General features: G+C 41.2%; 1 protein-coding gene across 1 annotated transcript; it reads right to left on the reverse strand.

The window, feature by feature from the left end:
• Positions 1–1,288: 1,288 nt before the first annotated feature.
• HSD17B3 (hydroxysteroid 17-beta dehydrogenase 3) lies at positions 1,289–41,351 on the reverse strand. The gene is made up of 11 exons (XM_082696609.1): positions 41,157–41,351; positions 37,995–38,041; positions 16,676–16,751; positions 14,876–14,983; positions 13,580–13,647; positions 12,251–12,286; positions 9,091–9,125; positions 7,919–8,000; positions 7,218–7,283; positions 5,709–5,858; positions 1,289–1,514 (listed from the first exon to the last, which is right to left on the reverse strand). The coding sequence occupies exons 1-11, from the start codon at positions 41,308–41,310 to the stop codon at positions 1,416–1,418; spliced, it is 921 nt and encodes a 306-aa protein (XP_082552735.1). The 5' UTR covers positions 41,311–41,351; the 3' UTR covers positions 1,289–1,415.
• Between the last annotated feature and the right edge of the window lie 19,351 nt (positions 41,352–60,702).

Below are 60,702 nucleotides of genomic sequence, written 5' to 3' on the forward strand. Positions count from 1 at the left end.
TCAGTCTGGCTAATGCCATCCCCTCCGCAGAGGCATGGTAACAAGAATCCAAACAAGAAGGAGTTTCCCTCAGCCCTCGCCTTCTTTTACGCTCCCAGATTTGACCCCCATGGGTAGAATCGAACACAAAGCCATCTGGCATAAGCTTTGGAAATTTCCCAGCCCAACATCAACAATCAGAGTATGAAATGGGGGGCTTAGGACAGAGGACAACGGGTAAATAACCAATACCAATGGGTACCATAAAAACATTCTGTACTGTAGTTATTATTGTTACTCATAACTGAGATAATTTAAATAGATACCCATATGTTAGAATGAATTTTTCCCAGTCTTTTCCCCAGAGCAGGTTTCATTTCAGCCCATGATTTTCCAAGGTTTTAAATGTTCTATCTACCCCGTGCTTCCCTCCAAACATCAAAATGTTCCATAAATTCCAGCCAAATCTCCTGACTCCTTTTATAACTAGGACAGCAGTACATAAATTCTTCTCCCTTCTCTCACACCATAAATGCCAATGATCTCAGAAAAGATGAGTGCCACCAAATACCTGCCGTGCCTAGAGCATGGTGATATCTTGGGGGAAGCCCATGGTAGACTGACCAAGGCCAGCCAAAACACATGCTTCTTCTCTGACTCCCTGCAGAGTTGAAGGCTAGTAGTTCCCCCAACACACCACCCTCTCTGTGTTGACAAGGTAAGCCATCCACCCAGTACCCCAAAACATAGAGACCTAAAAAAAAATCTTATTTTTGCAGATATCAACTCCTGCCCGGGAGCAATGGCTTTTCAGCCATTGTTATCAATGTACAGTTTTCTGTTTTATTTCCACAAACACATTCTGACATAGAACCCTGAATAGAAATAAACTAGAGAAAGCTGGTTCTGCATTCGTTGAAATGGGAGGCCTTAGAAACTGGCCTGATGTAGCTGTAGCCCCTTCCCCTAGAGCTTCCTGGGTCTCCGAGGAGGCCCGTCTTAGTGCTCCAAACTATAGCAGTCTTGGTAAAGTTAGTAACTTTTAACATTCTTTAACATAGCTATAAAAGGAGCCTCATGTATAATTGTTCTCAATATTCACGGTATCGAAGGCTTTCTTCTCACCACATTTGTGTTATAATCCCACATAGAAATTCTTCCAGTTTCCCCTATAAACACCTTCATCTTGTCACACACAAAGCCTGAAAACTCTATTGCACAAAACACGTGTTTACATCACCACTTTCCAAAGATCTCCAGACCCAAGTAAAATGGCAAAACAACAACAACAAAGAAAAACACAAAACAGTTGTATTTAGGGACTGTATTTGTGACAGCCTCTCCAGCTTCAGGGCTGTGGCCGGGGCTCCTTAGTTTCCTGCAACCAACAGGGAACGTGGCAAAGAGAATGATGCTGGCACATCAGCTCATTTGAACTATTTGATGTTGGAATTGTGCTTGAGGTACTCCATGTATTTCTTCTGGAATGCGCTGCTGTACAAAACCCATGATGGGACAAGGCTCAGGAAGCTCCGCTTCAATAGACAAAAACATGGGTATTGGGGGTGAAAGACGAGCAAGCACGTTAGAAGGAAACATCTCAGTGTATATTCATCATCTTTAAAAATATTTTTCTGACTCCTGAACTTAAATCACAAAATCTTTTAGGCCTGTGCTAAAATTTCAAGGTCTTATGACCCTTTCTCAGCAAACAAGTTTTCTCAGAAACCAAAACAGTCACTTGTAGAACCAGCCCTGAGGAAATCTAAATTAAGAGAACTCTGTCCCGCATTAACACCCTACCCACCTTTCTCCTTCTTTTCAAACGCACTTCCTCATCCTAGTGCTCAATCTCCCGGTGTCTTTGTGTTCTTTCTACCAAGCTTTTATTAAAATGAGATTCCAGAAAACAATCAGAAATGCTTTTACCACCTGGCACCATGCCTGAGTCATAGTAGGCACTAAGTAGATACATGAATGCATCGATGAGTCCATGAACAAAAGTCAGACACAGCAAAGTATAAATCACCAACATTGAGCATTTGCGTAGAAAAGCAGAACTGGGGGGAGTCATAGAGGGGAGCTTCAAGTCAAGGCAGGAAGGCTTAGTTGGATGCACACATCAGGCAGTAGGCACAGGCATTAGAAGACCTCTTGCCCTCAAACTATATCCATGTCCTGCAAGACGTCCCTCTGGGCCCCAGAAATAATGTTTGTTCACGGTGTAATCCTGTGCCTCCATCATTCCTCAGCCTACCCATTCCCCACCGAACAACAGGATTTCAACCAGAGGGAAATGTGATCTTTCCGGGGAGTGTTCCCATTCTTCAGGCAGCTCAGATTCTCAGACTATTGTGCTCATTGAGATATTTCAAAGCAAGGGACAAAAGATGGCTTCTGGGGGAACAAATAGAACCCTTCATCCACTAGCCAAGTCAATGAGTGAATACAACTTTTTCCTTAGGAACCTTATTTTTCTCCCCTTTAGAGCTTTTTAATATCACAGCAAAATCAAGCCCTTTCATTAGCCTTAAGCTAAATGTTTTGACGTAGTGAAGTCAGCCATAAAGGAAATAAATTAAAATTCCAGGGCCCTAGAAAATGTTGTAGAAGTTCCCTTCTTCCGTCTCCACTGTTATCTACCTCCTCCCAACCTAGAGGGATGGTGTGGAAGAAACCAGGAAAAGCATGGCATTGGACAAAGGGGGACTTAAACCCTAGCTTCACCATTACCAGGCAAGTGGCCTTGGGCATCTGATCTAGCTCTGATTTTCAGTTTCCTCAACTGTAAAACAGGAGCCAAATGACCTGTCTTAGAAGATGATTAGGAGAATGCAAGTTGGTGCAGCCACTTTGGAGAACAGTGTGGAGATTCCTCAAGAAATTAAAAATAGAGCTTCCCTATGCAATTGCACTACTGGGTATTTACCCCAAAGATACAGATGTGAAAAGAAGGGCCATCTGTACCCCAATATTTATAGCAGCAATGGCCACGGTCACCAAACTGTGGAAAGAACCAAGATGCTCTTCAACGGACGAATGGATAAGGAAAATGCGGTCCATATACACTATGGAGTATGATGCCTCCATCAGAAAGGATGAATACCCAACTTTTGTAGCAACATGGATGGGACTGGAAGAGATTATGCTGAGTGAAATAAGTCAAGCAGAGAGAGTCAATTATCATACGGTTTCACTTATTTGTGGAGCATAACAAATAGCATGGAGGACGTGGGGAGATAGAGAGGAGAAGGGAGTTGGGGGAAATTGGAAGAGGAGGTGAACTATGAGAGACTATGGACTCTGAAAAACAATCTGAGGGGTTTAAGGGGCGGGGGGTGGGAGGTTGGGGGAACCAGGTGGTGGGTATTAGAGAGGGCACGAATTGCATGGAGCATTGGGTGTGGTGCAAAAACAATGAATACTGTTTTACTGAAAATAAATATAAATAAATAAAGAAAAGAAAAGAAAAAGAAGAAGATGATTAGGAGGATTAAGAGCAGTAACCCTGAGAACCACAAGGACTCTACATCAGAGGCTCCGTTCCAGGCCCAGTTGCTGTTCTAAAACTCCCCGGGAGTGAAGAGCATGCTCTCTTTGTTTTGCCTTTTTTGTAACAGAAGTTTTGCTTGTTTACCAGTCAATTCTATCTGATTGCTCAAACTTCAGACTCAATGATTTTTCTAAATTCCAGCAAACTTCAAATTGGCCTTAATGGCTTTAATGATTTGCGTGTTCTCTTTTGCTTTCTCTTTTGCTTCAGTAGGCACAAAGACTCTTTTGCCTAGTCTGTTCTGGGCATCTATTTGCCACAGGAGAGTTAATTTGACACATAAGAAATCAAAAGAGAAAAGGCAAATATTTTTCCAACTTTCGACATCCAGAATTGCTTTGTGTAGCAAGACGATAACCTTGCAAGATGGGCTATGGTCTCAAGAAAACATTTTCTAAATGCTGATGGGTTCCATTTAAGACATCAATATCCTAGAGGATGTGTGTCCTTCTATATGTGGGCCTAGGCCGGGTGGAGGGTGGGGGGCCCAGGGAATTCAGGTGAAGAATATGAACATGTGACAAATAAGTTAGGGGAGCACTGAGGGCAAAGGAGAATATTGCCCCCATTCTTTGGGAGTGCAACCCCAGAACATTATCTCAGTGTGGCAAGAGAGGAGCTGACATTTCCCTTTCCAGCATCAGCCAAGTCCATGTTGATGCTGATACAGCAGAGAGAGCAAAAGGGCCTTTATGAACCAAAGATCCAGATGGCCCATGGGCCTGTGGCTACATGGGGGAAGTAGCAGAGATTCAGGGCTCTGAAGTCCTCAGTACCTGGGAGTTCACTGGCCAAGCCAAATGGATAGAAAGGGTCATTGGTCCCCACAGCACAGGGGCACAAGCACCAGGTAGATGTGGAGCAACAACCACACTTAAGGACCAGCAGGAGATCGTGAGCAGTCTTCCCCACCGATATCATCTTAATGAGAGAGGCAAGAGAAAGGCATGCTCCCAGAAAGGCTCAATGCTTTAACTAATGGACAAAAAGCACGTTTGCTTAATATCCAATTTAGATTCCTAGATCAAACTCAATTAAAACTCAATGGACTTCCCATTAATTTGTTTTCCTGCCATGCGGCAAGTAGTAACCTGGAGAAAGACCAGATCAGCAACAGGCAAAATCAAGATCTTAACGTTCTTTCTGCATGTCCCCTTTGTAGTGTGTGTTAAATTGGTGATTCTGCACATTGTTGAGGTTCTACAGTAAAAATAGCAAGTGATCCTCCAAGACAACTCTGTGACTCTTGTAGAGTCACCAGAAGTCTCAGGGGATAACTGAATGCTTGGGAAGATTTCATGTATTCCTTCTAGCACCCGAGAGAGAAAGAGAGAGGGGAGAAACCTAATTCCCATGAGGAAGGCCCATGAGGCCGAGGAGAAAGTTGACATATGAAGGGAAAGTAAAGATGTCTAGAAATTTTTGGTGACACTGGAAACAGAACCACCCTGACTGTGTTTGTGTATCAGCGTGCAAAAGTCAAGACTACCTTTGTTTCATGCCTGTGGCTGCTTCTAAAAGCAGCCCAGGGATGCCAAGAACTCCTCGAGCCATATGCCACCGAATCTTACTTCCAGCTTCAACAGAGTCCATGTTGTGCTAGAACCAGCTTGTACTTGCTCTCAGGAACCAACTATGCACATGCCTAAATTCAGGGGCAGTGACAACACAATGGGAGCTTCTAATCAGGCATGAGGGGAGTATTTAAACCATGGAAATCAGCAAACCCTACAAATCAAAGTGTTTGGGGTTTTTTCCTGGAGAGCCAGGTATTAAAACATTTCTCAACACCGGGAACCAGAGAAGACCTGCAGCACCCAGCCCCACCCAGGGAAGTTCCCTGGTTCTTTGGTCTGCCCTTCCTGAGAGTTCAGGAAGCCACCTTCCTTTCTGAGGAAAGAGGTGAGGGTGAGCCAAGGGTGATATCTGTCCATCTGGGGATCATCTCTGGGCTGAGCCCTCAGGCCTACAGCTTTCCCCCATTGCCACATATTTCTAGCTAACTATGTGACTGCTTAGCTGAACAGCCTCTGACAGTGCAATCCTTCTCATGATTCACAATCATGACATAATTTATGAGAGGACAGGGCTGGCCGCTCCAGTAGCAAAGAAGAGCTCTGCCGGGGACCACCGGCACACCTGCCTCCTATGCTTTGAGAAAGAAGCCCTCAGTTACCAAGAGTTCGTGGGTGAGGCAGCCACAGGTTTCATCTCCAATAGTGACATAATTCAGTGACTCTTGAACAAACTCATCAGCAGTCTTGGTTACCATGTTGGTGTGTAGATGCTTCGTCATTGGGGTTGAAACAGCGTATGGGGTCAGCACCTACAATGGGGAATAAAGGCCATAACACAGGAGCCATCCGTCTACCGACGAGAAGTAAACCTCCAGTCTAACTCTTCCTTTGTTTTCCCGCTCTGCTGTATTACAAGGAGTCACAGGATCTCCGCTGACAACAGAGCACTGGAAAGGCAGAGAACTGGCACAGAGCTGTAAATCAGAAAAACTGGTTTCTGGTTTATCACTAATGCAGAAGTCTGCTGGTTCAAATGTACACAGGATGACTGAGAACATGAATTCTCTCTTAGAACACTGTGGCCAGACTAACAATAAAAATGCAGGACAGTTAAAAGAGAAATCCAGATAATCAAGGGAAAAAAACTTCAGTGTAATTGCATGGGATATACTGATACTAAAAAAAAAAATGTTATTGTCTGAAATTCAAATGGAACTGGACGTCCTATACTTTATCTGGCAACTTTAAGCAAGAAGCTTCTTTCTAATACATACAGCCAAAGCTGGAGCCATTTAAAGCACTTTGGATTCCCACTTTCACACTTCAGTGAGGAGCCAGGAGTGACACATTCCTGATCATCTTTCCTGTTGTGCTAAGAAAAATAAGCAGTTACACACTGCAGCCTGCAGAGCCGACACCATCAGTATGTACAGTCATCATTTTAAAGATTTAGCTGTGAGTGTGCCTTTTTCATTCCTAATAGTCGATCATAAAACTTCTTCCCAAACAGGAACAAAAAATGTCTGCAAATTGTTTACTCCAGGTTCCAGAAAGCACTTCGCTCTAACGATGCTGCCGAACCAAGCCCATGCATGTCACTGACACCGTGAGACTACCAATGGCTGTGACAACCCAGCCTGGCTGACAGTTGGGACAAGGTCATCTCCACGATGACCATGGGCCTTGCCAGGTGAAAGAGGAAGCCAAGTGCCTCTTCCCCAGCTGCTCAAGAACCACTGCGTGGGGTCTTCGTGGCCCATCACAGATGACCAGCTCCCAAAGTACCCCAACCTCTACCCACTGCCTCGTTCCCACTCAGATCGATTGTTCAGTTTTCTTTTGTTTCCTCTCACAATTCCTCCCACCTAAGCCCTTCTCCTGTACCTGGGTCAGCGAGTAAAGGGTGGTTAGACAAGACCCCAATTTCTGTCCTGGGGCAGGGCCCACTCACTCTGCCCCAGTTCCTTCTCCAGGGCAGGGGTGAGGACAGCAGCAGGCAGCACAAGGGTGGCTCAGTTGCCTCGGTGATGGTCCCAGGAGCTTCCGGGGTGTCCTCCAGACACTCCCTCCTAACCATGTCTGCCCAGCCAGACCTGCAGGAGGCGGAGACCCCAGCTCCCTGGAGCACCACAGTTCCTGTGCCAAGGACCCAGAGCAGATGACCTCACCTGGATGATGACTCCTTTCCTTTTATATTCTGCTTGCAGTGCCTTGGAAAACGTGCACACAAAAGCCTGGAGCAAGAAGGAAAACACACCTAAGGGGAGAGCCTCCTTTGTCATGGAGGCAACTTACTCAGCTTTCAAAGGGCACTGCAGGGAGCCTACTTGCTTGACCTTGACCTTGACTCCCTCAGCATTTTGTCTGATGGGAGTTAGGACTTTGTTTCTTGGCCTGGGCAAAACTCCCTTGATGAAGAGGAACATACATTTTAGGATCAATACATGCCGAGGGCCACGGCAAACAGGTGATCCTACCCAGGGAGAGCTCCCCCTTGTCTCCTGGCCTGGGAACATCCCCTCCTCTGAGGGTTTGTTTTTAGGACTAGGGCATGGAGACATCTGGCCAGGCTCCTAGGACAGAAGAAATCTCTAGTGTTATTTGCCAGCAGCGAGAGAGCAGGGCTCCGGGCAAGGAGATGAGTGGGGCTGGAGTCCCACGGGGCCTGCCCCTCTCCCACTGTATTGCTGCAGGGTTCCATCAGCCCAGGGGCTGTGCCTTTTTCTAATCTGCACCCAAACATCTGGTGACGGGCCCTGGACAATCTGTCCATCAGCTTGCCAGATGATCCAACATCAGAGGAAAATGCCAAGTGGGAAAAACAAGAGAAAGAAGGAGAAGGAAGCTTGGGCCATGTGTTGTCACTCACCTTGGAAGCCGAATACATGGAGTAGAGAGGCCAGGGAAAGAGGGCCACCCCGGAAGAAATGTTCAAGATAAGACCTTTCTGCCTAAAACACAAAGAAGTAAAGTTCTGAATGGTCTGTTGCCTGATGGCACATAGCACAAGAGAAAGAGAAAGCAAAGGGGCTCCTGTGATTTCACTGGAGAAGTCCATCCTCTCTAGGATTCCACGTGCAAGATGAGTTCTGCTCCCCAGAACTGTGAGTGGCGCTTCCCCATGGCCTGGATAACGACACCAAGCAATGACTCAGCAGTCAGTTGACATCAAGGGCTGGTGACTGGAAACAGGGGTTCTGCTTCAACAGAGGTCCCCTCCAAAATGCCGAGGGCCAATTCAGATCAGACGTGACTCAAGGAGCAAGGGACCCTTCTTTATCAAATGTGACTACATGAGCTCAAGGTCCCTTTTAACTTCTAAAGATGACCCACACCGGGACAGACATCAAATGCAGAATCCTGTCTGGGGCAGAATTTGACAGTCCATCCTCTGCTCACACAGGAACCCTCATACGAGTCTCCAGGGTCCTTACTTAATCCTTTTGAAATTTGGTAACTTTAATCCTTCCCAAATAGAAAAGTTCAATCTGGAAAAACCAAGCAACTGCAAATTAGACCATAAGGCCAAGCCCCTTCTTCCTCTAGGGAAGATAAAACTATCAACCATTCGCGTTTAATGAATACCACGTGAGAAAATTCAGTTCCCTAAAGGGTATTGTAATAGGATAATAAAACCATGGACTAAATAGAGACACTGATAGGTGGTGATTTTTACTACTAAATTTGAGTAATAACAAGAGATGGCCTTGATCTCAGGCCAACCTCTGAAGTTTCTTTTATGTTCAAGATGAGTTAATGTTTTTAATAAAATGTGTGCTGAAATGGCTCTTCTCTTCCTCCAGTAGATGCTACACATGACCTTCAAATACACTTATCTGTTTGCAAAGCTGGCCTGGTCTAGAAAGTTACAATTTCTCCTGCAATCTCCATGTCCTTCATGGAGTTTTACCATTGGTTAAAGCTGCAGACAGATGAAGCCTATCCATCCACCCCCTTTACCCCATCCCAAGTCCCCAGGTCAGCTAACCGCCAGGCCAGGGAGGCTGTGCTGTTCTGTGCTTTTTCAAAAGAAGACCTTACCTTGCTTCCATGTGTTTCAGAATTAGCTGTGTCATCTATAAGAGAAGGGGTAGAGTTAAGCCCTCTGACAAAGGAGCTCAGTATCCAGTGGGTGGGGCTTAGGGAAGCAGGTCCTGGAGGAAGCCAGAAAATGAGCTTAATCTCTCAGGTGGCCTTGAAATTCTGCTGACACTTGTTGGAGGTAATTCTGACAACACTAGAGTCTGACAAAAACTAAAGGTGATCTAGACAAACAGCAAACCATTAGAGGTCTCTGGTTTCTTCCCCCCATAAAGTGAACATCTTCCTGGAAAATGTGGGCAGTGTAAAATTATGGAAATTGGCTTCTGGCCATGAGATCACCGCTGAGGTTCCCCAGATACTCTTCATTCTGGGAGACAGGCATAAGCAGGTTGGCCATCATAAACCTCACCCATGAGTTTGAAATAGGAGGACATCAGGAAGTCTACCCAGTGTCCACGAACAATACACATACAAGGCACGGGCTAGACATCTCAATCCAACCGGAGCTTGCAGGTGGTCTGTGAAATAGCTCCATACACAGACCATGTCTGTCTATCTGTTGGAATGACAGCATTGTGGAGAAGTGCTTTCCCTATCCCAACTTGCTGGCCCCAGAAGACATCTTCCCGACCAGTTCTGGAAATTAAATAGCCCATTAAAAGAGCATTTCCTTCATAATTACAAAGTACCCCTTTGAAGAATTAAGGAAGAGGCAAACCCACACAGCGAAATGTTCTCAAAAGGACAAGTGAGCAGCATCAGGCCTTGTCTCAGGAGCAGGTTTGAGGAGAAAGGATCCAAACACATGGGGAGGGCAGAAAAATAAAGGAGGCTAAAGACCAGAAGACAAATTTTACCTATTTTTCTGTGTTGTCTGGGGGTCCTGCAGGAGTGCCCTAAAGTGGGCTCTGTCCCTGCCATTGCCCCTATATCATGGGCCAGGCCTTAAGCCCAAACCTGGGGACCTCCAGATAATGTTTCCACGGCCTTGGAGCAGCAGTGGGGAATGGACTGGCAAGAGTCTACCTCCTGAAATACTGGGTTTGGAGGGAGGGGGAGAAGCATGAGAAGTAGATCCTGCCGTTACCTTACCCTTGGTTCTGCCCACCTCATGAAGGGCACTAAGGGAGCGTGGTTGGACAGCACCAGCATTTCCTCAAAACCTCCCAACTGAATTCCCTAGTCTTACCTAACAAATGATCCCAGCAGAGAGAAAACATTGGACTTTGTGTGTCTCTCTCTGTCTCAAATCTCCCAAAATTTATTCTCTTACCCAAACTTCCCTTTGCCCACAAACTCATTCCTGCATCTCGGCCCTTGACAGAGAACTCTACTATTTCCAGATGGCTCCTTTGGGGTAACTAAGAGATACTAGTCATGGTTCCAACCATCATGGCCAGCTGAGGCATGATGTACTTAGAAAGCTAATCTTCAATTAGTTTTCTTCCCTATTTAAGGAAATTTGTGCCTACCTACATATATATATATATATTGCTTTGACGTGTTAAAAAAATTTATATATATATATATGTATATATACATATATATATACATATATATATATATAAATTTTTTTAACACGTCAAAGCAATTCTCTTCCAAGGGGTCAGAGGGTTGTCAAATACATTTGGGAAACCCTGTGACCAAATGGATCAAGCCTGAAAGATCGATGTGTAAAATAACAGGAAAGTTTTCAGTGGTAAGGCAGCAGACAACAGTTGGACGTATAAAACTTATAATTACATCAGCTCGGGTTTTAAAAAACTATCGATTGCTCAGCATAAAAAGAATGTATGTACCAATAAAAGCTGAGCAGGAAACTATACAATATCAATATCCTTACAGAAGAATGACCAACCATCAACTCAACTTACCCACCTAAAAATAATTCTACGTGGTTGGTTCAGCACCCATCCTCGTTTCGATCGCATTCTGTTTTCCTTTGGGAAACCAGTCCTCTTCTGCCAGGCCAAGCTATAAAAATGAGACCTACTGCTCCCTAACTGGGGTCCCAGCACCACCAAACCAGGGATCATACCTGATTGGCTATTGTGAATCAGAGTGGTCACAAGGACAGCCATGCACAGTTGTGAATTTTGTATACTGAACAAGGTGTCCAGCTGTGGGAGTCACTGTAAGCTGAAAGCACAGGGTTCACTCACAGGCAGTTAGAATGTCTCTCCCCACTCAAAGGAAAGGAAAACATTGTGTTCACCCAAAAGCCTCATTTATCCTAAGCAGCACCTTTTTCCAAATTGTCTGCCCAGAGGGGGTGCCTTTGTCTATTCATTCAAAGGCACAATATAGAACCCTTTTGTAACAACCATGCCTATAAATGTTGATACACTTGACTCAAATCAAAGAACCTGAGTTCTGAATGGCACCTGACACATCCCTTAATCCAACACTCTTTCGGGATGCCTGGGTAGCTCAGTCGTTAAACATCAGGTCCTGATCCCAGGGTCCTAGGGATGGAGCCCTGCATTGGGCTCCATCCTCAGCAAGAAGCCTGTTTCTCCCTCTCCCTCTCCCCCTGCTTATGTTCCCTTTCTCACTGTCTCTCTGTAAAATAAATAAATAAAATCTTTTTTTTTTTTTAATCCAACACTCTTCAATAGCAGATGAAGAACCTGAAGCTCAAGGGAGTTACGCAGCAATACTGTCCAACTAACTAGTGGTTGAGATGAGATCAGAATACACACAAACTTGAGTTTCCCTTCAACAAATATTTATTGAACATCAAAGGTCCAGAAAATCCAAACCAGGCCTTCTGTCATTTTTCCAAACCAAGTGAGCTTTTCACTATTAACAAAGACTGAAACCAGAGGAATGTATTTGTTTTGTTTTGTTTTGTTTTGTTTTTTTCAAGTTGCCTTGTTATCCTGAATAAGTTTCAGTGTCATCAGGCCTGGTATGTTCCGACATGTGACAAAACTGGAAGCAAAAATAAGATCCAGATACTCTGGAGAATAAATTTATCACTGTATTTTCTTGATGAAAACAGAGTAAGGTAATTAAAAGACCACTACTGGCTTCTCAATCAAGTGCAGTTCAATGTCAAAGTCATCTGCAGGGAAGAAAAAAATTCTACCAAGTTGCTGGATTTCAACAGCTACTACAATCTTAAGGCATTTAGCATAGTATATTGGCTACTTACCTTCACTACTGAGGTTATGTTACAGTGGATGACATTCTGTAATAAATAATCACAAACACGAATTAGCCGGAGGATTGGAGAAATTCTCTTGAGAAGCAGTCAGTGTTTAAGAAGTGGAGGAAGTGGTCTATAGCCATACCATCCTGAATGCACCCGATCTCGTCTGATCTCAGAAGAAGGGGACAAAGCGGGCCCAAGTGTGTGTCTGCGCAGTGCCCCCAGCAACAGGTAAACATCTGATAGCTCGTGGGATTCTAGAAGAATGTGATCTTGAATAGAAGCAAATTAATTCCTTCAAAATTGGGGGATTTTTCCTTCAAAACATGGTATTTCAAAGGAAAACATGGAGGAAGCAAGGTTAGTCTATGTGGGCCCAAAAGACAATAACACAGAGAATAGAAAGGTGAAAGGTCATATAAAGTAGAGGTTCTGGGCTACAAGATGCCAGAGAGAGAAACTACTGGAATCACCCAGGACAGACAGAAAGGAAAGGAGAGACAGATAGAAGCCAGCACTAATGTAGTCATAAAAAGGGAAAGAAAAGCAAGCATAGAGGCTGCTTAATGGAGATACACAGACTTGTGCCAGGAACGGGGAGTTATAAGGGGTTAGACATGAGGCAAGGAGGGGAATTTTGCAAGGACATGCCAAGCAGGGTGGCATTATTGGTCCACGCAGGAGACTTGGGGTTTAAGTAGGACCAGGGGAACAGCATGGCAGCCTATTTAGAATGGGTATAATAACTCCATGATTTCAAAAGTCAGGGCCTGGAGAAGAGTCTACCAATAGTGCTTTCAAGGACTGTTAAAAGCACACTCAGTGCACTCACACCCCACAGTGGCAGCCATGGGTCCATCAGGTTCGCCCACTTGCAACATCCCCACACGCAGTTTGTATCACAGACCTTCCCCACGCTGGGAGCCAAAAGAAATCTTATGACCTGGGAAGACAAGAAAGCCAAAGAACTGGCCTTCTCCCACTTACAACCACAGGTGTAAATTTGTGAGCTGACACCAAGCCCCAAAAGATTAAAACAGAACACAGAACCCCAAAAGAATGGGACAGTGGGCAGGTAACTTCTGATATGCAGAGAAGAAGGAAGATGTCTACATTCCAGAAATGGTCATGAAAGATGGTGCCTTCACCTGCGTATCAAACACTAAGGCAAACAGAGAAGCCACAGACATCCATGTGGAATATAGAATTTCAGCCTGACTGTCTTCCAGGGACACTTTCCCAGGCCCTCCTTCATAGGCCCTAGCAATGATGCAGCCCGGGGGACCAGTCCACACTGAGAGGAAATCGTCCACAGGAAGAGCCCAGGCCTACCTGGATCTCATCTGGTGTATCAAGGAAGTGGCTCGGGAGAAGGTTTGGAAGCATTCCAACATTGTTGACTGATAGAACAAAATAAAAAGATGTCAGAAAAGCCGGTAGCAAAAGTTTCTTAAAAGTGTTAAACATGTTCATATTTAACCCCAGAAGTTCCTTTTCTTGGGAAGTTTTCCTAAGAAAATGCATACAGAAAAAAATGTATAGACAAGGCCCTTTTTTGCAACATGATTTCCTAACAGTGAGGAAATTGGAGGGGAAAACAATTGTCCTATAATAGGGAGCATATCAGGAGGGTTGCCAGGCAGCCATCTGGTGGAATGCCACACGCTTACTCAACCCTGCGACTGCCTAGTAGTTTAAAGACATCAGGGAAACCTTTGTGGTGTATGGTTTTTTTAAAAAGGTTACAAAACAGTATGTAAATTTCATTTGTGTATGTGTCTGGAAGGATATATACCAAAACGTTATCTCAGGCTATTGGGAATTTAAGAGATTTATAAATCTTGGGGCGCCTGGGTGACTCAGTCGGTTAAGTGACTGCCTTCAGCTCAGGCCACAATCCCAGAGTCCTGGGATCCAGTCCCGTATCAGACTCCTTGCTCAACACGGAGCCTGCTTTTTCCTCTGCCTGCCGTTCCCCATGCTTGTGTTCTCTCTCTCTCTCTCTCTGACAAATAAAAAATAAAAGAAATTTATAACTCCTTTATGTGCTCATGTGTTCTTTTTGGTTTTTCTGCAATAATGTGGTTTACACTTTTATTGGTAAAAAATATAATTGTTTTTAAAATTCAACAGGAAATTTAGAAATCACACCTTCCTTCCAAGTACAAGACTTACACTGTGCTCTGTATGTTATAAAATATCTTATCACAGAAAAAATGTTAAATATTATCATTATTATTATCTTGTTTCCAGAATACCAGAGTCAATTCTCAAAGAACCATGCTGACTCAGTATTTCATGAATCAATCACAGCAATGCTAAGCTAATTCTTTAGGAAGGTGTTTCTGAGATTCCTCCTATCTAATGTTCATTTCAGTGGGGGGAAAGAAATCCATTTTCACATTATAAATATGGTTGGGAAGGTTGAAATATCTTCATTTCATCCATTCTAGAGCCATAAATAAATTTTGGCTCTGGAAGAATTGAGCTGTAATAGTCTGTTGAATGCTACAGCTTAAACGACAGTCCTGGGTTAAGTTCAAGTTTACCACAGAAAAACCAAGTATCTCTGAGATCATCACTTCACTGATATCTTACAATCAGCTTTGCATTTTGCAATTTACTTACCTAAAATTCCAATTTCCAAGCCTTTAAGTTTTTCTCTAATATACTCGTAGATGTTGTCTTTGGTAAAGTCTGCTTGTATTATCTTCACACTGCTCCCTGTAGTGCACTCTGCATTGGAGACAACAGTTACTCTTGAATGGAATCCAAATCCGCCCGTTGCTCAAGGACTTCTCCAATGCTTCCTTAATGGGCTAAAAGATTTGTGAGTGGTGGTGTCTGGTGTTTCTAAGAGTTAATACGGTGACAAGTGCATGCACCAAAATAAATGTAATTCAGTGATTCTCAAAGTGGGGTCCATAGGCCCCAGCAACAGCATCATTGGAAACTTGAACTTGAACTAGAAACATGAATCCTCAGGCTCCACCCCAGACCTACTGAACCAGAAACCCTGAGACTAAGGGCCCAGGGCTCTGTTGTTACATGCCCTCCCAGTGACCCTGCTCCGTGCTCAGGCATGAGACCCCCAGTCTAGCGGCTGTAAGGCTATAGTGTGATGTTTTCTCTGTTCAGTGTCGGGTCCCCTCGGCTTAGACAGAGCAATCCTTTGTGTTTGTCTAACACTTTAGCATTTACAAAGCATTTACATACACAGTACCTTTCTTAGTCTTCTCTACAACCTTCTCTACTCTAGTACAGTAGATATTATGCCCATTTTCAAGAGGAAGAAACTAAGACTCAGAGAGGCTAGCTTGCCCAAAGACACCCACACCCTGTTCCCTCCATGTCCATGCCGTCTGTTCCATGTAGACTTGGCCTTGTGCAGAAGCTTGCCATGGATATAAAAGCAACAGGTATTCACCAACTTCTGCCTGCTCAGCTTTGGGGTTAAACTGAGTATTTCTGGGAGAAGCGATCTTCTCCCAGAGGCTTAGTTTGGGAAGTGGAAGGTACTTTCAGTCCAAAGACACTTCTTGGTTTTCAAAAGGACAAAAAAGCCCAACTTAGCATCATTATGAGGGAAACACTGAAGAATGTCTTAGTCCCTGTCATCGTACTTTTGATATTCGGACATGGAACAAAAGCAGGATTCACTACTTGAAGGACACTGGGCCTCCAGCCCCACACCTCCCACATCCATCTCCTGTCCCAAAACTCCTCCAAGGACACAATGCCATTCACTGACAGTCTGTCTCAGTCCTTACAAGTCTTCATAACTGAAGACTCCTTCCTTTGCATTAAGGAGATTCCAAATTACTAAATTAATAATTAATTATTAAGATAAATTATCCAAAGAGGGATATGCTAATTATTAACTAAGAACACTTCACAGTGAGTCATAATAACAAAACATTGCAATAAAAATGCTGCCTCATGGAGTTGTACCATGTATAACCTGAACAGCCACACGTGGCTCAAATCTGTTTTAAAAACTCTGACAACCACTTACCACCAGTCAGCCTCATCCCTCACTTTCCTGCAAGAAACAGGGCACAGGCATAGGGAAATGAAGTCCCAACCAGATCCTGCTTTTGAAGGGAAGAGCAGAAGCAACAAAGCAGCTGGGACCTCTGGGTCAGCAAACTAACTCTGGAGACGAAGGCAACAGGCCAAAGGAGGTAGTGGACCTATGTGTTCATGAGTCTGTTCCTCCTTCTCCTAGCCCAAGGAATCCCTGCTGCACTATAGTGTGTTATGTCCTGCACTTAACTTTGTCTAATGAGCTCCCCACAGAGGGGTCAATGCCCCAGGCCCCCGGAACAGCCAACCTTAGGAATGCTGATGGAGCCCCTCCAGGCAGGACAAAGCAGACTTGCTTGGTGGGCTCCACAAACGTCTCCCTGATTCCTGGGGGTCACTCACCAATCTCTGTGGCAGCGGCCTGTAGTTTCTTAAGTGTCCGGCTGATGAGCACAACGTTGAGTCCTCGTCTTGCTAGCTGGGAGCGAGGGTGAGAAAACCAGAAAGGAGAAAGATGATAAGCAGATCGGGAAGACTTGTTTGAAAGGTGAGTTGGAGCATCGCTCTCCCACGGTCACAGCATGGTGTGCTTGCTTCTCCTGGGTCTAAATGTGACAAAGGTTTTCTGGTTTATGAGCGAAACCACCACACTGGGCCAACCTATAGGTGACATGACAATAATAATTTAATTTTTGTGTTCAATAGGTGCCAAGAACTAGTCTAACTGGCTGTTGTCTACAGACTCACAATCTGAAAGCCCTCTCGTCAGAGACGTCTGGGGTCAGATGTGTGCTGGAAGTCAACATGTGGAAGATGTTATACCACAGTTTAGATAAACAACTCTAGGGCAGCTCCCCCTGTTGCAAAGCAGTATTTCTGCAGGAAGTTTTGAGCTCCTTCCTCCGCACAAAGACCTTCTTCTCATAGTTCACTTCCCTCGGCCATGGTCATGGGCTTGAGCCCTCTCTGTTGTCTGGCGCCCAGCAGGACAAAAAAATAGAATAAGGAACCAAAGGGTAAATCAAGGCTTCCTGAGATCAGGAAAGAGCTCTCATTCAGAGTGGGTAGTGCCTCAATGCGGGGGCTGAGTGGCAACGTGCCGAGAGCTGCGTGTCAACATGACACAGGCGACAGGCAATCTCGCTGTGCCCGTCACAGCCAGGCCAAGACTCCTCACACCCGAAACTGCCACGGTGAGAAAAGCTAAGTTTTCCCTGAAGACAAAAGGAAAAACCAGCCCTTGTTTCACCAGAGACTGATGACGTTCGAGTGAGTGACCAAGGGACCCGTCAAGCAAAATCTTTCTCTGTGGTTTTAATTAAGTGATTTATACTTCCATTTTTAAAAAATTGTTATAAAATGCTAATAACACAAAATCTGCCATCTTAACAAATATATGGAATGTTTCATGAATCTGCATGTCATCCTTGTGCAGAGCCCTGCTAATCTCTGTGTCGTCCCAGACGTATGTGCTGCAGAAGTGTGCACCATGTTCTTATTTCAATTCATAATTATATATGACAGAAAACACATAAAAAGCTGAATTAAAGACCATATGAAATCTCCAATAGCCAGTAGGTCAATCTTCAAGCCAAGGGTTTCCAAATCACCCAGGGAGATGTCAGAGAAAACACCAATTCCCACCCAAACCAACTAAATAAAAACGTTCAGGGTTGAAGAAACAGCATTTACATCTTTTTCTATTTTAACTTAGTAAATGATACTGTGACATACTCAAGTAGAACCCCCTTGTAAAATGTGACCCTACAGCCCCAGGCTCCTGCCATGTTCAGTTTGGTGGTGTTGACCCTCTTGCCTTTTCCCCTGCATCTACGGGCATACAGTAGATACAGAAAGACACCTTCGTTTTGTCGGGGACTTTTTCCTTTCACCCTTCCTAAATGGCATCATAAATACTGTATTTTGCCTTAATGGTGTGTCTTATTTCTAAATACCACATCTATCTCTGTATCAGTCCAATTTGAGCCACTTGATCCTTTTTTTATTGCTTCCTAGTGTCCCATAGTTCACTTTTGGGTGAGCACTTGAGTTAATTTCAAGTTTTCCTTTTACCAATATTGCTACTATAAACTTCCTTCTATAGAGCTCTTTATGTATACAAGTGAATTAATTCCTAGAGTAGATAGGGAAGAAGAAGTGGAATTATTGTATCAAAGAGTGTCTGCTTTTTAAATTTCACAGTATTGCCAAAATAACATCCCTTTAAATAAAGTGTACCACCAAAAATACCACCATAGCAATTTCTTCACACTCTGGCCAGTATTTTTTATTAGCAACCTTTTCAACTTTTCCAAACCTAGTGGTCAAGGAATTATATCCCTATATTGTTTTAATTTGTATTTTTCCAGTTATCAATGGGACTGGGCACTTTTTTGTAGGTTTCTGTGAATTACATGTATACACTTTGCCCCTTCTTCTACTGGGTTGTCGTTTCCTTATAAATTTGTAGGGGTCTTGTGGTTTTTTAATATATTCTGGGTATTCATTATTTGCCTACTATATATTTAGCAAGTATATTCTCCTTACTTTATGGCACCTTGGTCATATATTATATATTAATTTTCATGTTATTGAGTTTGTGGATATTTGCAAAGGCTTCTGAAAAATTTCCTTTCTGAACGTCCCGAACTCCAAAGATATAAGTATATTTTCCTACAACCCTTTACGGTGTTTTTATCTTTCTTGTTTGTTTGTTTTTAAGACTAACGTGAGTGAAATCGCCCAGCATTATTTTTTTCAAGATGGGTGGCAATTTTTTACACAACATTTTTCTATTTTTCCATCCTTTCTTGATTTTAAATGTTAACTTGGTCATATGCCAAGTTCTTACATGTACATGGATCTGTTTATGATCTACCTGGTCTGTTTCACTGACTTACTGGCCAATTTCTGTTCCAGGGCCACTTGTGATTTAATCACAGTCTTATAATAGGCTTTGATATTTGATATGTGGAACAGGACATTCCTCTCAGTTATTATTATTCTCTTTAAAATGTGTTTGTTTTATTTTCTTATTTTAATTTTCCAAAAAAATGATAAAATTGTCTAGTCAAGTAGTATATAGAAATTAGGGATAGGTGGGGAAAATAATATTTTATGATCTTACGATCTTTACAGTAATCAGTTGTCTCATCCATAAATTTGGGATCCATGTCTCCCAAACTTATGTGTGCTTCTAAGAACTTTCAGAAGTTTCTTCATATGCATCTTAGACATTTCTTGTTATTTTGAATTAGTTAGCATAACAATAGATCACATCACAAAGAAATCCAAAATTTCAGTGGTTTCACAGAATTAATTTGTTGGTTGTCTTATGTAGTAAACTCTATTTCACATAGTTGTTCAGATCCCATGGCTGAGAAAGTCTTTGCCATCTTCAACACTAGGTTTCTAAGACTGTTTCAGGTGTTCAGTTCCAGTCAGTGCAAAGATTAAGAGAGGATAGAGAAGATATATCCCCTCCTTTAACCACCTTGACCAAGAAGTGACACACATCATTCCTGCTTGATACCATTGGCCAGTTTGGTCACATGGCCCCACGTAGGTGGAAGGGAGTCTGGGAAATGCCCCGGCTGCCCAGCCTCCTCCAGCTATGATGCTCCACTGTGGAAAAAAGAGTAGGGATCTGGGAGGACATTTAGGTGTTCCTGTGGATACTTTACATTTATTTGTTGTTTCCATGGATTAAGTTATTATGGAAAGCAGAAGAAACTCTAGAATGAAATACCTAGGTTCAATTCCTGTTTCTACCACTTAAACCTGTGAGTACAAGTTACCCAAACCAGACTTTCCTCATTAGCAAAAAGAGGGCACCAATAGACATACTTCATTAAATTGTTCTGAGAATCAAATGAAAAAACTCACTAGAAGTGCCTCTCCGACTGGTGTCAAAACTGTGGTTTTGATTTGTAGTTTCCTGATGCCAAGTGTTGTGGAGCACATTTTCATGGCCATCTGGATGTAAAAGACATGAATTTGTCTTTGCTATAGTATAATGAAGTTCAGTTCTCAGTTGCCCAGTACTTGGCAAAGCCGTGGAGACCTTGTGTTGAGCCAGTGGAGCCAGTGGATAGAAAAGGTAGGGCTGGAAATGAGGTTTCTCTTTGTGATTAGGAACTCTGCCCAGTCACCAAGCCAAGTGAATTATTTTATTCATTGTAATAGTTTCTTCATCAATGCTTGGCCTTTCACCAAAGAATATGATATTCTCTACAAGGCACAGTTTTGTCCCTTCCTCTCTAATATTTGCATATTTTTGGTCTCATTATCTTGGCTAATATCTCCTTAAGCAAATATATGGTCTGTTCTCTACCATCCTGAGAACACTTAAAATGTTTCTCAGCACAAAGTATGAGGTTTCCCATTATTTCTGAAAGTTATTTTTAATCAATTTGAGAACATTTTCATCTATTCCTTTTTGCCAAATCCCTTCTTTTTTAAATGGCTGGGTTCTAATACTTAATACTTAATTTGGATCCCAATTCTCTTACACTACTTTTGTCCCATTTTGATATCAAAGTCATGTTAATCTGTCTAAACAATTCCTGAAAACATGTTCGCATCTGGAAATGACCAAAGACTTTGTTTTACCTAAGACGGATCAGCCAAGTAACGGGACCAGAGGCAGAGAAAGAACAAGAGCTATGGGACAGGTTCAAAGAGACAAAAGGAAACTGTGATCATGAGTGTGTCCCATGAGTCCTGCCAAGAACACCTATCTCAAAAACTGGTCACACTGGATACTGCTGTTTCTGAAAGAGTCATGGAAATCTCCCACAGTGGTTGCAAATTCATCAAATATTTCTCTTTCAATCAGTTTCTACTTTCAGTATTTGAAGTTATATTGTCAGAAATAGAATAGGCTCAATATGAATAATATGTAGCTTATTAATATGACCATTTCTCTTTTATTACCTTGAATTTTATTTTGTCTAATACTGATATTACTCCAACTCCTTTCCTTTCTTTTTGCATTTTCCTAAGATATGTTTTTCCATCCCTTTACCTTCAACCTTACTGTACCTAACATTGGATTTTATTTTTTTAGCTCTTTCTGAGTGTCTGTCATTTATCGGGAAATATAACCAAGTCATATTTATTGAGACTGCAAATTTACTACACTGGCTCTGGCTATCTTGTTTTAGTTTTTCTATTCACAGTGTTTCCCTTGTTTTTGTTCTTGCTTTGCAGTAAGTAAGACAGGATAGGCAAAGCTGGAGAGACAAAATACCCCCGAATCTCAGTGGCACAATACAAAAGAGGTTTGTTTTTCCTAACTCCATGTCTTCTTACAGAGAACCAGACAGTCCAGACCAGCTCCCTCCATGCAACGACTCAGGGATCTAGGTGTTTTCCCAGGGCTCAAACTGAGATGAGGCAAGCAAAGGACCTAGGTGCAAAATTTAAGGAGGTCCTCTCTCTCTGGTTCATGGTCACCACACATGCCTCACCTCAGTCCCAGCCCTCCCTTTCCTATCCACTGGCTCCACTGGCTCAATACAAGGCCTCCACAGCTTTGCCTAATATTGGGCAACTGAGAACTGAACTTAATTATACTATAGCAAAGACAAATTCATATCTTTTACATCCAGATGGCCAACAGACACATGAAAAAGTGCTCCGCAACACTTGGCATCAGAAAACTACAAATCAAAACCACAGTGAGATACCACATCACACCAGTCAGAATGGCTAAAATTAACAAGTCAGGAAATGACAGATGTTGGCAAGGATGCAGAAAAAGGGGAACCCTCTTACACTGTTGGTGGGAATTCAAGCTGGTGCAGCTACTCCGGAAAACAGTATAGAGTTTCCTCAAAAAGTTGAAAACATTCTGGGTATTTACACTAAAGATACAAATGTAGGGATCCAAAGGTGCATGTGCACCCCAATGTTTATAGCAACAATGTCCACAATAGCCAAACAATGGAAAGAACCTAGATGCCCATCCACAGATGAATGGATAAAGAATATGTGAGATAGATAGATAGATAGATAGATATAATGGAATACTAGGCAGGCATCAAAAAAACCTCCAAAATCTTGCCATTTTCAACAACATGGATGGAACTAGAGGGCATTATGCTCTGCAAAATAAGTCATTCAAAGAAAGACAATCATCATATGATCTCTCTGATGTGAGGAATTTGAGAAGCAGGGTGGTGGGTCCATGGGGAATAGGGAGGGAAAAAAATGAAACAAGATGGGATTGGGAGGGTGTCAGACCATAAGAGACTCTTAATCTCATGAGACAAACTGAAGGTTGCTGGGAGGTTGGGGGTGTAGGGATAGGATGGTTGGGTTATGGACATTGGGGAGGGTATGTGCTATGGTGAGTGCTGTGAAATGTGCAAGCCTGATGATTCACAAACCTGTACCCCTGGGGCAAATAATACATTATATGTTAATAAAAAAAATCATATCTTTTTGAAAAGTAAATTACAAAAACAAGAACAGCTTTTTTTTTTCCCAAACTAAATACAGAACAACCAGTTCTGTATGTGGATTAGTGAAGCATTTCCATAAATGAAAAAGTATTCACAAAACAGTAAACATTTCATAAAAATACTTATAAGGAAAAGAATATACATCAAACCACAAGTTTGTATGTAGGAGGAAGAGAAATGGCATGTGGGAATGAAAGAAAAGAAATCGAGGGACCACATACAGATTGATGACAGCAATTCAGTCTTCTGTGTCCCTGATTAACAAATACAAAAGAGTCTATTTCTGGTTTTTGTTTTGTTTGTTTTGTTATTTAGATTCCACATATAAATAAAATCATATGGCATCTGTTTTTGCTTTTGTTTTTTCCTGTCTGGCTTATTTCACTTAACATAGAAGCCTCTAGGTCCACCCATATTGTTGAGAATTGCAGGATTTCATTCCATTGTGTATACATACCATATCTTCTTTATCCAATCATCCCTTAGCGGACACTTACATTGTTTCCACATTTTGGCTACTGTAAATAATGCTGCAGTAAACATAGGAGATGGGTGAAACAAGTGAAGATTAAGAAGTATACAAACTTCCAGTTATAAAATAATTAAGTATGTGCTCGCTTCGGCAGCACATATACTATAAAATAATTAAGTCACAGGGATGGAAAGTATGGCATAGGGAATATAGGGAATAATAGGGAATAGGGACTAATATTGGGAATAGAGAATAATATTGTAATAACTTCTTATGGTGACAGAGGGCAACTACACTTATTGTGGTGAGCACTGAATAATGGATAAAATTGTCTAATCATTGTGTCATACACCTGAAACTAACAAAATGTGACATACATGTCAACTACACATCGATTATATATATATGTGTGTGTGAATATATATATATATATATATATATATATATATATATAATCCTACTGTAAAAAGAATAAGAAGAGAAGGAAGAAGAATAAAAAGAGAGTGGAGGAAGGAACAGGGAAGGAAGGAAAATAAAAAACATTAGAGCACACCTGCCTGGGTAGACCTATATTTTCATGGAAATAAGTGTAGTTGGTGTGCCATCTCCCAACCATCTGTTACTTATTAATTATACCAGTTCTGAGTTTTACAATACCCATGCTACCAAAGTTAATTTTTTGTTTATAAAAGTTTATTTTACAGCTACCTTTAGCCATTCTAGTTTATTTTTTAGCTAAGGTTACACCTGACCTTATCAATGAATAAACCTATTTGCACACTTTCTGACAAAGAATTTTGTATTTCCATGTTAAACTGTGAAAGAAAACTTCATCTCAAACTTAAATACAAGCAAAATGATGATGGCTTGATTTTTATTTTTTTTAAAGATTTTACTTATTTATTTGACAGAGAGACAGCGAGAGAGGGAACACGAGCAGGGGGAGAAGCAGGCAGAGGGAGAAGCAGGCTCCCTGCTGAGCATGGAGCCTGATGTGGGGCTTGTTCCCAAGACCCTGGGATCATGACCTGAGCAGAAAGCAGTCAATGAACACTGAGCCACCCAGGTACCCCAAATTTTCTTTTTTTTTTTTAAGATCACCCTAGAATGTTTTCTAAGAAGCCTTGACCTCATCTGATGCTTTGGGGCTTTGCTGTTACAGAATTTTAACCGTTCCTAGCCAAAGAAAGTACAGACAGCACACAGACAGTAAAGTTAGGGACAGAGGACTTGTCAGGACTTCATAGTCTGACAGGGAAACTAAGCCAGAGGTGACAGACCACAACTGTCATACATTTCAACCCTGTAGAAAGTTAGACCATCTGATACCTAACTTGGCAATATTGTCATGCATTCCTTTCTAACTGACTATTTAAATCCTTATTTTTCAAACACTCTGCAATCAGCAATTTGGGTTCCTACTGGATCCTTCCTTACTAAGTCGAATAAAACTTTAACAAGTGCTACCATGCACTTTGTTTGAGAATTGTGTTTTTACAGCACTGAAGATAAAATACTGGTTGATCCTTTGAGTTACTTGGCTAAAGGGCTATAACCCTCAATCTCCAAGATTTCAGAAATGACTAGACTACTGTGTTCTCATAAAGACCAAGAATATCAGAGCAAAGTTTTTAAATCTCATTTTATGAAATCTTCAAGAAATACACCTAAAACATAAGGTCGCAGAAAAGTTGAAACTAAAAGGAGAAACATAAGGTGAATACCAACCAAAAAGAAAAAAGTCATGGCTTTATTAATGTCAATCAAAATAGGCACTGAAGCATGTCACTGTTACTCAAAATAAAGACTAGTAAATAAAGTTCAGGTCATCAAGAAGATGTAGCAATTCTAATCCTGGATTACCTAACAAAATAGCCTTAGGAAAGGTGCAAGGAGAGTTGAAAAATACACTATCAGAATAGGATATTTTTAATTTCCCATTTTGGTAATTGCTGGATAATATACCCACACATTTGGTAAGGATACGGACTATTGAATCTACACAAATAATACACTTGATGTAATAGGCATGTTTGTTTTTTTTTAAAGATTATTTATTTATTTATTTGACAGAGAGAGAGATCACAAAGTAGGCAGAGAGGCAGGCAGAGAGAGAGAGAGAGGAGGAAGCAGGCTCCCTGCTGAGCAGAGAGCCCGATGCGGGACTCGATCCCAGGACCCCGAGATCATGACCTGAGCCGAAGGCAGCGGCTTAACCCACTGAGCCACCCAGGCGCCCCTAGGCATGTTTATATGCTAAATAATTGCAGGTCACATTCTTTCTAAAGTTGAGTCTTAAAAAAAAAAAAAAAAAACTGATGAAACTGGCAAATCTCCAGCAAAATTAATCAAGAAAAAAGAGAGAAGTCATAAGTAAACCATAAACAATATTAGGAATGAAAATGTGGGCATAATTAGAGATCCAGCTGAGATTTAAAATACAGAAAAGGGGTTAAGAGAGGAAATACAACACAATAGTTAATTTTGCTACCTCCTGAAATCCCATTAAATGGGAAACAACTTTTTTCAAGAAAAACGTAAATGCACAGGGAGTAATAAGAGACAAGAGCACTCCCAAATTTTTGGTTGCTAGAGAGTATGGGCAGGATCCCAAGTCTTATACCAGCAAAGGGGTAAGCTGAGAACTGGGAAAATGTATACTATTAAAATCCTCCAAAATCTCAGGCACTGCCAGCACCAAACCTGGGGTAAAGGGGGAGCTATATGGGGGAGTTGGGTAAGAGCTGTTGGGGAAGCCGTTAGAGCCCCAGGTGTCCATTTCCATTCCACAGGTTAAAGACGGGGATTCCTCTCTGAGAGCAAGGGGACACACAAATTATGCCCCTGCCAGTTCTGAATCCAGAAAGATGAGAGCCAGGCTTTTTCAGGCAGGAGGTTAGCTCTTCTCTGGGGAATCTCAGCCACATCAAGACACTGGCTTGGGGCTCCCCAGAACACAGCACGAGCCCCACACACTCAGCACCCAGATGCACCCCATGCTCAGAGAGTCCAGGTGGAGTTCTCACCCCCTTGAGCCAGCTCTCCAACCCAGACAGACCAAGGAGTATCTGTGGAAAGCTGCTAACATAAAAGATAGAGAGCCAAACAGGAAAAAAAAAAAAAAAAAAAAGCAACTTGGAAGGAGAAAACAGTTTTTTGAAAGCAGAAAAAAAAAAACATATATATATATATATATATATACATACATACATATGTATATATTTATATATCCCAGACGGGTAAGAAAAGCTGTTACTCTATACAAAGGACAGGTAGCTCTACAAAGGTGCAAACAAGCGCTCAGAAATGGAAACAATTTTTAATCTCTTAAAAACAATTTTCATTCTTAATTTCTTAGAAATTTGAAATTTCAAAAGCAAATAGCAAAAAGTGAAAAGTTCCATAAAACAGAGGATAAAGTTAATGAAATTCTTTTGCAGAAAGGAAAGCAGAGACAAAATGGAAATTGTGAGAAATAAAAGGACAAGTAGAGGATGATTTCAGGATCTGAATAATAGGAGTTCCAGAAAAAAAATATAAATGACAGCTGAGTAATTGGAATTCCAGAAAGTGAAGAGAAAGTGGGGAGAAAGCAAATGCCCTGGTGTAACTTGCTTTATGGGGTGACCTGGTTGTGTACCTCACCACCTAACCTCTCGATATTTCTGCTCACTTTCTAAACATCCTGTTATTTTGTGAACCAGATGACAACCTTGGACTCAATTCCTTTGCTGCTTTCATTTTTTCAAACATAGGAAGAGAAGGCTACAAAAAAATTATGCCAATACATTTTAAAACTTAGGTGAAATGAATATATTTCAAGGAAAATATAAATTTCCAAAACTAATTCAAGAAAAAAATTAAAAATTCAAATAGTTCTACAACCACTAAAAATAATAACAATAATAATAGTCAGGTGATACTGATAATGGTATAAATGAGTACTTTAAATTGTACCACAAAGAAAACTCTAGTGACAGATGGTTTTACAGAAAAGTTCTATCAAATAGCCCCCCAAAAAAGGATAATGCCTAAATTGCACAATCTTTTTCAAATATTTAAAAAAAGGTAAAATTCCCCCATTCGGTTTATGAGGTCAATAAAACTTTGACACCAAAACTTTGGAAGCTAGTTGGCATTATCTAGTAATGTTGACGATGTATAACCTATGCACCAGCAATTCTGCCCCAGGGCATGTTCTCAACTCTTGCACAAGACCTTCAGGAGGCATGGACAAAATGTTCATACCAGCAAAAACAGAAACTACCAAAATGTCCGTCCAAAAAACGAAGTATGACTAAACCGGGATATATGTATGTCACAGAATATTACGCAATACTGAAAATGAATGAACTGTGCTCTGCACACATCAGCATGGATGAGTTTCAAAAGCATAAGATTGACCAATAAGAAACAGATTCCAGAAGACAAATGAATCTATTGACATTAGGTTCAAAACAAGCACTGCAACCAATATGTTGTTTAGGGATATGTACATGTGTAATACGACGTGTTTTTTTTTTTTTAAGTCAGAAAATTGTTAACACGATGTTCATGATCATGTGTCTGTCTTGGGGATAACAGAGGGGGAACACATAACAAGACATGTGTGACCAGATAGCGGGCTTCAAGGACACTGGGGATGTTCTCATTCTTAATGTGAGTGATAAGGGACACATTACTCATTTTATGACTTTTTGTAATCACGTCTGTAGATTACGTACACCTCTGTCTCTCTCTCTGTCTTGTGCACACACACACTACAGTAACGTGGCATAGTCAAAGCTGGATCAGAAATTATAGGGCTGAGGTCAAGCCGCAGGGTAGCAAGGACCAGGGGAACATAAAACTAATTCAAAGTTGCTATTTTCACTGAAGACAATGTCAAGGAGAATAAGGTGAGAGTGCAACAGGAGTACTTCAGAGGAGAGGAATTGAGACATTAGGAATTTCCTGGGGCGGTTCGTTGGTCTACTGGGATGATTCTCGCTTAGGGCGCTAAAGGAAGAATTTCCTCACTGAAAAGATGAAGCACCCCATAAGTTGCCAGGTAAACATGCAATGATACTCAAAAATAGGACAAAGCGGTTATTTTATTTTGGTTGGTCTGAGTCAGAACTGGCAAAGTGATTTTAATCCAAGGGTCAACTCCATGCCATTACCTGTCGCTGCCAAGAACACTGATGGGAGAAGCACGGTGCCCTGGTCACACCAAAGCTCAGAGCTGGGAGCTGAGCAGCACGCGCAGCTGCGCAATCCCAGACGTTGGGGAGACCACTGGAACCGCCCAGAGGTGGAGGAATGAAACCACACAATCTTTAGTCATGCATTTTGTTTCAAGTATTCTCTGGGCATTAACAGTAAAGAATACATACATCAGAGAAACAGAAAGTAGATGATGCAAATTTTGCTGTTTTCTTCTCTACATCTCTTTAAATTTAAAAAAAAAAAAAGTACATAAACATCATTAGCCATCAGAGAAAGGCAAATTAAAACCACAATGAGACCTCAATACCCACCTATCAGAACAGCTACAATAAAAAAGAGTGACAACACCAAATACCAGAGACCATGTGAAGAAAATGAATGACTTATCTACTGCTGGTAGGAAGGGCAAAGTCACTCTGGGAGATAGTTAGGATAGTTTTCTTAAAAAAACAAACCAACCAACTAATTATGCAAATATCACACCCCCAGAAATTGCTCTCTGGAACATTTATCCCAGAAAAATAGAAACTTCTCTTCACACACAAACTTATATACAAATGTTTATAACAGTTTTACTTGTATTGCCCCAAACTGGAAACTACCTAACCTAGATACCTTTTAGTGGATGACTGGCTAGACATCCACTAACCAGTGGTCATTCATGCCATGGAATACTACTCAGCCATAAAATTGAACAGACTATCAATACGAGAACCCACCCAGACAGATCTCTAGAGAACTGGGCTGAGTGGAGGAAAAAAAAAAAAAAAAAGGAAAATCAATCCAAAAGGCTCCAACGTGTATGATTCCATTTATAGAACTTTCTTGAAATAACAAAATTATAGAAATGGGGACCAAATTAGTGGTTGCTCGGGGTTAAGGAGGGAGATGTGTGTGGAGTGGGTGGGTGCTGTGTGGTGCTCATCTGGGCCTGAAGCCAATTGGGAAGCCAGAGAGGCTGGCCCAGCTTGAGGTTAGTTTGGCTGCTTTTTGTACCAGCCACAGCAGCTGCACCTGTTCCCTTAGGGAACCCTGCTTGTGACCAGGAAGAACCCACTGGGAACCCTGAATGCCTAGAACCCCAAAAGGCAGTAAATTTTGATGTCTTTGACCTAAGCCAACTTGGGTGTTTGTAATTATGGGGATTTTCTTGTAGCCTACAATAATTAGAGGTCTAATTAATGCTATAGCTCTCATCCTCCACAATCCCATCAGCAGATGGTGTGTTTCAAAATGCAAGCAAGTCTGCCACATAGAAAGATTTATTAGTAAGCTGGCACCAAAATAGTCATGAACCTGTTCTTACAGGTTTGTGGAGTCCCAGCTCTCTGTCCCTTAGGCCCTCTGTGAGGACGTCCTCCCAGGAAGATATGATAAAGGCAAGACATGGTCAGCCCTCTGGTGGGGTCAGGAATCCTCCACGAAGCAGTGGGACAGGAGACTAAATCAGCTCAAGGCCAAGGGCTACTCTGAGGCACTCACAAATCTGACAGTTTTGTTCCTACAAGGGTAGAAGCCACTGTACAAGATTTCAAGCCAATCCACATATCTTGAACTGCATTTCTTCGGAAATTATTTATAACATCTGTTAGACTAAGGGAAGACCATCTAACGAAAGTCCAGTTAACTGAGGCATAGATGTTGATGAACTCTGATTTAGCATCTTTAAAAATTAACTGAACATTGGATTTGGCTAGAATCTAGAATTTCTGGCTAGAAACAGCACAGCCAAATTGTGTAACTTAGGGAGAGTTGAATAAAAGGATGTTTTGCAATGTATGGGTAAGGTATAAGGAAAGGACAGGACTCTGGGGCTAAAAATAGCAGAGCCTCTGTCACCTGCGTGCCCCAAAGGGCTGGGGAATGAACAGTGGCCAGAGCTGGAAAAGGCAGCTGTGTGGAAAGGGCCACCTAACAGAGTTATTTATACCTGCAACAGAGGGACACAGCCAATCCCTTAGACCCACAGGGAGACAGCCAGAAAAGAACCCCACTCTCCTACGCGCCTCTTATCTGTTGCCAGTGGCGCCCAGTGGTCCAACCCACCAAAGACTAGAGTTGAGCTGAGCCTGTCCAGGCAGCTCAGCCTCCTGGGCACAGAGCAGGATAATGAAGGGCAGATAGTGGGTCTGGAGTGGCAAGAAGAAACCCAACACACACCACCTCTGGGTGTTAGCTTTCACGGACAACCAACCACTGCAGAAATGTGGACTAGGACTCACCTAACTTAAAGTTGCCATACAACCCAGCAATTCCACTCCTGGGTAATCTGTCCAAGAGAAAGGGAAATGTATATTCACACTGAAACTGACATATGATGCTCACAGTGGCGTTATTAGACAGATGGTCCCTGACTTACAATGGTTTGATTTAGGATTTATCGACTTCACAATGGTGCAAAAGTGATACACATTCGGGAGAAACCATACTCTGAACTTTGGGTTTTTTGTGTTTTATTTTGTTTTGTTTTGTTTTGTTTTGTTTTGTTTTGTTTTGTTTTTGCATACTCTGAACTTTGAATTTTGATCTTTTCCAGAGCTAGTGAAAGGTGGCAGGATCCTCTCTCATTTACTAGGCAGTAGCCACAACTCCCATCAGCCAGCGATCAGGAGCAGGTGAAGGACCCGTACCACTGACAACCATTCTGTACCCACACAGCCATTCTGCGTTTCACTTTCAGTACAGCATTCCATAAATTACGTGATGTAGTCAATTTTTATTATAAAATACACTTTGCGTCAGGTGATTTTGCTCAACTGCGGGCTAATGTAAGTGTTCTGAACACATTTAAAATAGGCTAGGCTAAGCTGTGATGTTCGGTAGGTTGGGGATATTAAATGCATTTACTTCTTATGATATTTTCAACTTACAATGGGGTTATAGGGATATAATGGGGTTATAGGGATATAACCCATTGTAAGTTGAGAAAGATCAATATAGCCAAAAATGGGAACACCTATGTTTTTATCCAACTGGCAAGTGAATAAATTGGGTATATCCATACAATGGAATATTGTTCTGCAATAAAAAGGGAAACACTGCCGACACTACAACATTACAACACTGGTGGAACTCCAAAACGTTATGCTAAGTGAAAGAAGTCAGTCAAAAAGGACTTCATATTGTGGGGTAGCATTTGGACAAAATGTTCAGAAAGATCAATAGCAGTCCAGAACTGAAATAGGAATAGGGAATTAAGTGTAACCAGGGAAGAGCAATCTTATTAGAATCTTACTAGGGGGTTGGAAATGCTCTACAGCTGGATGGTGATGAGGATGAACACTTGGTGGATTTACTAAAAATCCTTGAATTGTACACTTAAAACAGGTGGATTTTATGGTATGTGAGTTAAATCTCAAGAAGCTGTATAATATAGAACAACTGACCTACATGCTAGTATATCATCTCTGCTAAAGTATTTTAAAAATAAATCTACATTCATTTTAATTGATGACCTTCACCCATAAAGGATTCTCACAAGCCCAACCCCTGGCCTAGAATCTCTACAGTGAGGTTTTACTTTATTAAAAAATAGTCGACCAATATCCAGACATACAAGTAATTAAGGGTGATCCTCTGCATCTGTTGTTCCCTTTCAATAGTCAACAACCTAGGACATTTAAACATGACACACAAAAAAGTGTGTTCACTGATGGTCTGACTGGAACACAACTATTATTTAACAGGTCCTAAAAACCGCAGAAAATCTCTCAAGGACTATGATGTCGATTTTGAGTGACTCTAGATAAAGCTCCATTCAGGCCAGACCGAGAAAAGGAGGGGAAGTGGAGGACAGTTCTCTAAAACAAAAACATCTTCAACTGGTGCATGTCTCATGCCTTCCTCTAAAAAAAAACAAAAAAACAAAAAAACAAAAAAAAAAACACTGCAAAAAATCAAGCAAATAGGAGTGAACCGTGAAGTAAATTATGAAATTATGGGCTGTGGGTGGTGATGAAGTGTTAGTGTAGGTTCATCAATTGTAACAAATATTACTTGAGAGGCGTATGTCAATAGTGTGGGGCTACACATGTTTGGGGATAGAAGGGATATGGGAACTCTCTGTGCCCTCCACTTCAATTTTGTGGTCAACCTCAAACTGTTCTAAAAAAAATTAAGTCTATTTAATTTTTTTAAAATAAATGGAAGATTAAAAGATTAAAAAATAAAAAATCAGGACTGTCCCATTTCAAGACTGACCCTGCCTGTGATATACCAGAGTTTTCCCCTCTCTCTCTCTATGAAAAACACTCCCCACAGGAACCTCCAAACACTCATTTTGAGCCTTGGAATCCATCAAAATGGTGGTCAAAGAATGAAGCACCTTTGTCTCACAATTCACTTCATCAGCCTCCTGAAGAGAAGATTGTCCATTAAATGGAAAGCAATTTACATTTTCAGCACAAAGGATGCTTGCTTCCTGGTGGGCTTCCAGCCTCTCCTGAGTTTTGCCATTCCTCTCAAGAGCCACAGACATTTTAAAGGTTCTATGTGAAGTGGTCTGGGCCAGGAGGGGGTGGTGCAGAAAACACTTGTCTGGGCTAGCATTGTTCCCTTTGTCCGCTTGAGCAGGACTCAATTTTATTTCTAGAATGTCCTGGCTGACAGGCTCCATACACAGGTTTTGCCTCTTTTCCTTTAGGGAGTTAAGCTACAGAAGCACTCCCTTTCCCAGAATGCACTGTGGCACCATCCTACAGAAGGGCTGCTTTAGAGATGAATGTGCCGTTTCCTTCTTTATGTTATTGCCTGCCTCAGGGAAGGGGCTTGTGACTGCTAATCTGTAACAGGTGGTGGGAACACAAGGGAAAACAAGGCCTCCTCTGTATGGCAGTGAATAAAAGAAATTCAGGTGCTGAAGGAACAAAACTGGTGTGAAGACGGGGTGAAGCAGTGGCCTCACAGCGAGGGAATAGTGGACCCCTCTCATGCTTCCTCCCCTAGCCCACCCTTCACCATAATTGTTTTCCACCTTCTTCCAGTACTACTTGAAATTCCCTTAGCAGGAGGCAAAGCCACTCTTGCCACACCAAATATGAATACAGATTAAGCTAAAATGAAATATAGAATAGGCTCCCAGAAAGACGAAGAAGTACTTTTCCCCATTCCTACCATGATATGCAACTAAATGACTCTAAAAGATAGGGAGCGGGCGCCTGGGTGGCTCAGTGGGTTAAGCCGCTGCATTTGGCTCAGGTCATGATCTCAGGGTCCTGGGATCGAGTCCCGCATCGGGCTCTCTGCTCAGCAAAGAGCCTGCTTCCTCCTCTCTCTCTGCCTGCCTCTCTGCCTACTTGTGTTCTCTCTCTGTCAAATAAATAAATAAAATCTTTAAAAAAAAAAAAAAGATAGGGAGAAGATGAGGTAGGGGCCAAGACCCAAGAAACAGCACAGTGGTGAGTTCCTGGGTTTTCCTTTTCCCTCATATACCCCAGACTTATTGGTGGAAAAGCTGGCAATTCAGAAACACAGAAACACCACAGGTATAGACATACAAAACCCCAACAAAAGTCTGCTCTCTCTAACCAAAGAACCAGAAAAGAGACAGCCTAGCAAGGCAGAAAAGTATAGAAAAGAAGTGCTTTACTGCAGGTAAACAGCTAAAAAAACAAAAACAAAAACAAAACCTATGGTCCCAACCCACCCTCATCCATAAAGGCTGAGTCAGGAGCTGAGACTTCCATCCTGTGAGACCCTAGCCAGGCTGGCATCAGGGAAGTCTGAACGTGGAGGTAGAACAATCATCCCAGGCTCCTCCTCCCATCTCAGCAGACCTGAACTTCTGCTTTCACCTAGCAGTACCAAGGTGACCTTTCCCTTCCCTCCCCTCCCCCTTCCCCTGGGATGGAAAAAGAGGAAGCCTCGAGGAGGGTCAGGACTTTCACTACCATGCTCGTGGTGGTGAAGCCACCTCCTCCAAGTACCACGGGCAGCCTCCTAGGGAGCAGTAAGGAAGCACTCTTGCCTCTCCACCCTGAGGGGCCCAGTAGGGAGCTGACACTCCCAGCCCCACGCAGCAGTACCAAGGAGGCAATACCCACCAGTGGAGGCCAAATAGAAAGCCTGGGCTTCTACCTTAGCTGGTAGGAACCAGCTGGCACCGTCCTCCTTCTGCTGAAGCAGGGTACAGACTCAAAACAGATTTAAATAAGATCCAGACTCTCATAAGAGAAAACAAAAAATGACCACAATTCAAAAGTTCCTCATCATACCAAGAACCAGGAAGATCTGAATTTGAGTGAGTTAAAAACAATCAATAGGTGCCCACCAATGTTAGGGTTCTTGGATGAAGAAAGATGACACCAATGTTAGGGCTCTTGGATGAAGATTTTTTTTTTTTTTAAGATTTTGTTTTTCAGAGAGAGAGTTAGCAAAGGAAGGGGCAGGCAGAGGGACAAGCAGACTCCTCGCAGAGCAGGGAGCCTGATGCAGGACTCAATCCCAGGATCCGAGCCAAAGGCAGATGCTTAACTGACTGAGCCACCCAGGCATTCCTTGGACTAGGATTTTACAGCAGCCATCCTAAGAATGATTTGACAAGCAATTACAAACATTTTTAAAACAAATGCAATAAGAAAATTTCAATAAATAAATAGAAGTTATAAAGGAGAACCAAATGGAAACTTTAGGACTGAAAAAGAAAAAATTAAAAACTCAATGGATGGGCTCAGTAGCAGAAGGGAGGGCATCAATGAAAGAATCAGTGAATTTAAAGATAAAACAATAGAAATTGCCCACTCTAGATAATAGAAAAAAATACAATGAAGAAAATGAAACCTCAGAAACCCATGAGACTATAAGAAAGAGCTAACATCCATGTGACTGGAGTCCCAGAAAAAGAGAAGCAGCCTGGGAAGATAAAGTATTCAAAGAATAGTAAATTAATTCAAGAGGCTGAGCAAAACTCAAATTAGATAAACCTAAAGAAATCCACTCCAAGAAACATCATAACTAAACTTCTGAAAACTAAAAAGTGGAAAAGTCCTGAAAGCAGTGAGAGAGAGAAATACCTTATCAGGGAAAAAGCAATTCAAATTACACCAGACTGATCAGAAACCAGAGAGGCAAGAAGAAAACCATACATTCCTCAAGTGCAAAAAGCAAAGGACTACCAGCGCTAAATCCTATACCCAGCAAAATTATCCTTCAGGAACGAAAGGGAAATCAAGACATTCTCTGATGAAGAAAATCAAAGAGACCTAAAAGAATAGCTAAATGTAGTTCTCTAAACAGAAAGGATATGACAAAAGAAATGATCTTGGAGCATCAGGGGGAAAGAAAGAATAAAGGACAGAGTACAAATATGGGTAAGTACAACACAGCGTCCCTCTCAGAAAAAGAACAGTTTAAACATCCAGTAATAATAGTGGCTAACCCTGGAGAGCTTACTCCAGGCAAAGCATTTTGCCTGCCTCAACCCATTAAAGCCTTACAAAAGCCCCAGGGGGGTTACCAGGTTTATCAATGTGAGAACTCTGCGGTAGGGTTTGAATACACAGATGCCTGATTGATTCCCAACCTTGGGCTCTTAACCTCTAGGTCAGTTGGTCTGCAGCATCTCACTCTGAACTGTTTTCCTTGGAGAAGCAGTTAGCAAGCAGACCAGAACAGGCTCTCTAGAAGGTGAAGAGCCTGAATGAAGGGGAAGTAAGGGACCCAGAAACCTGTTTAACACAGACCTAGAAAAGAACAAGAGAAAATGAAGAAAAAGATTCTATGAGAAAGAGCAAAGCAAGAATTAGAACAGAAACAATTTAGAAGTTGGGAGGTATCTTTTGCACTGGTAAAGACACAAAAGCCCAGAGAGGATGGGCAACTTGTCCAAAATCTCCAGACAGTGGGTACCAGAGCAAGGGAAGGAACCCAGAGTTCCTGACCTACAGGCCATCGTTTTTGGAGGCAGTAAAGAAACGAATAGCTAAGTTTTCACAATGTCTCCTCTAAGTAGAAAGAAAAGTGTCTGAGTCTTAAGTCATCAGGGGACCCTTAGTAGGTCAGGTCAGCATGAATTTGAAGAAAGAATCTGGAAAATCATGAAGAAAGAATCTGGATTTCAAGGCAATCCAGAGAACCTTAGTACCGTGGTAAGCTTAAGGCCATGGATCTTTTGAATGAGGGATTAGGCCTTCTCCAGAAACCCGTCTAAGGTGGAAAATAGTTATGTAAAAGGTGATATAGTTCTAATGCAAATACCCAGAAAAGCTTTCCTTTTGATTTTTGGATAAGGAAGACACAAGGCTGTGGAAAGTGGTTGCTGAGAGTTCTCCCCAACCTCCACAAATACGACCACCTATCTCCTGAATGTTGGGCACTACCAGTTGTGAGAAAGTTGCTATATACAAATTAGGATAAGAGCAAAGAATTCTTGGGGCGCTTGGGTGGCTCAGATCGTTGAATGTCTGCCTTTGGCTCAGGTCAATGATCCGAGGGTCTTGGGATCGAGCCCCGAGTCAGGTTCCCTGTTCAGTGGAGAGCCTGCTTCTCCCTCTCCCTCCCATTCTGCCTGCTTGTGCTTTCTCACTCTATCTCTCTGTCAAATAAATAAATAAAATCTTTAAAAAAAAAAAAAAGAGCAAAGGACCCTTCAACTCAAAAAAAGAGTTGAAGCACAATGTCCGCACCAAAGAAATTATATCGGAAGTTTGGGGACAGACCTGAACGAGTGCCTCTGATGTACCTTGCACTGTCCATTGCACACAAGATGGTTTGGCGCTATCATGACTCAGGTCTTTGGGGACAGGAGGATGCAGTCTTTGAATGTAGCTTCTGTAATTGAAGTGCTTGTCATTATAGATTTAAGCGTTATTGATTTTTTTTCATCCTTTCATAATTTTGATGATTCTCTTTCTTCTGTTGTATGATTCTAGAGGTCAGTATAATCAGCATAATGAAATAAAATAATAGGAATTCCAGGACATAATATTTCATGAATGAAAATGTGGACTTTGTAAGAATAATAATCATAACAATGGCAACATACAAAACTACACATGCCATAAGTGCATTTTTAAAAACTCTAACTACCCATACATCTATCTATCTGCAGATAAACACAAAGCCTGGAAGGAAATACTCAGAGACACTAACTGAATTGCAGTGACTCTCAGCCCTATCATATCCTCTCTTTATGTAATATTTTAGAATGTCTATTAATCTTCTTGATTATTAATCTTCTTGAGATGCCAGTTGTAGGTAATATGTCCTGCCTACACAAATAGTCTTTTAAAAATCAGTGTATACCCTACGTATGAGGTAAGGAGTTTGTAGTTTTAATTGTACTTAAACATATAAACTTTTATGTTACAATTACACTAGAAAATAACAGTGTCTCCAGAAATTCCTAAAACAGCTCCTATAGGATGATTGGCACCTCAAATTTTATTGTGTTTTTTTGAAAGATATCCGTAGAGTGAGATTATGATTTTTAAATTTCCTTTTTTGTAGAAAAATAGTTGCCTTCATAAATTCATGCCTATGGATTTTATACCCAGAAACCTAGCATTGGGGGTGCCTGTTGTGTGATCATGGTTGTTCAGTACAAGGGGAAGGGAAATTCTCCAAGAACATAACTTACCTCAAATGAATAAGCTTTCCCAATCCCATCTCCTGCTCCAGTGATCACTGCAAAAAGCAGAAATGCTTTTAAAGGACACAATTAATCTTTAAAGTGCTCTTTGTCCCACCAGCTATGTGTTTTTGCAGGCTTCCTGCCTGGGACCTGCTATACAGCCCCCTACTCCACTCAACCCTGGAGCTTCCCAGCCCTGACGCCCCTCATTCAGTGTTCCAAAAGAAACACTTTTTTTGGAGGGATTGGTAAGGCTGGAGAGTATAGCCTCCAAAACAAAACAAAGAACCTCAGCCAGGGACATTTCATTCAGACCCCAAACAGTGTACCCTATTATCTCCCAACCCACACTCCCAACTATCACAGTAAGGACATTTCAAGATGCTTTCTAAAAGTCGAGTGTTTTGCTCTTTCCATCCCACCCCCACAGGACAGCAGCACTCAAAGTCTACGGAAGATAAGGAACTGAACAAGAGGAAAACACAGAAATGCAAAAAAGAGATACAATGAAATAAAGGGACCTGAAGAATCTGCAGTCAGGGTCTCTATTGATTAACATGTAAAAATCAGATTGACTTAGTTCTTTTATAGCCAACGTTAACGCACATAATTTATGACTGAGCTCCAAGGTAAACCACATTCGAGCAAATGTCACAATTTGAAATTATGCTACAGTTCAGCATTTACACATCTGCAATTTACCTTTGCATAACAATCAGAGCGCACGCTTTCCAATTGTGAATAGAACATACATTTAGCTTATTGGAGAAAAAGAGCCAAGCTGTGCAAGCTTCCAGAAACACATTAGGAGAACGTTCTCATTATCTCTTTTTTTAAGATTTTATTTATTTATTTACTTATTTACTTATTTGAGAGAGAAAAAGAGTGTGAGCACGGGGTGGGGGGCAGAGGGAGAGGGACAAGCAGCCTCCACACTGAGCATGGAGCCCGACTTGCTCCTTGATCTCATGACCCCAGTATCATGACCTGAGCTGAAATCAAGTCAGATGCTTAACCAACTGAGCCACTTAACTGCCCCAAGACACTCTCATTTTCATAACTGCTGATAGTTTTATTTGCTCACTTGCTTATTTGTTTTTCCTCCTAGGTGAATCCATGCATATTACCTTGTTCCTCCCAGTGCTGTGCTCAGGGTCATCTGCCTCACCTTCCCCTCCCTTATGGGAATCTTCAAACTCACCCAGTATAGGGTCTGTACTATAGACAAGGTAATAACATCAGTAAATGGATGGCTTTTATTGAGTGCTTACTCTTGGCCATGTACTGTTTCAAGTGTTTTAGATGCATTATCTCATTTAATACTCAAAACAAGTTCCTAAAGCAGGGACCATTGTTTTCCCCAGTTTATAGAGGAAGAAGCAGAGGGAGAGACAGTTAGTAACTCAGTCAAGGTCACATTGCTAAAAATGATGACAACAGGGTTTGAAACCTGGCTATCTGATTTTGGGAGCCGCAATTCTAGGAAGATACACCAATGACATAATTTCTTAATCAACTACAGAGTTCCGAGAAGTTAAACACTTTTGTCTTTAGTAACTGGATTTTCTTCTGGCTTTCCACCAGAAATATATCCTCTCTCAGAGATCTACCTAGGCTCAAAGACATCTTAATCTTGCTGGTGATAATTCTATTCAATATTGACTCAAAGAATAGGTTAAGATTACATTTGGGGAGGTCTTTTTTTTTTATAAGATTTTTGTTTATTTGACAGGTTTATTTGACACAGTGAGAGAAACACAAGCAAGGGGAGTGGGAGAGGGAGAAGCAGGCTTCCCGCTGAGCAGGGATCCTGATGAGGGTCTCAATCCCAGAACCCTGGGATCATGACCTGAGCTGAAGGCAGCCGCCTAACGACTGAGCCACTCAGGCGCCCCAAGATTACATTTTTTTTAATGTGAGCCAAGGAGATTTAAGAACAAACCCACCCTCAGCCAAGTGTGTGAGCATTTGGATCTGTGTGGAGCAGGATATTTGGATCCAGAATGCTGAAGTTCAAGCTATTTAGCAAGTTTTCTGGAGATACAGACCCAAGAGTGAAGGCGGGTTTGCAGACACACACACACACTCTTCAAATATAACATACGACAGTTAAAAACCCATTTTTCATTCCAAACAACTTTCATATGGCAATTTTTTCTTTTATATCTGCCACTAAGGTTATACAGTTGCCGGCTTTAGCAACTAAAGATACAGCATGCCCAGCTAAATTTAAATTTCAAGAAAACAACAAATACTTTTTTAGTATAAGTATGTCCTGTATAATATTTGGGAAGTCATATACTAAAAAAATCATTCCTTCTTTATCCAAAATTCAAATTTAACTCTGTAACCTATACTTTATCTGGAAGCCCTATAAGGTTGTTTATAATCTCTCCTATTTAGCCTGGCATGGTATTTTTAAAGCTGTTTAAATTCTTGGTTTTTTTTTGTGGGGTTCTTTTTTAAGTCACTGTATTTCTTGGATTTCTTCATGTAACCTTTGCACGTCATTCAAAGAGATGCTAAAACCATAGCCTCATATTTTTCACCTTAAACCCAGTCATCAGGCTGACATTCTGTGTGGTAGTTCCAGAAGATAAATCCCGTTGGTAAGCAGTGATTAATCTACCTGGGACACAAGCCAGACCCAGATTCCATATCTAATAACCATCTCGAACATTTCTTCCTATAGGGACATTTGTTACCTTGATTTTGTAATACCCTCACTTCATGAAAGGGCTTGAAGAATTTTTTTTTTAATAAAGTGAAGTAAAATTCTTTGTATTTCTGAATTTTGATACATCCTTCCACAAAATGGCAGTACTCTGAGCCTTCAAAAATCTGGAGAAAAGAATGCAGAAATTTCTGCAGTACATATTGTTTGTGTCACCAGAAATTCCAAAAAGGAGTGAACCCAACTAATAAGGACAAGAGGACAAACACAGAGGCAAGAATTGGGTGGCATTCTTCCAGTTAATTCTTCTCATGCCCCACAGCTGGTCTTTTAGACAATTTCAGTTTCACTCATACTTGCCAGGCACCTAAATAAAAGTCACTAAAAGGAATTACATCTTTGCTCTCAAAAGGGGAAAAAAATGCAGTTTATCTTTTGAGATATGTATCATAATGAGACATACCAAGAAACAAGAGATGGAAAGCTGTCTTTACCTGCCCATTGTCCCATTGACTTCAAGAAGGACTTCGGCAAAACTTTCCAGAAGTGCCGGAAAATATATCTGGAGAATCTCACCCACTTCACCAGGTACACCAGGCACACCAGCAGCCCTACGAAAATGAAGAACTGTTCCAGAGCCACCCCCATGACTGCACTAGACCTGTTTCAGACCTGGTCTGGCCCGTCCGCAGACCTCCGAGGGCGTGGCTATTCCAGAGGCACGTCAGTCACCCTTTGGAGTCACCTGCTGCATTCCACTGTGTAGAGACATTTAGATTAGAGTAACTTCTTTACACAATACTCCAATTCACAGGCTTTGGAAGAAAGTATTCTTCCTAATATTTTTATAGCACCATTAGCCTTTTGTGACCCTGGGGGAGCTGGTGAAGAAATAAAAGGAGGACATGAAGAAAGATAAAGCCTGGACAAAGAAAAATTGTCTATGCTGGGTTCTTTCCCTAAATTTGGAAGCTAAAAAGGATGCAGAGAAGGATGCAAAATCCTGTAAGTCCTGCATTTATTTATTGAACAAATATTTGTTGACTCTCTACCAGGTAGCAGTGTTGCTCAAGGCTTTGGGAACACATAATATTAAACAAGACCGTATCATTGCCATGGGGGAGCTGAGATCTTAGTAGGGGAGACAGACAATAGGCTGCTAAATAAGATAATGTCAGATATCGGTGCCATGAAAAAGTGCTGTTCAAGGGGCTAGTGAACAATTACTTTAAAGAGTGTGTTCAGGAAGGGATTCTACGAAGAAGAGACATTTTGAGCTGAAATTTGAATTAGGAGAAGGAGCTGGCCTTGCAAAGATGAGCTTCCCCATTCAGGCAGAAGGGACAGCTAGCTCAAATGCCCTGAGAGAGACCCATGTATTTGAGGAATAAATAGCACTACATAGCGGAAGGGACCGTCTGTAGAGAACGGCGAAAGAAAGTCAAGTAAGGCAGAGGCATGGGAGGAGCCAGAGCTTCATGGTGAAGAGTTTGGACTTTAGTCTACAAGCAACAGGAAGCCACTGCAGAGGCTCGGACCATAGAGTCATATAAGCTGAATTCTGCTTTTAGAAGATCACTGTGGATGGTAAGAAAAGATGACCTTTTTGCGGTGGGAATGAAGGGTGGGCATGACCACCAAAGCAGGTGGAGTGAGGAGATAGTGGCAGTCATCTAAGAAGACTATCCCAAAGCTCAGTCCTTTGCCCTCTTCTTTTTCCTATCCACGCTCACTCATTTGGTGGCATTATCCAATTGCTTGACTTCAAGGACTCTCTGTATGCTGAAGACCTACAAACATATAATTTCAACCGTCACCCAGACAGGGTCATCCAGACTTGCATATCCAACTGCCCACTTGACTATGCCTAATACGCACTTCAAACTTAGTATGTATGAGACTGACTTCTGATATTATCTCTAATTGTCAAAACCTGCTTTTCTTTCAGAATTTCCTATCTCAGGGAATAGCAGCTCTAATCTCCCAGTTGTTCAGGTTAGAAATCTTGAACATATCCGTGGCTCCTCTCTCTTTTTCACATACTGCAACCAGTCTGTCTCCTATTGACAGATGACTGGATTTATTTTCAGTTTTAGATTATGCTGACCAACCTGCTATGGATATTTTTGTATTTCTACTTTGTCATACATATACAAGTTCCTCTCTTTCTCTCTCTCTCTCTCTCTCTTTCTGCCTCTGTCTGTCTCTCTCTCTCTCTCACACACACACACTTCTGGGGGGTTATAAATATATATATTTACCCTCCCCAATGTAAATGTATATATTTATAACCCCCCAGAAGTGGGGGTTGAGGGATAGAAGAAAGGGGTAAAAGGTTTTTGGTTTTGTTTAGTTTAAATAAATTAAATCTTTTTTAAAAAGAAAGTAAAAGGGGGGTGAGGAGAGAGATATGCATAATTAATCAGGAATTATGTGTGATTAAAATGTTCCCATCTTCTACAAACATAGTGATCTGAAGAGGCACCTGCACTCCAATATTCATAGCAGCTATGTCCATAATAGCCAAACTGTAGAAAGAGCCAAGATGTTTGACAGATGAATAGATAAAAACGATGTGGTGTATATATACAATGGAATACTACTAGCCATCAGAAACATGAATACCTACCATTTACATTGACATGGGTGGAACTGGAGGGTATCATCCTGTGTGAAATACATTGGCTAATTGAATTTAAATTTTAAAGAAATGTTCCCATCTTCTCCAGCCTTCAGAAGTTAATAATGCCCAAATAACAATAATCTAAGTCTCTCATTTACTGCCCTCAAGGAGTTCAGTATTTCATTAGGTTTCCCCCCTCAAGTAATTCTTGGGAACTCCTAAAAAAACCATCCCCCAAATTCTCCCCATCTATCCAGGCAATTTTATATTCCCTGGCTCTGGAACAATACTCCTCTTCTGCTGGTCACTCTGCCATCTTGCTGCTTCTCTAAGCTGTTGTATTTCTGCTCCTTCACAAAGGCAAATAAAAATATATAGTTATGAAACAACTTAAATCTACATTTAGGGGGAAAAATTAATGTTGCAGGTCAATAATTTTTATCCCAAAACAGACCATATAACATCTCAGTCTGAAAAAACAAACAAATCTCAGTCTGAAGCATTTGCATAGATACATGTATATATATACACATATATACGAATAAAATGGGAACCAGAGAGTGATAAATGCATTAGCATTACCAAAATGTTCATCAAAATGTTACTTACAGAATTAAAATACAGTCTGCACTCTAAAAATATTTCAAAATGACAGTTCGTTGTATCCCTCCAAAGGACAGTTTTCCAGCTCAAAAAAATTTAAGATTTTGTGTCCACCAGCTATAGAGGAGTCAATGTAAACTTTGTGAATCAAAGAGAAATTCTGTAACAAGTGATGTGATTTCTGGATTTTGTTTACATATACAGAAACAGTTATAATCAGCATGGCCAAGCTAGAGCAATGTATACACTGAAAGAGCAATCTAAGAGGTCCTGGGTAGAGAAACTGTGGGATAATCTGATGATTGAAACTTCCTATCTTGGGTTCAAATGACCATATTACCCAAAGCAAATTATATATTCAATGCAATCCCTATCAAAATACCAATAGCAGTTTTCATAGAACTAGAACAAATAAAACTAAAATTTGTACAGAATCATAAAAGACCCTGAATAGCCAAAGCAATCCTGAGAGAGAAAAACACAGCCGAACATGTCACAATTCCAGATTTCAAACTATACTACAAAGCTATAGTAATCAAAACAATATGGTACTGGCACAAAATAGACACAGGATCGATGGAAGAGAATAGAGAACCCAGAACTAGTGTTCTGGGTCAATTCGTCTTATGGTCATCAGTCTTGACAATTAGTGGTCAAGAAAGGAGTTATACAGTCAATTAGTCTATGACAAAGGAGGCAATAATATGCAATGGGGAAAAGGCAGTCTCTTCAACAAATGGTGTCAGTAAAACTGAACAACTACATGCGAAAGAATAACACTGGACCACTTTCCTACACCACATACAAAAATGCACTCCAAATGAATTAGAGACCTAAATGTGAAACCTGAAACCACAAAACTCCTAGAAGAAAACATAGGTAGTATCCTCTTGGATGGTGGCTTTAGCAACATTTTTCTAGCTATGTCTCCTCCCACAGGGAAACAAAAGCAAAAATAAACTATTTGGATTACACCAAATAAAACGGTTTTGCACAGTAAAAGAAACCATCAAAAAAAAAAAAACAAAAAGGCAGCCTACTGAATGAGAGAAGGTATTTGCAAATAATACATCCAAAAGAGGCTAATATATATATAAAAAGAATATATATAAAACATATATAAAGATATATATATATAAATATAACTTACCCAAACCAAAATGAAAAAACTCCAAACAATCCAATTTAAAAATGGGCAGAGGATCTGAACAAACATTTTTTCAAGGAAGACATACAGATGGCTAACAGACAATGAAAAGATGCTCAACATCGTTAATATCAGGGACATGCAAATCAAAGCACGATGAGATATGAGCTCACAAATGTCAGAATGTCTAAAATCAAAAAGACAAGAACTAACAAACGTTGATGAGGACATGGAGAAAAAGGAACCCTCTTGCTCTGTTGGTGGGAATTTATATTGGTCCAGCTGCTATGGAGGACAGTATGGAAGAGCCTCAAAAAATTAAATATTGAATCACCATATGATCCAATAATTTCACTACTGGATATTCACCCAAAAAACCCCGCCACAAAAGCACTAATTCAAAAAGATGCATGTATCCCAATATTTACTGCAGCATTATTTACAATAGCAAAATATGGAAGCAACCTGTATCCATCAATAGATGAATGGATAAGGAAGATGTGAGACAAGGAAGATGTGGGATACACACACATGCACACGCACACACAATAGAATAATACACAGTCATAAAATTGCCATTTGGAACAATATGGATGGACCTAGAGGTTATTATGTTAAGTGAAATGAATCAGACAAAGAAAGACAAATACTGTATTATTTCACTTATACATGGAATCTAAAAAAACAAAATGAATAAACAAACAAAAAGCAGAAACAAACCCATAAATACAGACCACAAACTGATGATTGCCAGGGGGAGAGGATTGGGGGGATGGCCAAAATGGGTGAAGGAGAGTGGGAGATACAGGCTTCCAGTTATGGAATGAATAAGTCACAAAGATAAAAGGCACCACATGGGGAATATATTCAATGGTACTGTAATAGTGTTGTAGGGTGATAGATGGTAGCTACACTCGTGAGCATAGCATACAGTATAGAGTTGTTGAATTACTGTGTTGTACACTTGAAACTCGTGTAACGCTGTATATCAACTGTACTCGAGATAGGAAGGAAGGAAGGAAGAAAGAAGGAAGGAGAAAGGGAAAGAAATAGAGAAAGAAAGAAAGAAAGAAAGAAAGAAAGAGAAAGAGAAATTTTATAATTTGAAGGAGCTATGAAGAAGAGAAGAGACTGTGGATAATTTCAAATATATATGAATATGAATATGTATATATAACATACATATAAATACTGAAAGAATCTGAAAGGAAAGACAAACACATAAATAGCAAGATTGTCTTAGCCTGCATTTTTCTTGATATGAAGGCCTTGTGCAGACACTTATACTGGAAAGTGATTCCAGTGAGTACTTAGGTTGGGAACAGGAGATTGAACAGGGAAAGAGGGAGACACAGACGTGTCTTTGGGCTGGTCACTGCTGAGACTCCGTCCTGGGGAAGGCTCTCAGAAACCGTAGCATGCACAGCAACCTCTTCTGCCTTAAGTACAGAAGGAAAGTGTGTTTGTGCATTTGCCCTCATGCCTATTGATCAAGGTTGTCCCATGGACTATTCCTTCCCTCAATTCCAGGTTTGCCTATATGTCAGATGACTAGTGAGTTTCTGTAGGTGAAGAGGAGCCCCAGGGAGGAAAGTAAGACATGCCAGCTACTGTCAAGTTCAGCCTACATTCCTCCCTAAACTGTGCCATTTGTTGATCATATCACTACCAGCTAAGATCTTTATTAGGAGCAGCTTCTCAGTTCAAGGATCAATTGTTCATAAAGCTATGAGCTGCCCCAAGAAAGCACAAATAGCATGGAGAGTAAACCAAAGTTAGAGCAAATAAGATGGCCTTTGCTGATAGCAGCTCCCTGTTCCTTACCTTTTTTTCAGGCCACCCTATATTTAGTGAGCTTTGTATATCAGATGCTGCATTATGTACTTTACAAGGATTACATATCTTGTTTAATCCTCATGAGGTGAGCATTAGGGAGAAATCGAGAACAAGCTCTCCTACAGAGAAAACACAACAAACGAACAATTATGTAAAACTTAGCTCCCTGAGGGTGAATTTCCTGAAAGTGGTAAGATCTAGAAAATCTGAGAGAAAAAAGGAACAAAACAAATTCTCTTGGGCTTGGGGGGTATGGAGGATGGAGTTGGATGTTAGGTATCCAGCCAGTAGTTGAAGTGGAGCTGTTTGACCAGGAAATCATTTGTTTTCTTGGTCAAAGAGGAATTTGTCAGACCTCCAAAGTGTTTGAGGATGGTAAGTGTCCCAGGAAACGTGTCCCGCTCCTCCTTCTTTGTCTTGTAGAGAAAAAACCGAGGACAGCTGCTCCAGGATGGTTCCCGGAGTACAGAATAGCCATGATGGAAAAGCACAGTGTGGGTAACTCTTGGCTTGCACAAATGAGGTGTTCCAGCCTCTATGCTGACTCTCCCAAAATTTTCAGACAGGGCCAGGTCTCCTGAGAGCAGAATGACTGGTGATTACAAATTTTATAAAGCTTCACTGGATCACATGGTTACTAGAACCCTGAGTTAGAAATGAATTTGGGTTGAGGAAATACTTTTTTTTTTAATATTTTATTGATTTATTTGGCAGAGAGGTAGAAAGAGAGCACAAGCAAGCAGAGCAGCAGGGACAGGGGGAGAGAGAGAAGCAGGCTCTCCGCTGAGCAGGGAGCCAGATGCAGGGCTCGATCCCAGGATCCTGGAATCATGACCCGAGCCGAAGGCAGAGACTTCAACCCACTGAGCCACCTGGGCGCCCCCAAGGAAATACTTTTTACCTAGTAGAGATTGCATGTATCATTAAACAGATTATGAAATCAGTATCATTTATGAGATCAACTTTCTCCCAGCTATCCAGGCTGAAAGTGTTAGAGTCCTCTGAAAATTTCTCTCTCTCCTTTATAGATAGAAGAGGTCACCAAATCCAACATTAGAACCAATCCCACCCAGTGATTCCTTTCCTTTGCATGCCCTGACATCTCCATGGCATAGCTCATGGTCTGGGAAGCAGGTAGGAGGAAAGCATGGACTCTGAGAAAGGCATTCCAGATGTGCATTTTGGTTTGATGTGCATTTTGGTTTTGCCATGTGACTTGGACTGACTAAACTTTCTGCCCCTCAAGTTATTCTTATAAAATGGGATTAATACTTCTTACTTTGTAGAGCTACTGTGAAGTTTAAATGAAATAACATCTATAGAAGTGCAGGTAACTAAAGAGTGTAGTCCCAATTGTACATTTAGATGTGACAATTAGCAAAAAAGAGATATAGGGATAGTCTCCAAAACGTTAATGATGTTTTTGTATTGAGATGGTGGATTTAAGGGTTTGTTTTTTTCATTGCATCTTTGTGCTTTTTTATACCTTTTAAATTTCCACAATGAACATGTATTACTTTTGTAACTAAAAATCATAAATTTGAATTAATATTCCATCAAACCTTTAAGAATCAGCTGAGTTGATACTCCTTTTATTAAAACTTTCCAGATCTTCCCATTGGCAGAGATCCTTCTCTCAGCAAGTTACAGAATCACTCTGAGACCTAGCTTGCTCCCCTGTAAAATGAGGACTGGATGCCTGGGTGACTCAGTCATTTCAAGACCTTGGGGTCATGAGATCAAACCTCACCTCAGGCTCCACACTTGGAGTGCAGTCTGCTTGAGATTCTTCCTCTCCTTCTGGCCCTTCCTCCACTCAAGCTCTCCCTCTCAATAAATAAGTAAATAAAATCTTAAAAAAAAATAAAATGGGGGTGCCTGGGTGGCTCAGTGGGTTGAAGCCTCTCTCTTCAGCTTGGGTCATGATCCTGGGGTCCTGGGATCAAGCCCCGCATCAGGCTCTCTGCTCAGCGGGGAGCCTTCTTCCTCCACCTCTCTCTCTCTCTCTCTTTATCTGCCTGCCTCTCTGCCTACTTGTGATCTCTCTCTGTCAAATTAATTAATTAATTTTAAAAATAAATAAATAAAGATTTTTAAAAATTAAAAAAAATAAAATGAAGACTAAAAAATTTAAATTTAAAATATATATACAGTATTATGTATATATAATATATAATACATAAATATATTTTATATATTATATATTGATGTTATATTATATATATCCTCTCTATATAGTATTCTCTCTCTATGTATATGTATATATGTATACATACACACACACACACACACACACACACATATATATATATATATCAATATCTGGGCTATAAGAAGTACTTGACAAATGCACTTTTCTTTTTTCTGACTATCAGAAACAAAAAAGCAAAAAGAACTCCTTGGGTTTTTTGGACAAAATTGACAAGAGCCTAGCAGTGTTTGCTAGTGTCTATGTTTTTCCAGAATAAAAAACTGCTTCAGACACAGAATGTGCCTTTTCTCAGAGGAGCTTGATTCCTATTAGTGGAAAACCACATATAAAGACTATAGACTGGACACCAAGATTACTCTTTGTTACTAAATTTGTCATTATTTCTACCCATTTCTGGGGTAAAACTGGGAAACTCTTTTATGTGAATATACTTCATGAGCCAAAGTTAGGAGTGTATGAGTTTTACTTACTATCTGTTACTTTATATTTGAGTTACTTTTCTCTGATACTGAATATCTTGATTCTGAATACATTGGCTTTGTCCTCTGAAGTGTAAATATATTGGCTTCTTTTACTTTCATTTTTTTCAGAGATTGCATCTTTTTTAATTCTTTGTGGTTTAACTTTGTTCTATAAATGTATAAAACATTTACATGGCTTCAGTCAAATTAGCAATAAAAGTTCATTCAGGAAAGTCTTGAATCTATCTATCTATTTATTTGTTTGAGAGAGAGAGAGAGAGAATCTCAAACAGACTCCATGCTGAGCCCAGCAGGGGGTTGATCTCAAGACCCTGAGATTATTATTTTTTTAAAAGACTTTATTTATTTATTTATTTGACAGAGAGAGAGCACAAGCAAGCAGAGCAGCAGGCAGAGGGAGAGGGAGAAGCAGGCTCCGTGCTAAGCAGAGAGCCCAGTGTGGGGCTCAATCCCAGGACCCTGGGATCATGACCCACGCCAGAAGCAGATGCTTAACCGACTGAGACACCCAGGTACCTCAAGACCCTGAGATTATGATTTGAGCCAAAATCAAGAGTTGGACACTTAAACAACTGAGCCACCCAGGTACCCCTATCTTTCTTTTTTAATTGAAGTATGGTTTACCCACAATGTCATATTAGTTTTGGGCATACGATATAGTGATTCAACAACTTACACATTACTCAGTGCTTGGTAAGTGTAGTTACCATGTTGCCATACAAAGTTATTACACTGTTATTGATTATTTTCCCTATTCTTCCAGATCACTTATATCCTGAGTATATAAAAGTCTTTTGGGAGCTCATCTTTATGGAGGCTGGAAGTCAGCCCATTTAGCAAATGTAGGGCTGATGTGTTTTTAGTGAGCAATATTTTTCTCTAGACTTGATCTTACTCCTACACTAGAATATCTTGCTGTCTTGATAGCTTTTGATGCTTTCACAAGATTTTTAAGAATATATCTTCCTCTACCCCCCCAAAACACAAGACCAAAATCAGACGTTTTGTTGACCAAAAGGAGTCAGACATAGCCAGCTCTGTGGGCTAGGAATGCAAGCATGGATTGGCTGGTTGTCTCTGACTGAAGATCTTTCACAGGTTGCCATCAGAGAGAAGCCATGGCTGCAGTCATATCAAGGCTCAGCTGAGAAAAATGCATTCCAAGTTCACTTTTTTGTTGCTAGAATTATTTTCACACACTCACATCCACAGCTGTTCCTTAGCCTGTGGGCCTCTGCAACAACATGGCAGCTTGCTTCATCAGATCGGGCAAGTGAGAAGAGTCAGAGAGAGAAAGAATCCACTCTCTTGTGATGGAGTCTTGGAAGGAACATCACATTTCTTCTGCTGTTTTCTATGCCTGAGAGGCAAACACGCATTCCAGCCCCATGCAAAGGGAAATTACACAAGGATGTGACTATAAGGAGGTGGGGATTATTGAGATCTACTTGGAAAGCTATCTTCATATAAATGATACCAATGACATGAAGTTCAAGTACAGGCATATCTAATCATTAGTAAAATAAATCAGAATACTGGTTTCTCAGTAGAAATGCAGGATTAAATGGTTAGGGTCATAAGGAACTTCTCTGGGTTGACGAGGATATTCTATATTTTGATAAGTATGTGTGTTTCATGGGGATACACTATTATTAAAACTCATTGTACTGTACATTTAAAGTCTGTGTGATTTACTGCATGTAAATTATACCTCAATTTCAAACAAATTTTATTCTACAATTAATGAATGTAGATAAATTAACCTTCCATATTACCAAAAAATGGAAGTGGCACCTCACTTGTGTGCTTGATTTTAGACCAAAGTTCCACCTTTACCTCTCAATATTACAAAATATATTCAGGGGTGCCTGGGTGACTCAGTTGGTTAAGTGGTCAGCTCTTGATTTTGGTTCAGGTCAGGATCTCAGGGTCCTGGGCTGGAGCCCTACATCGGGCTCCATGCTCAGCGAGGAGTCTGCTTGAGGATACTTTCTCTCTCTACCTCTGCCCTTCCCCCTGCTCCTGCTTGCTTGCTCTCTCTCTTTTAAATAAATAAATAAATCTTTCATATACACACACACACACATACACACACACACACATTTACATATTCAACCCCATTTAATAAGTTAAAGAATTACATGCCAATATCTGACTGTGGATTCAGAAAAACTTTTAAATTAATTTATCTTTTACCACTCACATGAGTACCTCCATGCGTTTGAAAATCAAGTTCTTCAGTTGTAGAAATGTTTTTACTAGTCTACATTTGCTGTTGTTATCACCTCCACTCAAGAAATGCAACTAAATGAGTGATGTTATTATAGTAGCAATAAACATTACATACAGTGTAAAACTTTTAAACACATTTTGTAGTCTTTTAAAATTTTTTTATCTTATATATATACACATGTATATATAGTGTGTATATATATATATTAAAAACAACTATATAGGGGAACCTCGGTAGCTCAGTCAGTTAAGCATCCAACTCGTGATTTTGGCTCATGTCGTGATTTCAAGGGTCATGATGTTGAGCCCCATGCTGGACTCTGTGCTCAGTGTGGAGTCTGCTTGGGGTTCTCATTGGCCCTCTCCTTCTGCTCCGCCTCACCCTACTGTCTCTCTCTTTCTCTTTCTCTAAAATAAATAAATCTTAAAAAAAAAAAAAACTGTTTAAGCTGGAAAGCTATCATAAGCATACTTAAATCAGCAAATTTTTTAAATGTTTATTTTTTATTGAGGTATAATTTGCATATAACATTATGTAGTTTAAGGTGTACGACATAATGGTTTGATATTTGTATACAACCCAAAATGATCACAACAATAAGTTTAGTTAATCCATCACCATATATAGTTACAAAATGTTTTTCTTTTTTTCTCACATGATAAGGGCTTTTAGGACCTATACACTTAAACAACTTTCCAAAATGCAATACATTATGGCTAACTAGTCACTGTGCTGTGCATTATATCCTAGGACTTATTTATTTTATAGCTGGAAGTTTGTACCTTTTGGCCCCCTTCATCCATTTCACCCATGCCCCCCACCCCTCTGATAACAACCCATCTGTTCTCTATACAGTATTCTTAAGGCTCAATAAATAATAATGAAAATTTTCCCTGCCATATGTGTCTAGCAACTCCACATAGTATGGAGACAAATAGTTTGAGAAGTGGCCTCTGAAACTGGGATCAAAAACACAAAAGCTTAAGGCCTGGCCCAGATATGGGCCCAAAGGAGGCCTCAGATTCAGGACACAAGGTCGAGGCCAAAGGTCAAAAAATATCTTGAGGTGAAAGAGTTAAGCAAAGAATTAAATACAGAGGAAATGAATGAATATGCAAATATGTGGGATAATATTTAACCCCCTGCATCATTAGAAATGAGAATTAAGTAAATAAAATACTACATACATGTCAATAAGTAAATTGAACTTGAAGCTGTTACTCAGTACTCCTGAGGGTGCAGTAAACCTCACACTCTCCCTTCATGCCCTAGTGGGGTCCTGGAATCACTGGCAACTTTTCTTGCTATGCATTCTGAACAAAACAGGTTAGTGGTTGCCTAGGGCTGGGGGTGGGACTGGAAATTGACTAGAAATGGGATGAGGGCTCTTTTGGGGGTGAAGGATACATTCTCAAACTGGATTTGGTGATGCTGGCACAACTCTGTACATTTACAAAAAATAATTAAATTATACACTTGTAATTGGTGAATTTTATGGTATTTAAATAACACCTCACTAAAATCTTTTTTAAAGATTTTTTTTTATTTATTTGAGAAAGAGAGCAGGAACTGGGGGACAGTGACAGAGGGAGAAGGAGAAGCAGGGTCCTGGCTGAGCAAGGATCCCAACGCAGGGATGGATCCCAGGACCCCAGAATTATAACCTGAGCCAAAGGTAGCTGCTTAACCAACTGAGCCACCCAGGTGCCCTAATAAATCTGTTTTTTTAAATTGACAGAGCTAGGACATAAATCCAAACCATCTGATTCCAGAAGCCGCCCTTACACAATAGTTGCCTTCACAGCAGGAGAATAAACCACAGTTGGAAAATGCAAGTTGTCTACATGTCACTAATTTCCTCATTTGGCTTCCTAGATAAAATACACAGTACTAGACCATTATCTTCAAAACTGTACACATGGTAACACTATCTGCCCCCTGCTCCTCAAGCCAATACTGTAAGTTTGAGACCGGAAGGCATGAACAACTCAGTCTAGAAGAGTTGCCCAAAATAGAAGTCCCCAGTCCCCTGGAAAGTTTCTGAAAAAGAAACTGCCACCCTCAAGTAATTGTCAGTATCCCTAAAAAAAGCCAGATTGCACAATAGCATTCCATCCCAAAGCCACAAGCGCTAAGAGAGAGCATAGAGTGGAGTTTACCAAATGTGGGATTTCCATTGTTCTCTCTCCATGGAGTCGGGACACTCTACTTTCCTAGCATCAGAGTGTGATAATATGCATGGAGTATTGCCAAACCAAGCCTCAGTATTGAGTTTTATTGGGGCTCCATTACATAGGTATGACTGATTGCCAAGATGGCTGATCTCAGTCACCAGCCTCCCCGGGCCTCACCCACAATCCCCACCCTAAACCACCTTATTGGTCTTCCCACTGTGGCTAGCCTCCATCCTAAATCACACTGTCAGGCTATCCAGTATGACCTGAAGACACCAGGCAAACAATAACCTTTCTATCAGATATAATACTCAAAGGGCATAGAAGTGTCTAGAAGTCCAAAACAAAGGCCAGACATCTGTTTGTGTAAGGTCACATTCTTTACTACACAGACTGCCTCTTCTGGGCACACTCTCTGAGCCACCACTCTGAATGTGAGCCAGGCCAGTAGCCTCTGGTCTTGTCAGCGTCAGCCAAACCTCTGCTCTAAAATCAAGTTGGGGCAAGGGTGACTGGGAACCCAGGATTCTTGGCTTAGCACACCTGGGTAGAGCCTCTGTCCTATGGATGGGGATTTGTAGACGGAGGCCCTATTCTTCTCCAGCACTCACTGGGAATTGAGCCTCTCTGACTTGGAGAAGATGAGAAACATTGGTGGCCTGCACCTCCTAATCAGATAATTCTTGACTAGGAGCTGGGAGGAGGCCATCTCCTCGGCCACACCAACTTGGGGATGGAGCTTTCATCAAGCTGAACTGAGGGAGGGAAGAGGATGGATGTGGGTCAAGGCTCCAAGGCCACACTCTCCTTACCAAGTTTACTAGGTGTTCCTGAATCAATGTTTCCTCATTTGCTACATGCCCCTATGATAATTTTCAGAGATCTTAAATGGTTGTTTTGTATCATTTTCTCTAGTTTTGTATGTTTCACTGGAGAGTGGTTCTGCAAAGCTCCTCCCACTGCCATCCCACCTCTGCACAGACTTTTACTATTACATTCCAGGCAAGCAGTCACAGAATTTGAAGAATAAGGTTCTGTACTGTGACACAGTTGAGGATCCACATCTCCGTTCTGAGGAAGTTATGGCAGGGAAGCCAGTTGCCTGTTGCTAATCTCCCTCATGGCTCTCTCTTGCTCTCCCTCTTTCTGGCCCTGCATTCAGCTGGCCACCACTGGCTGAAGGATGACCCCTACCCCCAGGGGGTAGATGCAAAAAATGCTCCGGGTGCATCCACACCCATTCAGGCAACATACCTCCACGAGGAGAAAGGCCAATAATGGAACAACTTCCTGAGGAAAGCACTAATCTGGAAATTTCTCTTTCCCTCTAATTCAGGGTTCCTTCCCTTTTTTCATGCCATGGACCCCTGCAGATAGTTACAACCTCCTTCCCTAAATAATGGCTTTAAATGCCTAAAATAAAATACATAAAAATAGGGGAGCCTGGGTTCACTCAGTGGCTCAGTGGGTTGAGCCTCTACCTTCAGCTCAGGTCATGATCTCAGGGTCCTGGGATCGAGCCCCACATTGGGCTCTCTGCTTGGCAGGTAGCCTGTCTGCCTCTCTGCCTCTCTGCATATTTGTGATGTCTCTCTCTCTCTCTCTCTGACAAATAAATAAATAAAATCTTTTCTTAAAAATGCATAAAAATATAAAGGAAACCAATTACCAAAAAAAAGCTATCACAGTATTTTTCTAAATATGATATACTAAACACCTGCTTCTTTGGGGACATATTAAATAGCAAGAACTAGTGGAAGGTCTAATCATTTAGAATCCTCAGTGGGACATAAATGATTTTTTTGCAGAAACTCTAGAGTGATACGAAAATATCTCAATATTTTCTCAATATGCAATATTTATCTCAATATCCTGACAACAAAATCAGAAATACAGCTAATACATGGTTTTGTCTACATTTTCCAGTGAAAAATGCTAAATTGGTTTAGAGAAAATCAAGACGTGTTCTTTCCCTATCCCCATGCCCCTGACCCCTAAAGCTTATGAGTGCCTGACTAAGACCCAATACTAGGAGTATGATCTGGACCAGTCATCTGGTGGGGGTGGGGGGTGGTGAGTGCTTCTCAAGCCACCTGGGCGAAAATATAGATTCTGTTTGTGTGCACCGTGATAGTCTGCCTCTCTCACAAGTCCCCCCAGGTAATGCTGATATTCTGGCCCAGACTGTGGACAGGCATCGTGGGAAAAGTCTCTGAGGCTCTTCATGGGAGGAGTGGAGGGAAGAGTCAGAAGGCACGTAGACAGTGTGTCCTGAACCTGAGCATCCCCGGGAAGGGCTTGGGATTTTCTGACTTTTTCCTAAGGGGCGTGCTTTCTTTGCCCATGTTTCCATGTCTGATGACAGAAAGGCAACAGAGATTCTGAGCTGCCGAGACACTCGGTTTCCTGAAAGCTGTCACAGAGCAGCAACTCCTGGTCAGCTAGGTTGTTGACCCCTGCCAAGTCCCAGCATTCAAAATATATCCCCAAGTACACATATCCATTCGCCGAAAACAAAAATGATCCACAAGGCAAGGAACCAAGACTCAATTTGAAGTGGTCTTCCTCCCTTGTCCCCACCTGGTAAATTCCTAGTCAGCCTTTCAATATGCCTTCTCTGTAGAGTGATGCTGTCTTGAGAGTTCTTCCCTATGATAACTAGAAATAAGAATGATAATAATAATATTATTATTAACAACAGTAACTAACTTTTACTGGTCACTAGGGGTCAAGCAATGCGAAAACACTCTCCATGCGTTATCTCATTTAATTCTTACAATAACACTTGGAGGAAGGTGCTGTCTTCATCTGATGGATTGCATGGCTGTAGGCTGAGGGAGGAAAAGGCCTGTAGTTACCATCTCTGTGCCTTGCACACCTGCTCTGTCCTAGCACTTGCCACACACCCAAGCGGGTGTCCATCCATGTGCATCCATGTGTCCCGCACAAGATTTTGCACACTGGCAAGCTGAGAAGTTATTTCCTGGAACACAGGACAGATTATATTAATGCTTATGGCCACCTCATGCCTGAATGTGGAAGGATGACATATGCAGAAAATCAGATAGACCAGGACGCTCAGACATTGGTGAGGATCTAATCAGAGCTAATTCAGCAGCGAAACACACAAGCCCACAGGAGATAATTTCCAGCAAGCACAGGAGTGCTATTTCGGATTTCACAGAAGGTTACTTTAAAACCATATACAAACTTTACTCAGGACAAAGAGTCACCGGATTTAAAATTGGAACCAGAACCAAATACAAAGCCAAGAGAATCCACGTCTTCTGAGAAAGTTCACAGAAACCTTCAAAATTCTCTGAAGGAAAAACCTGTCCCTGAGGAATATCCAAACAAGACTCTGAGCAAAGCACAACCTGAATCCGGCTCCTGGAGAGACAGCCGAGGGGAAATGAATTATTCCCAGAAGAAATACAAATGTTTGGAAAAGAAAATTAGTGCCTAATCGGTGAAATCAACAGCCTGTTGGATGAAGTGGGGCAAATCAAAGGAAAAGAGGTTGAAATTTCCAGACTCTAATCTAGTCACAGAGAAGCTTTTACAACAAGAAGCCGAGACTGATGGTATTCAGCAGTTAGTTGTAGAAGTAACTGAGGATATGAAAGGAGGGTGATAAAGAGTGGCTTCTGAGGGTGGGCGCTCGTCTCCCTAGCGATCTGCTCCCTCTCCTTGATCTTGCTCTTCCTCAATCCTTAGGACAGCTTGTCCAGGCAACGTCTGCATCTGTGGCGGGCTCTGCCCAGTTACTCCCAGCAGAAGATGCGCTGTCTGCGGTCTCCAGCATCGGAGTGTGCTTTGTAACCAGATGTTATCCCTGACCCGAGACAAACACCTGTGCTCTCACAGAGGGTACACCCAAACCTGTGGTTTTAAGCTTATTTTGTAGCTGAAAAACAATGAAGTTGAAAAGAAAGGAGAAAACTAAATTCAAACAATTGTTGGGGGCGGGGAGAAGAACTGACTTAACACTCTGGAATTATTGACATATTATTGACTTCACCATTTTCCTGAGGGACACATACTATAAATATAACTGTGTGTATATGTATATATATACATTATATATATAATATATAACTCTTCTCTAAACTAAGTTCAATTCTTTAAGGAAACTCAGCTGTCCAAAACTCCAGTATTTGAGATACATTTGATATGCAAGGAAAATATTAAAACATCAGGAAAAAGTCCAAGTTAACAAATGGTGTCACTGTTATTTGCAATACAATAGGCAGAAGTAAGCCAGATATTAAGGATATTAAACTAATTTTCTTTGTCCTATCCAGGATGGCTTTTACAATATCTTTCAGTAAGAACAAAAGAAATCTGAGACCTGCGGCATGAGGCTACATTTCCTCATTAGCCTCCTTGATCGTATGAATCCCTTTCATACCACCTCTCCACACCCAGCTTCCTCAACTAATCTTAATTCAAAAACCAGATTGGAGCTCCCACCACCGTCACAGGGCAGGAAGCTGGGTCTTTAGGGATCTTCTAGAAACTGCAAATGCTGCCAGGCTGCTCATCATGTGCCCTCTGCTGGCCACACATGGAAGCAGGAGAAGTCTCCACAGAAAGGTAAAAAGAAAGGGTCATGTAAGAAAAGGCCAAGAAAAAGATTCAGGGTGATTGCAGAAGAAAAAAAAAAAAAAAAACGAAATAAGAATCCCCAACAAGGCATCCTGGCTATGAAAACAAACAAAGGATTGACCATATTAAGAGTAGAAAAACACAAAATCATCTTCAAGGATTCGGAAAATAAAAACCAGAAAAAAATTGTTGGAAGAAAGCAAAAATGTGCTGCCATTTTATTTGTCACTGAGAAAATGAGAAGTGGGTTTTCACAGTTTTCAAATATTAGCATTTTTGGCCTCTGGGCTTCAGGACTGATGCTCAAGACACAGGAGGAGGTGGACACAACAACTCGGGGGCCCCACGGTCACACTCTAGAAGTTTTTCCAAAGTAAGGTTAACCAACGAAGGACTCCTAGAACTCAACAACAAAACACACAACCCAATTCAAAAATGGGCAAAGGATTTGAAAGCCATGTCTCTAAAGACATACGAATGGCGAACAAGCACATAAAAAAATGTCCAACATCACCAAGAATTAGGGAAATACAAATCAAAACCCCAATGACACAATCACCTCACACCCATCAGAATGGCTACCACAAAAACAAAACAAACAAAAAGCCCCCCAGAAACTAACAAGTGAGACAAGATGTGGAGAAACTGGAACCCTTGCACGAACGTAAAATGATGCAGCTGCTATAGGAAATGGCAAGGATGCCCCGACCGTGGGGTTTAGAGAGCTTGGGGCTGGCAAGCTCATCAGTGTGTGGGAGGGCGGTGGGCCCAGAAAGGGCATGGAAGCTCCAAGATCCTTCCCACACCTCTTCCTATGCATCTCTTCTTTCTGGCTGTTGCAGAGCTGTATTCTTTGTAAGAAACCAGTAACAGAGAGTTGAGTACTCTCCCTGAGTTCTGTGAGCCATTCCAGCAAATTATCCAACCTGAGGGAGGGAGTGTGCAAACCCCTGATTCATGGCCAATTGGTTAGAAGCATAGGTCACAACCTGGGACTTGGGATTGGCATCTGAAGTGGGGACAGTTTTATGGGACTGAACCCTTCACCTGTGGGGTCTGCCCTCCCTCCAGGCAGTTAGAATTTAATTGAATTGTTGGACATGTAGTTGGAGTCCAGAGAGAAAGAGAATTCCTTGATAGGAGGGAAAAACTCCACACATTTGATGTCAAAAGTGTTCTGAATATAAAGGAAACAAATTTTAATACCCAAAAGAATTAAAAGCAGGGTCTCGAAGACACATGAGTACACCCATGCTCTTAGCAGAGTTATTCATTAATAGCCGAGTGTCCATTGATAGATGAATGGGTAGCCCGAATGTGGTATATCCAACCATATGATGGAATACTATTCAGCCTTCAAAAGGAAGAAAATTCTGACATCTGCTACAAGGATGAACCTTGAGGACATTACCTTAAGTAAAGTAAGCTAGGCACAGAAAGACAAACACTGTGCAATTCCATGTAGATATCTAGAGCAGTCATATTCATAGACACAGAAAGTAGAATGATGGTTGCCAGGGGCTATGCTGAGTTACCATTTCATGGGTGCAGAGTTTGTTTTGCAAAAGGGAAATATTCTCGAGATTGTTTACACAACAATATGAATATACTTAACACTGCCGAACTATACACTTAGCAATGGTTAAGATAGTAAATTTTATGTTCTATGTGTTTTACAATTAAAACTAAAATTTTTTTAAAAGATAATTGGAAACAATGCATCAATACAGTCACTCCTTCATTTGCTGCTCTGCCCCACAGCTGGCTCAACTTCTAGAAACTTAGAAAGTGAAAGCTAGCAAGGGTTTGGAGATCCAGTTCAACTTTACAGATTAAAACAATGGAGGTCACAGTAGCAAGGTAACCTGAGAAGGTATCAGGTGGGTAATGATGGAGATGGGATTACAAGGCTCCTGTCCACCAGACTGGAGCCTTACCCTACACCACAACCCCAACAAGGATGGCCCATTGCTTTATTATACGTAGGCTCCATACCCAGCTCGGGACTTAAACTCATGACCCTGAGATCAAGAGTCATATGCTCTTCCAACTGAGCCAGCCAGGACCCCAGTCCATTCCTTGATGGAAATGAAAATAATAATGCTTATCCGTTCAGGGCTCC

Source organism: Mustela nivalis (assembly GCF_964662115.1).
Source record: "Mustela nivalis genome assembly, chromosome: 13".
Classification (NCBI taxonomy): domain Eukaryota; kingdom Metazoa; phylum Chordata; class Mammalia; order Carnivora; family Mustelidae; genus Mustela; species Mustela nivalis.

Bases quoted from the DNA above. Each gene is read 5' to 3' on its own strand.
- HSD17B3 (XM_082696609.1), bottom strand. From the start codon at position 41,310: ATGGGGGTGGCTCTGGAACAGTTCTTCATTTTCGTAGGGCTGCTGGTG. The intron at 16,752-37,994 runs GTAAGTTATGTT...CCTCGCTCCCAG, and splicing joins GGAAAGCTTATTCATTTGAG to CTAGCAAGACGAGGACTCAA. The intron at 1,515-5,708 runs GTAACTGAGGGC...TGTCTATTGAAG, and splicing joins GCCTCACCCACGAACTCTTG to CGGAGCTTCCTGAGCCTTGT.